Source organism: Ranitomeya variabilis, chromosome 1 (assembly GCF_051348905.1).
Source record: "Ranitomeya variabilis isolate aRanVar5 chromosome 1, aRanVar5.hap1, whole genome shotgun sequence".
NCBI lineage: Eukaryota > Metazoa > Chordata > Amphibia > Anura > Dendrobatidae > Ranitomeya > Ranitomeya variabilis.
In genome coordinates this window covers 273213035-273285123 of record NC_135232.1, presented here as the reverse complement: position 1 = coordinate 273285123, position 72089 = coordinate 273213035, and the positions used below count along the sequence as shown (strand labels likewise).

The following is a 72089-nucleotide window of genomic DNA, read 5'->3' as shown; positions in this document are numbered from 1 at the left end:
GTTGTTTGCGTTGCACAACGGGTGCAGCGGATGCTGATTTTCAGCGCATCCGCTGCCCCATTGTGAGGTGCGGGGAGGAGGGGGCGGAGTTCTGGCCGCGCATGTGCGGTCGGAAAAAGCGGACACGTCACACAAAAAAACTTTACATGTAGCGTTTTTTTGTCCCGACGGTCCGCCAAAGCACGACGGTTGCGACGTGTCAGTGCGTCGCTGATGTTAGTCAATGGGGAAAAAACGCGTCCTGCAGACAACTTTGCAGGATGCGTTTTTTCGCCAAAACGACGCATTGCGACGTATTGCAAAACGCTAGTGTGAAAGTACCCTTAGTTCCTAAATTAAGCCAGTCCCCTTTTCTATCTCCCCAGCATCAACACAGAATGGGTCTGGCCTATATAATGAACGTTGCCAGCCAACACAACACTGGTGAAGAGAAAGCTCACTATCAGTGTTGGAATGAATGCAAGTGTAACTTCCTTGACTACAACACCAACACTAAAATGGGGACAACAATACAACTTTTATAATTAAATCGTGCTAGTAGGTTTTTTATTTACATTTACTAAGCAACTAAAAGAATTGCTCTGTAAATGGGCATGTGGCTGAGGATGCCACATTTTTTTCTGGAATACAGAATTATACATAATTAATAAGGATATCTCAGGGGGTTTTCCAGGATGCTTGAACAATTATATCCTTCGAACCACAGCAGGCCTTGGGATTGATATCACTTAATGAGTTAGAAGCACTTCTCACTCCTTATACATATTAAGTCTCCCCTTTCCTGTAGTAAATTAATTTCAACTGGAAGATTGTTACATATTTATTCAACCAGAAGAAATTAATACAATTTTGGGGGAAGTTAATGTCACTCAAGACCACTTTCTTGCATAGCACATGGTATAATTGCTGCATTTTTTTATGTGAAAACTGGAATTTCAATTTTACATTTGTACTTCTTTTCCTTGATGTGTTGTGTTTATGATGCTTCCATTGGGACCACCATAGGAATGCATTAGCTTCCCCTCCCACCAAATCTTGGACTTAAATTATGGTTTGCTTCCAATGGCGGTAGGTCATAATATATTTTTCTATAGTTTTTCAAATATAAATGACCTGGTGAGAAAAATAAGGGTTTGAATACAGCGTTAGTGTGGTGTAAATGTAGCGATATAGAACAAGTGGGGTGCATGGCTGCTGCACTGTGAAAATGCTGGTTTCCTCCCATAGATCTTATGAGCGCTCAGCCAAATAAGTGCATCTTGCATTTAATATTTGGAGGTAAATATTTGTATAACCACTAGAACGAAACTCCGATTTTTATCATTTTAAGCTGAAGCCTGCTACCATGGTATGGCCAGATGTCACGACTCATTGTTTTACAGCAGTGTCTTTAGATACTGGCTTCTTGGTAATGGGTAACCATACAGTTATATGAAAAAGTTTGGGCACCCCTATTAATCTTAAGCTTAATGTTTTATAAAAATTGTTTTTTTTGCAACAGCTATTTCAGTTTCATATATCTAATAACTGTTGGACACAGTAATGTTTCTGCCTTGAAATGAGGTTTATTGTACTAACAGAAAATGTGCAATCTGCATTCAAACAAAATTTGACAGGTGCATAAGTATGGGCACCCTTATTTTCTTGTTTTAAATACTCCTACCTACTTTTTACTGACTTACTAAAGCACTTTTTTTGGTTTTGTAACCTCATTGAGCTTTGAACTTCATAGCCAGGTGTATGCAATCATGAGAAAAGCTACTTAAAGTGGCCACTTGCAAGTTGTTCTCCTGTTTGAATCTCCTCTGAAGAGTGGCATCATGGGCTCCTCAAAACAACTGTCAAATGATCTGAAAACAAAGATTATTCAATATAGTTGTTCAGGGGAAGGATACAAAAAGCTGTCTCAGAGATTTAACCTGTCAATTTCCACTGTGAGGAACATAGTAAGGAAATGGAAGAACACAGGTACAGTTCTTGTTAAGGCCAGAAGTGGCAGGCCAAGAAAAACATCAGAAAGGCAGAGAAGAAGAATGGTGAGATCAGTCAAGGACAATCCTCAGACCACCTCCAGAGAGCTGCAGCATCAACTTGCTGCAGATGGTATCACTGTGCATCGGTCAACTATACAACGCACTTTGCACAAGGAGAAGCTGTATGGGAGAGTGATGCGAAAGAAGCAGTTTCTGCAAGCACGCCACAAACATAGTCGGCTGAGGTATGCAAAAGCACATTTGGAGAAGCCAATTTCTTTTTGGAAGAAGGTCCTGTGGACTGATGAAACCAAGATTGAGTTGTTTGGTCATACAAAAAGGCGTTATGCATGGCGGCAAAAAAACACAGCATTCCAAGAAAAACACTTGCTACCCACAGTAAAATTTGGTGGAGGTTCCATCATGCTTTGGGGCTGTGTGGCCAAGTCCGGCACCGGGAATCTTGTTAAAGTTGAGGGAACAACTCAGTATCAGCAGATTCTTGACAATAATGTTCATGAATCAGTGACAAAGTTGAAGTTATGCAGGGGATGGATCTTTCAGCAAGACAATGATCCAAAACACCACTCCAAATCTACTCAGGCATTCATGCAGAGGAACAATTACATTGTTTTGGAATGGCCATCCCAGTCCCCAGACCTGAATATCATTGAACATCTGTGGGATCATTTGAAGAGGGCTGTCCATGCTCGGCGACCATCAAACTTAACTGAACTGGAATTGTTTTGTAAGAGGAATGGTCAAAAATACCTTCATCCAGGATCCAGGAACTCATTAAAAGCTACAGGAAGCGACTAGAGGCTGTTATTTTTTCAAAAGGAGGATCTACTAAGTATTAATGTCACTTTTCTGGTGAGGTGCCTATACATATGCACCTGTCAAATTTTGTTTGAATGCAGATTGCACATTTTCTGTTAGTACAATAAACCTCATTTCAAGGCAGAAACATTACTGTGTCCAACAGTTATTAGATATGTGAAACTGAAATGGCTGTTGCAAAAAAAACTTTTTATAAAACATTAAGCTTAAGATTAATAGGGGTGCCCAAACTTTTTCATATAACTGTATGTATTAAGAGCCTGGGAAAAAAAAAAATCAGTATCTGATTTGCCCCTGCACAGAGTTTAAGCCAAGAATGATTGGAAGATACTCATCCACTACTGGGGTTGACTCCTGAGGCTGCACCTATGGGTGTCAAACACTTAGTGCAGAAAATATTTTAAAAAACTAAACCTATAATCTGCTGGTAAATTACATGCCACTCTCATGGTCAGACCAGCTAACTGAACTGCAGTGATGTTTTGCCAAACATTCACAAGTGACTGCTGCAGCCAATCACTGTCTACAGCAGACTGAACCATGCATGCAATTATCATTGCCGAAGATAGTTATTGGTTGCAGCAATCATATATGTTGGCAGCCCATCACCGTAGACCAGTTCATAAAAACAGGACCACTGGGTTTACAAAGAATATAAAAGTTTTTAATATGTTCTCTGCTTGAAGACAAAAAAAAAAAAAAAATCTCTACAACTCTTTTAAAGGGAACCTGTCCGCAGGTTTATGTCATTTAATCTGAGAGTAGCATAATACAGGGAAAGAGAGCCTGATTGCAGGATGTATCACTTGGTTTATTGGTTGCAGCAGCTGAGAAAGCTAAACCTGCCTACACTGGACTCTATCTACATTGTTTATTGACAGTAAGCTGCTTATCACAGGAGGGGGTGTGGTCAGACAACAGAACAAGTGATTATCTTGTAGTGAAAACTTTCATTGTATGTAAACAGCACACATCATTGAATTCATCTTCTTAGTTGCTACCTCATACTGTCCTCAGATTACACAGCAAAACCTGCTGACAGATTCCCTTTAAGAGCATAGATAGTCAGGATCAATGATGGTATGGTTTGAGATATTTACCTACTATAGGGAAGAAGAATTAATAGATCAGACAGCACTTGTTATACATTAAGGCTGTGATTAAGAGTTCCTGTAATCTCCACTGGATTTATGAGACTGATGTTACTGTCAGGCACTGCCTGAATTTCTTTATTTATAGAAAGAAAAACACTCATGTACCAAAAAAAGTAATAAACAAATTTTACAGTTTGTACATCCATTTCTGTTCTTTACACACCTCAGCACCACATTAATGTAGGAAGGATAGTCATGTTCACCTATAAGCAAGCACTAAATTATAACCCTACTGGAAGAAGATGGTACTGAGTTACCAGCCAGAGCTTGACATCCATATAAGACGGTCTGCTACAAGCTCCACTCTTCCTGAAATGTGCAGATTTCTCATCAGCTTTCACTATGTAGAATATCTTAATCTCCCTGGATTTCTTTATTCTTTGGAGTCTATGAGACTTAAATGCATAACGGAGAGAAGAGCTGCCCCAGGCAGCCAGAGCTTACACGGTTGAATTGTACACGCAACCCCCATAAATTTGTGACATGTTAAGTGGCCAATCAAGTTAAGGAACTTTTGGCCTCAAACAAACATTTACCCATTTGATGGCAATCTTTACATGTTCAGCAGATATGCAATGTATCATGTCCCTTCTCATCAAGAGGGAAGTAGCGGTTTATGGATACACTTCTCCTGCCACAGTCCACTGGGCCAGTGCCACAGCACGATGACATGTATGACGCATATGACACGGCCATTATCTCTAAACTGAATAGTCGTCAGTCCACATTCAGTATCACAAGGGATTTTTTTCATGCTCCTGGGGTTCCCGCACTGTCCATTAGTGGGACAGTACCTTCTTGTGCTACATTTGGGGTGTGAGAAGCGGACACCTCTATTGTGGTCTCATCTATTAGGTCACATGAAGGGTTTGAGAAGGCAGATAATGGAAGATTTATCCTCTGAAGCCGCCTGTCCTCTATCTCCTGGTCATGAGTTTGCTTTAAATCTCTGCCCCTATAGGGAAACAATATAAAAAGTTGAAGCAATAGTACCCATGTATAAGAAACAAAAGTAAGAGACAAGTGCAATAAGTTAGGAACTGACCTTTTGTATATGTATCCCACAACAATGCCACTACCAATGGCTATGATTATTACAACCATAAGGATTCCCAGGACATAGCCTGTAACAGGAATAGGTAGAACTGGTCAATGACACACACTCACTATGCTACACATTATTTACCTTATGCACAGATCAGCATTACCTAATGTCCCCAGATCCTTCTTGTCACGGGTTTTGACTTGGACTCGCTCGCTGATGCTAATTACAGGCTGTGCCACATTGACTTGATCTGGCGCCTGGAAACTGTCCTGCTCGGCCGTCGTTGATTCCTCTGGCATCTCTGAAGGCTGCAGAGTTGCAGATATTTCAGGTATATCATGGTCATTGCTAGGAGCTGTAAGCAGAAAGACTTGGTTTAGCGTGTATACTCTTCAATAAAGGCACAGAAGTCAACGGACACCATGACTAATGTCTATAAAGCTTTGTCTAATGGAATGGAGAAAGTAAAAATAGGCACAAGGAAGCGCAAAACTAAAAAGGAGCCCAAGTTTACCGTCTCAAAAGAAAAATCATTTTGACACTCCCCAGGAGGGCCGATACATCAGCGCATTCGGTTGTTCCTAGGGTGCTCGTAATCCCTCCCTCAAGGCTATTCCCCAGCATTTAGCAGCATACAATTTCTCAAATCTAAAAAGTTGAATAAGATGAATAAATATTGGTTTGGTTTCCAACCATTTTTTTCCACTGATAAAAATTCTCATCCCATCACTCAATGAAAAACTGATATTGCATGGCTAGTGTCTGAGTGAGTGAAAAACACAGCTGAAACCAATGTTTGAAAGAGTACCGTATATAAAGCAGGACACAATCCACAAAAGTCAATATACAAATAGCACGGGACCTAAAACTTAACTTTTATTTATACTAAACAGACAAAGTGATAAACTCAAACCACCAAGTGAGGGGAAAAAAATTATTAGACACAAAAGGGAATGTTTAAAAGAAAGCTGAATTACAATATGGTCCTATATAGGGACTTAAGTCTTGGAATTGTATATTACTCTTCTCTTGGTTGCATAGAGCTTCTGGCAATACAGATATAACATACCAACCTTAATTTCCAAGGAGGTTGTATATAGAATAAAAATAAATTATGAACCACCAAGAAACCACTCAACTCAATATAGCCATAATACTTATCATAACTTGAATAAATCAGGGATATTTGATAAGTCACCTTCTAATAAACAGCACTTAACGGCTATTTTGCCCATGTCATCTTTGGCTGTTTACTAACGCACTTATCTACCTGAATAAATATTGTATACTTATGGCTATCGAGGCGAGTAACTATTTTCAGCAAACATATTGCAGCATAATATAAGAAACCCGAAAATAAATGATGACCCACAGCCTTATCCTGCCCAGACTCCTATTTTCATAATGGGTATATAATTCCCCCCAAAAACAATCCTTTATGGACATCTGGCATAATACTATGAGCTGGTCATCGTTCTCGTCCTATATCAGTTGCTTACAATAGCGATTATGTAATCCATCAATACGCTTGAGCAACATTAATACAGTAAACCTAGCCCGTTTACCACGGGAACTAAAGCACATTACTCCGATACCGTACGTATGGTTTGATCTCACCCATCTCCTGCAGGAACCAAGTCATACTGTTCTGATCAGGGGGAGATCGGGTGACAGGCCTGTATTTCGGACTAGCGTCTTCCGACGCGTTTCATCCTTTCCTTTTGAAAGGTTCCCGATCTCCCTCTGATCAGAACAGTGCAGTTCCTGCAGGAGATGGGTGAGATCAAACCATATGTACGGTATCGGAGTAATGTGCTTTAGTTCCCGTGGTAAATGGGCTAGGTTTACTGTATTAATGTTGCTCAAGCGTATTGATGGATTACATAATCGCTATTGTAAGCAACTGATATAGGACGAGAATGATGACGGGGCCTTCTTCAGTTACATGCTGCCAAGAAGATAGATAAATATTTGGTAGTAGTTGAAATGCTCGTATCTATCCGGAATGTGTAACTGCTAAGGCATGGGGGTCCAGTCGTTGCAACCGTTATGTCTGGATAGCCCCGGGGTACAGCGTGTCATGCCGGTGGACACCAGCCTAAATCATATGCATGTCGGCCAAGAAAGCTAGTGGGCTCCATTTTAACCTCATGTTTGAATGCTTGTGCTTAAATTTAGAGTTTGCTGTTCTCTTTAGAACATGAACAATGGCAGTGAATAGTGTGTGATATGGGGTCTCAGGTTATGTAACTGTGTTACGGATTAGTTTGAAAGCAATCAGAATGCAGATGTGGCCCTCGGTGACGAGTGTGACCCCCTTGGTTTAGAGCGATGCTTCTCACAAAGAAGTGATCATCCACTGTGCAGCCTCTTCTGTGCCTGCAGCTGGATTTAGTTTAGAAACCTACAAGACTAGTTATACTTAGTCTACTTATGTTATACTGGGACAGAAGTAACAGTTTTAGTATGGCGTTACACAACAGAGGAGGAGGCCGCAGAAGAAGTTTGTGAAGCCCCGCTTTAAAGAATATGGATGATCCCTTAATTTGACGCTCATAGCAATTTATGACAACTCCCAATATTGGCAGAGTAGGCAATGTTCAAGACGCCTGTTACAAAGTGCTGCGTGCTTTCTACACTGTATGTGCCTTGGACTTTAAACAGGTCAGTACCCTCATAGAGACACGCACAGCAACCCCCACGGGCTGGCGGGCATGCGCAGGACTTGCGCAGCAACCCCCCCGGGCACCGGGCATGCGCAGGACGCACGCAGCATCCCCACCGGGCATGCGCAGGACGCGCGCAGCAACCCCCCCGGGCATGCGCAGGACGCGCGCAGCAACCCCCCCCCGGGCATGCGCAGGACGCGCGCAGCAACCCCCCCCCCGGGCATGCGCAGGACGTGCGCAGCAACCCCCCCCCCGGGCATGCACAGCAACCCCCACCGGACATGCGCAGGACGTGCGCAGCAACCCCCCCGTGCGTGCGCAGCAACCCCCCCGTGCATGCACAGCAACCCCCACCGGACATGCGCAGGACGCACGCAGCAACCCCCTCTGGGCACCGGGCATGCGCAGGACGCGCGCAGCAACCCCCTCTGGGCACCGGGCATGCGCAGGACGCGCGCAGCAACCCCCCCGGGCACCGGGCATGCGCACAACAACCCCCCCGGGGCACCGGGCATGCGCAGGACGCGCGCAACAACCCCCACCGGGCACCGGGCATGCGCACAACAACCCCCCCGGGGCACCGGGCATGCGCAGGACCCGCGCAGCAACCCCCCGGGGCACCGGGCATGCGCAGGACGCACGCAGCAACCCCCCCGGGGCACCGGGCATGCGTAGGACGCGCGCAACAACCCCCCCGGGCACCGGGCATGCGCAGGATGCGTGCAGCAACCCCCCCGGGCACGCGCAGGACACGCACAATAACCCCCCTCCCCGGCAATGTGGGACTCAGCAGAGGATTGTGAATTTCCAGATTGGTTCCTGATTTTCTGCCATATGCAGCACCTATCTGGTTATACAGGGGGCCCTGCTGTCAGTCCTCTCCTGTGTGCACAGGAGGTGATCCAGTGACAGAAGATCAGTCACCACAAGCAGCCCCCATGGTGGGGGGCACAGTATACAGGAAGTCTGCGGCCAGGGTGCTCTGCAGGCTCAACTCCTCCGCCAATAAGAAGTGCAGCAGCAGCTCAGAGACAAGGAGCCCAATCACTCCTCTACATGGGCGGGGGCCACAGCTTCTCCCCACCTCCCAAACCTTACTGAAAAACAAGGTCATGTGACTAGGTAGCCATGCGGGGAAGAGGGGGTTAAAGGAGTATGCAGAAATAGGGAGAGGGGCACTGTGCAAATCCTCGAATTCGCCCTGCTGTACTGTGTGCCTGCAGTGGGCACATTGCTGGGGAGCAGCTGGTCCCGCAGGCATATCACAGGGGTCATGGCGGCGGGTGGTACCTGGTGTGGCGCACAGCAGCTGGCAGCCCAGGAGCAGGATGAGGAGCCGGGGCAGCACCATGGTCAGCCGCAGCGTTCCCCAATCTCCACAGTCTGTCAATGATGATGGGAGTCTCTGAGTTGTTTTTCTCAGCAGCGGCTCCTCCTCCTCACATCAGAGGGCGGGGCTCCGGGCCGGAAGCGTCTGCACTCAGTGCACTGTGAGGGGGCGGGGGTCACGCGGACATGTGTGGGATGTGGCGGCCGTGTTATAACAGCAGCAGCCCGTGCACACAGTGCGGCGTCTCCTGGCGGCTGATACAATATAGTCAGGCCCTAGTGGCGGCCATGGTGGTTAGCACTCGCGGCCGGAGCTCGTTGGGTTCTGTTCCGCAGAGCGTTAGCACGACAGCAGCCAGCCGGAGCCGGTTTGGACAGGATTGCCGCGCATGCTCAGTGGCTGCAGCTCGGACAGCCGCAGTCTATAGTTTTCCCCCGGACTCCCCGAATACCGCGCAGTGGGGTTATTACCGCGTCTTCATGTTCATTCCGGTATAAGGCCCCAGTAACATTATATGCTGTTCGCATACCTTTTGTACCGTCTCTGCTTCACTGGAAGGTGTGAACACTGCTGTCCCGGCTTTTATTCACACCCGTGAGGTGACTGGTCGGTTTTCAGGCAGATCCTGCTTACCTATGATGGAGGAAATGCGGTTTCTTTGTTCCCGGGAGAAACTGGTCCGGTTTTAAACACAGTGGGGCTCTAAATGCGAACATATTGCACCGTGACACAAACAGGCCACGTTCCTCCGCTATGAAGACAGTGGCTTTTTCTCTGTGTATTCGCTTGCAGAAAACAGTGTTTTGCAGAAAAGTGCACGAGGTCTGAAAAATCTCATCAACATGATGTGAGATATATCCGCAGCATAAACCGACGAATGGGTTCCAGGACCGCAGCCCATCAATGTATGCTGTAGCTATAGGTGCGAGGGTGACGTGCGGCCGCGCCTTTACCATGGGCATCACTGCGGGACCATGGGTATCACTGCGGGACCATGGGTATCACTGTGGGACCAAGGGCATCACTGCGGGACCATGGGTATCACTGCGGGACCAAGGGCATCACTGCGGGACCAAGGGCATCACTGCGGGACCATGGGTATCACTGTGGGACCATGGGTATCACTGCGGGACCATGGTGCGGGAGCATGGGTATCACTGCGGGAGCATGGGTATCACTGCGGGAGCATGGGTATCACTGCGGGACCATGGGCATCACTGTGGGACCATGGGCATCACTGCGGGACCATGGGCATCACTGCGGGACCATGGGCATCACTGCAGGACCATGGGTATCACTGCGGGACCATGGGCATCACTGCGGGACCATGGGTATCACTGCGGGACCATGGGTATCACTGTGGGACCAAGGGCATCACTGCGGTACCATGGGTATCACTGCGGGACCAAGGGCATCACTGCGGGACCATGGGTATCACTGTGGGACCATGGGCATCACTGCGGGACCATGGGTATCACTGCGGGACCATGGGCATCACTGCGGGACCATGGGTATCACTGCGGGACCATGGGTATCACTGCGGGACCATGGTGCGGGAGCATGGGTATCACTGCGGGAGCATGGGTATCACTGCGGGACCATGGGCATCACTGCGGGACCATGGGTATCACTGCGGGACCATGGTGCGGGAGCATGGGTATCACTGCGGGAGCATGGGTATCACTGCGGGACCATGGGCATCACTGCGGGACCATGGGCATCACTGCGGGACCATGGGCATCACTGCGGGACCATGGGTATCACTGCGGGAGCATGGGTATCACTGCGGGACCATGGGCATCACTGCGGGACCATGGGCATCACTGCGGGACCATGGGCATCACTGCGGGACCATGGGCATCACTGCGGGGCCATGGGTATCACTGCGGGACCATGGGTATCACTGCGGGACCATGGTGCGGGAGCATGGGTATCACTGCGGGAGCATGGGTATCACTGCGGAAGCATGGGTATCACTGCGGGACCATGGGCATCACTGTGGGACCATGGGCATCACTGCGGGACCATGGGCATCACTGCGGGACCATGGGTATCACTGCGGGACCATGGGTATCACTGCGGGACCATGGTGCGGGAGCATGGGTATCACTGCGGGAGCATGGGTATCACTGCGGGACCATGGGCATCACTGCGGGACCATGGGTATCACTGCGGGACCATGGGTATCACTGCGGGACCATGGGTATCACTGCGGGACCATGGTGCGGGAGCATGGGTATCACTGCGGGAGCATGGGTATCACTGCGGGACCATGGGCATCACTGCGGGACCATGGGCATCACTGCGGGACCATGGGCATCACTGCGGGGCCATGGGCATCACTGCGGGGCCATGGGTATCACTGCGGGACCATGGGTATCACTGCGGGACCATGGGTATCACTGCGGGACCATGGTGCGGGAGGTCCAACACACACTCTGTGGGAACAGCCTGGATGCTTTAGTCAAGCCGATATCACACCATTAAATAAGCGCCAAATGACGATATACGGCCTCCTTACACAGGCTGAGGAAGAATGATGGAGACGCTACCATGCCAATACCATCACTGTCCTCACATAGTAGCATGTTGTCGGCAGCACATCTTATGTATACATTGCGAATGTGCTGCCAAGAACAATGATTTATATTCTGGCATAAACCTTTCAATCTCCTGATGAATGATCATTCTGCTCCCTTGTTAGCTGGTGGCCAATATTTTTTAGGTTATGTGCACACATTGTGGAATTTGCTGCGGATCCGCAGAGGATTGGCCGCTGCGGATCTGCAGCAGTTTTCCATGCGTTGTACAGTACCATGTAAACCTATGGAAAACAAAATCCGCAGTGCACAAGCTGCGGAAAAAAACACACAGAAACGCAGCGTTGTTTATTCCGCAGCATGTCAATTCTTTGTGCGGATTCCGCTGCGGTTTACACCTGCTCCATAATAGGAATCCACAGGTGGAATCCGCACAAAAACCGCAGTTAGGGTACGTTCACACAGGACTTTTTTGCTGCTTTTTTTATGCTAATTTTCAGCTGCTTTTTACAGTACCAGTAAAGCCTATGAGATTTCAGAAATCTCATGCACACACGTTGGTTTTTTGTTTGATCAGTATTTTCTGCTTTGCTGCTTTTTTTGGACATAGGGCATGTCACTTCTTTCAGCGTTTTTGCTGCGTTTTTTCACCCATTGACTTGAATGGGTGCTGAAAAAAACGCTGCAAAAACGCATGTAGCATTATTTGCTGCGTTTTTTGTGCAGAAAATCATGGCCAGCAGGAAGGGATCTCACAGCCAAGAGCTTAGGGGTGTGGTTAGTGAGGTGTGAAGAGCCATTGTGAGCCATTGTGAGGTGTCCTGATTGTGATCTATTGTGAGGGAGTTCCTGGTAGTGAGGTGTGAAGAGCCATTGTGAGGTGTCCTGATTGTGATCTATTGTGAGGGAGTTCCTGGTAGTAAGGTGTGAAGAGCCATTGTGAGGTGTCCTAGCAGCTGAAAATTGGCATAAAAAAAGCAGCAAAAATCTGCAGCAAAAATCAGCAGCAAAAAAGTCCTGTGTGAACGTACCCAAAAAACGCACCAAAAACGCACCAAAAAACGCACCTAAATTAGCATTAAAAAAAGCAGCAAAAAAAAGCAGCAAAAAAGTCCTATGTGAACGTACCCTTAATGCGCACTGCGGATTTACCAAAAACAGTGTGGAAAAATCGGCACACCATTCCGCAGCGTGTGCACATAGCCTCAACGCTTTGCACTGCCAGTAGTTTTTCATGTGAATGATATACACACACTACAAGCCACAGTTGTGGCCAAAAGTTTTGAAACTGACAAATTTTGGTCTTCACACAGTTTGCTGCTTTATTGTCTTTAGATGGTTTAGTCAGATATTTTCTATGCTTACTGACATACAATGATAAGTATTTAGTAAGTTTTTAAGCTTTCTTTAACAAATAACATCAAAATTTATCATTGGAAGAAGTTGCTCTTGGATACCATTCTTTATTAATGCCACTTTTCATCCAAGGAAGTGAGCCTCACTCCCTTAGATGAAAAGCAACCCTACACAGGATGCTTTATTGTTGCCATGACACAAGCCTCACCACAGTGCTTAACTTTTCCTATCTGGACAATCATTTTTATTAATGTCCCAGTGGGGGGCTTTAGCAGAGGAAATAACTTCACCCCAGTACAATGCCTGTACTTCGTACAGCGAGTCAATCTGTCCTTTATGTTTTTTTCTTGGAAAGCAGTGGCTTCTCTTCTTCCCCTTTTAACACCAGGCGTGTCTCAAAAAGCCTTTGCCTCAATGTGCTTGGAGAAGCACTGACAACTGACTGCTGCCAGCTTTACACTGGTGTTGAACTGATCCTGTAGCTGAATGCTCTTTAGTAAACTGTCCTGACATTTGCTGGATTTTCTTGGGCGCCTTAAAGCATTCTTCATAGCAACTGAACCTTTCTCTTTTTATGATGATCCAATAAATGGTTGATTTAGGGGCAATCTTACAAGCTGCAATGTCCTTGCCTGTAAAGCCCTTTTGATGCCATGTAATGATACCTGCACATGTTGCCTAAGTAGTTAACAGAAGAAGACAATGATTTCAATCACCAGTTCCCTCTTAAAGGAACCAGTCTGCTCTTATAATTCAATCAGCATGACAAAGTGATAGCAGCTGCCTTGTCCTCTTTAACACTTTCTCTTGACGAGAAACGAGATACTAAAAATAATGTAAGCAAGTCATTTTGTGGTAGATCTGAAATTCAGTGAAAATCGGGTTTTAGGAATAAAGTTACAGGGACGATAATGAAGGAAGAGGAGGCAGAGCCTGGCGCGCCATGAGTGATGGCTGTGAGGTGTCTGGATTAGGGGGGAAAGACCTGCCCCCCTGGCGATTTCACAGTATGAGGGACAAATTTCAAAAACGATTATTTCAGCAGTGCCAGGGACCCAAACTAAAAGAGCCACCTTGTCAGAATGCAGCATTAGTGCAGCACAAGGTGGCTCTTTTGGTTACAAACGCCTGGGGGGTGACAGGTTCCCTTTAACTTTATTCCTACAACCCGATTTTCACTGAATTTCTGATCTACCACAAAATGACTTGCTTACATTATTTTTAGTATCTCGTTAGATCAAGAGAAAGTGTTAAAGAGGACAAGGCAGCTGATATCACTTTGTCATGCTGATTGAATTATAAGAGCAGACTGGTTCCTTTAAGAGGGAGCTGGTGATTGAAATCATTGTCTTCTTCTGTTAATTACAAATGCCTGGGGGGGTGACAGGTTCCCTTTAATTTTCATGTCATGGAATGACTGTTCCATTCATCTGATCATATTCATAGCAATCTACAGTTACTAGATTTGCCAACACACACAATTAAACCTGCAGCTGTGTATGATCTTGTTGGGGGCCCTTTTGGACATGGGTGCTGTGGACCGTTGCCCATGTTGCCCTGCCCTTCAACGTTGGCTCTAAGGGAAGATAATCCACTGTGAGAGGAGTCAGGCAGGAGTTTCTTCCTTCCACCCATACCCCACAGGAAACACATGTAGAAGGCTGTATGCACAAGTTAATAATGGAGTTATTAGAAATGCTTGCCTGATCAATAGCTGTTTGTCTGTTTGAGGATGGGCAGCTTTAGGCTAGGGTTACACGTCGACACATTGCAGCAGTATATATAATTATGGGGTCCCATGGCGACCTGGAGTCGAAAATGTTTCCAAATATGTTGGGTTTTCTGTAACAAAACACAAGAAACACACTTCATAGACTTCAACCGAGATCACAGCTAACGTGTGGCTCATGTGCAACTCGGTTGTTTTAGTTACAGCAAAATCAGGTCTAAAAAAGTCAGTCGACAGCAAGTCGCACAGATTTTTTTGTTGTACGTCTTTTCTGAGAGCTTCTGTCGCGGGACATGTTGCATTTAGCCTTATGGTGTAGCACTGAGGCAGAGCAGGACCCAGACCTGACTGTTTAGACACTTTTCCATGAAAAACTAGATAGATAATATACCCAGACCAAAAAGGGGGAGTCATACCTGCTTGTTAAAAGTACAAAAATCTAAAGCAAAACCAAAGAAATGAGCTGGAACACATGTTGCTATACACTGTGTTCCAAATTATTATGCACAAAGAGTTTAGGAGTGATAAGGTTAGATTTTTTGTGTTTGTCATTTAAACTCATTGATGGTGATGTGTGTCAGGGCTCTTTATATCACTGAAAGCAATTGCAGATACCTGTGCAAATTAGTTTGGCAGGTGTGTCCAAATAAAGGCAAGACTACTTAAGAAGGCTGTTCCACATTATTAAGCAGCCTACATTTTTTGCCAAAATGGGAAAGAAAAAGGAGCAACAAATTGTGAAGTATTTAGGTCAAGGCATGACTACAATCAACATTGCCAAGACACTTCATCGTGATCATCGCACAATCAAGAAGTATGTAGCTGATTCCCAGCACACACGTGTGCATGCTGATAAGGAAAAATTGAGGACTCTTTCCAACAGGCACTTGCGTAAGGTTAAAAGAGCAGCTGCAAAAATGCCTTGTCATAGCAGCAGACAAGTTTTTGAAGCTGCTGGTGCCTCCAACGTCCCCAGAACAACAAGATGCAGGATCCTTCAGAGGTTTGCAGCTGTGCGTAAGCCATCCTGTCGACCACCTCTATCCACTGCAACAAGCAGAAACGGCTCCAGTGGGCCAAACGATACATGAAGACTGACTTCCAAATTGTTTTGTTCACCGATGAGTGCCGTGCAACGCTCGATGGTCCAGATGGATGGAGAGGAGGATGGCTGGTTGATAGACACCCCATGAAAACACGGCTAAGGCGCCAACAAGGAGGAGGTGGAGTAATGTTATGGTCTGGAATCATGGGGAGAGATTGTCGGCCCCTTTATGATCCCTGAAGGGGTAAAGATGAACTCCATAATCTATGTGGAGTTTCTAAAACAACACTTCCTGCCCTGGTTCAAGAGGAAGAACCGTGCTTTCCGCAGCAAGATCATTTTCATGCATGAAATTGCACCGTCTCATGCTGCAAAAAACTTATGGTGTGGCCACCATCTTCCCCTGACCTCAACCCCATTGAGAACCTCTGGAGCATCATCAAAAGGAGTGTCTATGATGGCGGGAGGCAGTTCACATCTAAGCAACAGCTCTGGGAGGGTATTCTGTCCACATGCAAAACAATTGAAGCAGAAACCATCCAAAAACTGACAAATTCAATGGACGAGAGAGTTCAGAAGCTGCTTTCGAACAAGGGGTCCTATGTGCAAATGTAACATCACCTAGAATAAAGTTTTCACTTGAAAACTGTTTGATTTCATTTTGTAATAAGCTGATAAGCTGATAATGCTTATAACTTCACAATTGACCATTTTTGTGTTCAAAATAAAAAATAAAAAAAAAAAGGTTGAAAACTGCTGTGCATAATAATTTGGAACATGCATTTTGAGTGTTTATTTTTTTTTTTAAAAAGATACTGTTTTCATAGGCAGTTTGTTCCAAAACATTGCAATTATACTAGAATAGTAGATGACTGGAAAATAACAATGACTGCAATTCAGATAGGTAATTTAGAGAAAATATGAGGAAATATTATTTGCATAATAATTTGGAACACAGTGTAAGTGCAATGTGTAGATGCACATTCACACTGTGGCTATTTAACAGAACCTAGGATACAAACAAAATGCGCAAATACGCTGTAGTAAGTTTTCTATATAGCTTTCCACAGGCAGGTGTCTTAAAGGGACTCTGTCACCTGAATTTGGTGGGCTCCGTTACGGTCCGATGGGCGGTGTTTTCTGTTCTTTCATGCACCCCTTCCTTTCCCGCTGGCCGCAATATTGTCTTGAATTTGATTAGGTTTCCTCTGTAGTACACGCATGCGCAATGCAATCTTGCCTTGCGCACGCGCAGTATGCTTTGCCCATCTGCGGGCAAAGCCGAAAAACATTAGTGCGCATGTGCCGGCGCACTATGTCCCGGAACACAGCGAAATACTTAAATTAAGGTGACAGAGTCCCTTTAAGTATCAGGTCTGGATCCTGCTCTGCCTCCTTATATTTTGAGGTCTGCTGACACATCACAAGGGGAACTACAAGAGTTAGGTCCATCCTAATCGGGTACACCTTGTGAATGTTTTTCCCAGCAATATGCGCTCCTGAAGGATGATGATGGAACTTGATATTCTGATTCAAGGATGATTTTTATTTCAAACTAAGTTAGTTTAAAATAAAAATCATCCTTGAATCAGAATATCGAGTTCCATCATCATCCTTCAGGAGCGCAAATTGCTGGGAAAAACATTCACAAAGTATTATCGCCTATGAAAGCACTGCCTATTTGTCAATGCGTACTTTACTCTGCAACCCAAAGAGTGAAATTTGCAACTTACCCAAGCCCCTTTTACAACATCGTTGCAGGATATCTGCATTGGAAACGCAATAAAAGAATTGTTCTGTTACTCTATGTTATGGTGTTTATTGTATATTACAAGTTTCACTTTGTTTCAGTACTAAGCCACATTGTATAATATAGAAAAACTCTAGTTTCGGGTCTAAAGAGATCCTGTTCTGTTAAATAGGAGATTCTGAGCAGATTGATAGCATTTTGTGGAAAATCTCTGCTCATTCTGGACTACCAGACCGTGATGGGCATCTTTGTATGCTTATTCATACAGGAACGGTTGTCAATCGTCCATTGAGACTGCCCAATGCCCCTTAAGCATAGGAAGAGCAGGAAATTCAATCAATAAGATAAATGTTTTACTGAATTTTTTCCACATATGTATCAGCTAAGCTCCTTCTGCTCTATAACATGCTGGCAGATTAAAATGGAACCTGGCAGCTTGTTCACGATACCTGAATTACAAACAAGGTAAATCATACACTTGCTCTGTCATTTCATCCATGTACAGGTGCTTTTCACAAAATAAAAATTTAATCAAAAAGTTAATTTATTTAAGTTTTTCAATACAAAAAGTGAAACTCATCATTTAGAGTCATTACAAACAGAGAGATCTATTTCAAGTGTTTATTTCTGTTAATGTTGATTATTGCTTACAGCCAATAAAAATCCAAAAGTCATTATCTCAGTAAATTAGATTAACAAAAAACACCTACAATGGCTTTCTAAGCATTTATAAAGGTCCCTTAGTCTGATTCCTTAGGCTCCACAATCACGGGGAAGACTGCTGACTTGACAGATGTCCAGTCATTGACATACTCCACAAGGAGGGTAAGCCACAAAAGGTCATTGCTAAAGAAGCTGGCTGTTCACAGAGTGCTGTATCCAAGAATATTAAAGGAATGTTGAGTGGAAGGAAGAAGTGTAATAGAAAAAGGTGCACAAGCAACCGGGATAACCGCAGCCTTGAAAGGATTGATAAGAAAAGGCCATTCAAAAATATGGTGGACTCTGGAGTGGACTGCTGCTGGAGTCATTGCTTCAAGAGCCACCACACACAGACGTATCCAGGACATGGGCTACAAGTGTCGCATTCCTTGTGTCGAGCCACTCATGACCAATAGACAACGCCAGAAGTGTCTAACCCAGGCCAAGGAGAAAAAGAACTGGACTGTTGCTCAGTGGGCCAAGGTGTTGTTTTCAGATGAAAGTAAATTTTGCATTTCATTTGTAAATATAGGTCCCAGAGTCTGGAGGAAGAGTGGAGAGGCACACAATCCAAACTGCTTGATGTCTAGTGTGAAGTTTCCACAATCAGTTATGGTTTGGGGAGCCATGTCATTCTGCTGGTGTAGGTCCACTGTGTTTTATCAAGACCAAAGTCAGCGCAGCTGTCTACCAAGAAATTTCAGAGCACTTCATGCTTCCCTCTGCTGACAAGCTTTTTGGAAATGGAAATTTCATTGTCCAGCAGGACTTGGAACCTGTCAAAACTGCCAAAAGTACCAATACCTGGTTTAAAAACAACTGTATTACTGTGCTTAATTAGCCAGCAAACTCGCCCGAACTTAACCCCATAGAGAATCTATGGGGTATTGTCAAGAGGAAGATGAGAGACACCAGACCCAACAATGCAGACGAGCTGAAGGCTGCTATCAAAGCAACCTGGGCTTCCATAACACCTCAGCAGTGCCACAGGCTAACAGAAATAAACACTTGAAATAGATCACTCTGTTTGTAATGACTTTATATAATATATGAGATTCACTTTTTGTATTAAAGAACTGAAATAAATGAACTTTTTCATGATATTCTAATTTTGTAAGAAGCGCCTGTATGTGATACTCTGAAACACTGTGATGCATCAGGGAAAACATTTAATATCTGCAGCTCAGTTGACTAGTCTAAGAAGCTGATCCTTGGAGACTTCTCCACATCCCGCTTTCCTGGAGTAACAGGTCTTCTCCCTATGTGTTTGTGTGTGCAGGAAGAAACTGTTCACTGAAAGTTAGTGGGGAGAAGTTGATCCTGTCACCTGAGCAGCATGGACTATGCCCGGCTTTTAGGGTAGGTACAGACGATCCGAAACTGGCAGCTTTGGACGCAGCACATGTTCGCAGCGTCCAAAGAGCTGCCGGCTATTGAACGTAGGTGACTCCGCATTTGTTCACTGAACCGTGTTGATTCACCGTGTCCAATCTGTTGCTTCTCTGCAAGAGAAATTGACATGCTGCGGGTGAGCCACGGACGTCAATGGATGCGTAGTGGGCATGGGATTTTAAGAAATCCCATCCATTATGCTGCAACATCTGGAGGCTGCGGGTTGGATGCTCCAGAAGTACGCAGCGTCCAACCCGCAGCCTTTACTGATTATCTGCACATACCCTAAAACGTATGTTTTCTTTGAAACTGCAGCATTCAGAGCAAAAGGTACCTGGCTGAAATTACAGAGCCAGTGTCTGATCCATGTTGCCCGAAGTTCGGCTATTTTTAAACTGCATTTTCATGATTATTGGTTCTGATTAAGAAAGGGTTGCCACTTTATTCATATGCTTTTGTATGGCCTTTTAAACAGACAGTGATCTGCAGAAAAGTTTGTTCTCAATCATTGCCCTTCAATGCAAACCTGATGTCAAATGAGAAAACGCTCGTTTGTCGTTCATCATCTTTGTTATGCTGGTAGAAACAAGATTGTTGTTCAACAGCACATCATGTAGACAAGATTGTACTTTTGGGAATGAAGAGAACAATCATATGGGATGGTCCCTGCTGGTTTCTCCCTTCCCGGATTGAGTAACAGGTATCTTTTTTTTAACTATGATTTATCAGAAAAGTTGTAGAGTTTCAAAATAAAACATAGATGTCCTCAAATAGGGATCATGTCCTTTATTTATTTCCTTTACTAGAAATAGGCCCGATGCTATCGCATCGGGAGTGCGGTGAAATTACATAGACATCACCGCTATTCCCCACGTAGGCGCAGTAACAGCCGCGACGTTACCGCGCATGCACAGGTAGAGCGCGCAGTTGTGGCTGTTACTGCACCTGCGTGGGAATAGCGGAGACGTGTATGTCACTTGTGCAGGCGAAAGTGACACTGCCGAGGTGCCTTATGGGATTCGGGGACAGCGGCTGGAAGTCCCAACTGGCGATTATATAAACAGATTTATCCTGCCTGTGGTTTAGGCAGCACAAACCTTCCAGGTTCCCCTAAAAGCAACATAGTAAAAGTTCCGGTTCTGTTGGGGTTGTCTAGAAAATAAGGAAAAAAAATGGCCTTTAGCTGCTTGGTGTCCTGAGCAGACCCTACTGATGTCCCAACAGTGTATAATATAATGTAAAAAAATAGTACAATTTTACACCGTACAAATATCCATACTGAACAGCCCCCAATAACATTTACCAATCAATACTAGTTAAAGAAACAGTTTCTCCCGCTGCATGTTCTTTTGCTATGGCACCAATAGTCAGATGAGGAGCACATTTTCTAGGTGACTGTCCAGGTCACTGGGCTAGTGTCATCCCTCAGGTCACTGGGCTAGTGTCATCCCCCAGGTCACTGGGCTAGTGTCATCCCCCAGGTCACTGGGCTAGTGTCACCCCCCAGGTCATTGGGCTAGTGTCACCCCCCAGATCACTGGGCTAGTGTCATCCCTCAGGTCACTGGGCTAGTGTCATCCCCCAGGTCACTGGGCTAGTGTCATCCCCCAGGTCACTGGGCTAGTGTCATCCCCCAGGTCACTGGGCTAGTGTCATCCCTCAGGTCACTGGGCTAGTGTCATCCCCCAGGTCACTGGGCTAGTGTCATCCCCCAGGTCACTGGGCTAGTGTCATCCCCCAGGTAACTGTGCTAGTGTCATCCCCCAGGTCATTGGGCTAGTGTCATCCCTCAGGTCACTGGGCTAGTGTCATCCCCCAGGTCACTGGGCTAGTGTCATCCCCCAGGTCACTGGGCTAGTGTCATCCCTCAGGTCACTGGGCTAGTGTCATCCCTCAGGTCACTGGGCTAGTGTCATCCCCCAGGTCACTGGGCTAGTGTCATCCCCCAGGTCACTGGGCTAGTGTCATTCCCCAGGTCACTGGGCTAGTGTCATCCCCCAGATCACTGGGCTAGTGTCATCCCTCAGGTCACTGGGCTAGTGTCATCCCCCAGGTCACTGGGCTAGTGTCATCCCCCAGATCACTGGGCTAGTGTCATCCCCCAGGTCACTGGGCTAGTGTCATCCCCCAGGTCACTGGGCTAGTGTCATCCCCCAGATCACTGGGCTAGTGTCATCCCTCAGGTCACTGGGCTAGTGTCATCCCCCAGATCACTGGGCTAGTGTCATCCCTCAGGTCACTGGGCTAGTGTCATTCCCCAGGTCACTGGGCTAGTGTCATCCCCCAGATCACTGGGCTAGTGTCATCCCCCAGGTCACTGGGCTAGTGTCATCCCCCAGGTCACTGGGCTAGTGTCATCCCTCAGGTCACTAGCGATGATTTTTTTCTGATAAATGAATTTCCAAAGCGAGCCAACATGTAGAAGCATAACAGTATATCTGGGAAGGAATTACATGTGAATCTGTTTATTACAATGTGTTCAGCTTTGTGCATTTTTATAATCAGTATTCAGGAGAGTACAAAACATTCACATATAAATTTGTCATCATGCCCCCATGACACATTGAACCCTCAGTTCATGAGGCATTATACACTTCTGAGATCAGTGTAACAATGACAGTGCTGGAAAAATACTAAGTGCTTATCTTTCTTGGTATTGTGTCTTCATTGTGCATGTCTCTGAACGTCAGCCGGCACCATTTCTACCATAATCATTAGGTCTTACAGTCTTTTCTAGTGCTCTTTTAGGGGCTCATGCACAGTAATGCTTTTCCCATGAATTCGGCACTACCAGTTTTCTCATTTGTTATGTCATATCGCTTTTACTTCCCTTCACCCCCTATTCCCGGCTGTTCTACCTCAGGTTCCACCAGAGAAGAAGCGAAAGCTGACTGTACAATTTGAAAACCAAATGACTCTAGTAGGGACATATTTTGCTGTGGAGAGAAAGGAGATGCCAGTGCAGAGCCTAAAGCTGGCCCAAGAGATGCCCCAAGAGTTGGACCTAGAGAAGGCCCAAGGGCTGGTCCCAGTGCGGGCCCCAAAGTAGGCCCAAGTGCAGGACCCAATGCTGATCCTAAATCACCAAGGGATGCACCAAGAGGCCTGGCATGAACTTTCTGGATGTGTTTATTAAGATAGGCCTTAGAGCGAAAGAAGCTGCCACATTCTGAACAGGGATACCGCTTCTCTGATTCTGTCTCCATTTTCTTGGGAATCACCAAGTCATACGTTGCATACGATCCATTAGAATTCTGTTTGTCCGGTGATTTGAGGTCGCTGCCATCAGATAGGTCACCGTAGGAGTCAGAACTCTCTTGTTCTACATGCTGACATTTCTCCCCCTCTGCAAAATAAGAACAATCAGTGAAAAAGGCTTGTCATCTTATGGTAATGGACAATTCTCTATTCCAAGTAAGTTTCTAGTCCCCCTAAATATTTGTAATTGCTAAATAAATAGGTGTATGACGTGCCATGAAAGCTGAATTGAAAGGTCTTCAAGTCATATACACAATGGAACAAAAAAATCATTTCTGATGCATAACTCAGTAATAATACTAGACATTTGAAAGTTTTAATATGCAGGTGAAATAGTTATTACCAACTTCCACATTCATGGCATGTTTACAGGATGTGGTATAAATATTGGACAGATGTTTAAGAACGGAGTTTCCCCCAACTGGTCTGATTGGCTTATTCCAGTGAACAGAGGGAAAAAAAAAAAAAGTAAATACAGTCACATACTGGCAAAGCCACCTCAACATTCACTCTCCACCTAAATGCGAAAGCAGTTGCTTTACAAGGCAGATTTGGGGTACCGTAGATCTCTCCATTGGTCCCATAGGTGAGACAACCATTTATCATATATTTATGACATAACCTGGGGACTTACCATGAATGTCAAAGTCACCCCTTTAAAGAGGACCATTCACCACATTTTTCATGTTGAACTGGATACACAAAATAATAGTTGCTACAGAGCAGAATTAAAATCATTATATATTACAATATACAATTTTATTTGGACAAAAATAATTTTTTGAGAATACAATACACGCAAAATAATTAAAATATTTTTGTACATATGGGTACACAAAGTTTCAGAACCAAAAAGGTGACAAGTAGTGGCCGGAGGCTATGGCCAGGATCATATAGTAATTAAACGGAATACCAGTATATTACAGTATCAACATGATTAAGAAAATAGCCACATGGTAGAATTAAGATCCAAGTTAGGCAATCTGTTTTCCTGATTTTGTTAGATTGTGTTAGACAGCCACAAAACATGCAGAGGTTGCCTGACAAAGACAGACAGTCCCCGCATGTCTTGTGGCTGTCTAACAACCGTAAAACGTGGCTGCAGGGACTCGAACATGTCACTCGGGCACCCGCGATATTTGGTGCATACCCGAGCATCCTAGGCAAACTCCAGTAACAAGCAATTGTGCTCATCACTAGTCAGCATCATACAAAGAGAATGCATGCCCTTAGAGAAAACTATCTGATAACTTTTTTTTAAAAGTCCAAGTGGGTGTTAACTCATTAGGTGCCAAATACCTGATTCCTAATATTTCTGCAACGGAGAGGTGAAATTAAAAAACAAAAAAGTTTAGTTCTGATTTGCAGCCACTGTTATACCATGTGCCCAGTTCAACAAAAAAGATTGGTGAAAGGTCCTCTGATTGTTGTGAAACTCAAGCTCCTTGCATTAAAGATATGAAAATATTACACAGGTTTTCCAATTTTATGGAAACAAAGCTTACTAATTAGCTAATTAGGAATTACACAACTGTCTAGCTTGCTTTTGGTTTCAGTTCCTTACTTCTGTCAGGATGTTTGCTTTCAGTTTACAATCAGAAACCCATACAGATACAGGCCTACTCTCATCATAAAAGTGCACACAGTTGTGTCCAGAGTAGGTAATGCTCTAGGAGCTGAGCAACATACACTTCAGGCTGCACTCCATTGTGCGCTGATACAAGAGATATGGGACAGAAATGTGTACTGATGCTCACAAAGAGGTAACTGGTGGATATGTATCAATCTCTGTGAGCAGGACCAGATTAGGAGGAGGTTTCTGCCTTGGTTCAGCTGCAGTACCCAACAGCCATTTATTCCCACGGGGTCAGCAGTAGTTGTTTTACAACTTATGCTTCAATATTAAAAAACAATAAAAGGCTATATGTAATCAGAAAATGAGCCATTGTGTAAATCAGGATTTTATACCAAATGTATATTTTACCTGGTGGTCCTGCCCTAGGGTACAAAGCTTTAGGATTAGCATTTACCTTTTATGTTCACCCAAGTCTACCTTACCCATTCTTCTTGAGAGGTGCTACTGGACAGGCCTACACTTGATATTCCAAAAATACAAACACTAAACTCATGTTCATTTTTGCCAGAATTACTATTGCAGGGGCTTGAAAGACACCTTTGTTTAACATTGATGTAGTAAAACTGAAATGTGCATGGATCATGGTTAACGACAAACTCTCTAGTATCTGTCTAAATCCGGTTACCTTGTATGAGAAAACTCCGCTACCATGGAACCATTATTTGGAGAATATTACTCTCCATTGCAAACTGATGGACCAAACAGGTGTTTTTCCCTGTGGAGTTGGATATTGAAGGAATACGCTCTGAATTTCCCTTCTTGCTGTCTAGTCTTGTCTTCTTTTTTCTTTCTTTCTCACTCTCTCACCTCTATCCTGTTCTTTTATTAAGTTGTTTGATGACTTTCTATGCTCTGGCGGAAAAAGGCCGTAGTGTAAGGGGTACTCATGAAGTAAGCGATTTTTAAGCCGCAGAGTTGTTGGTCTTGCTTGCATGTTATTGGTAAATCCTCATATATTGACAAATCACATTTCAGGGCCATGAACTTATTTTCTTACTGTTATGCAATCTAAGTGATCTAATGTGTGTATCTGTGTATTATGGAGTAATAAACCATATACACATGCGTGTTTGTTGTATGTATTCACAGTGCTCAGCAGAAATTAATACAACCACTTTGTTCTTGTATTCAGTGGGTTGTTAATTAAAATCTTACTTTTCAATTTCCAAAATTTTGACAAGAGTAAATTTCATAGAAAATTTTTTAACCTACGACATGATAGTAAAGATAATAATATAACTTTTATTACAATATCTTCAGTTTTACTCAAAATAGTATTTTGCATGACCTCTATGATTTTTAGTGCAGCACCAAGTTTTCTTGGCATAGAATGAACAAGTTGAGGGACGATCATGAAGAATGGAAAAATATAGATGTTGCATTATGACGCAACTTGTTTATTTCATGCCTAAAAGTCTTAGTACTGTCCTTAAAAATCATGGAGGTCAGATAAAATACTAGATGTAGTTTTTGATGTGGGGTGTATTCATTTTTGCATCATCTAATTTTAGTAAAACTGAAGATTTTGGAATGAAAGTTACGTTATTAACCTTACTTTCATGTTATGGGGTAAAAAATGTTCTAAGAAACTCAGTCTTGTCAAAATTATGGAAATTATTTTTGTATTCTGTGAAATATTGATTAAAATCTTATTTCTCAAAGGGGCTGCGCTCATACTGTATATACTTGGACACATACACATCTTCACTCTGGTCACAAGGCCTATCATTGGACTTCAAATGCCAAGTGGACATTTTCAGCAAACTGACTCAGACGCTATTGAATTGTATTAAAGTATTTAATGAGTATGCTCTCATCCAGGAAAAAGTCAGTGTGAAGGGGGAGCTGTGACATCACCTATTGTGAATGGCGGATTCTGTGTGATCTACTGTGTATAGAGGTGCTATCTGTAATGGCGGTCCTGTCTGATGGTATGACTGCTGAAAAGTCATCTGTAATGGTCAGGAAGTTTAAGTCTAATATTAATGCCATTTGCTATTGTGAAAATTGCATTCTTTTCTTAAACAAATAGAGCTCATGATATGGAAAACTGGAAAAACTATTTACAAAAAAAAAGCAAATATAAAAACCTGATTTAAACAATAGGTCATTTAAACATTCCCTTTAACATCAGCTGCTCTCCAACAATTCTAAATTGTGGCATTTTTCTTCTGTTCACTCTAGAGATTCACTTGAATCCCCCCAGGATCATAGTTTATGGGATCACGTTGTTTGCCATTTATGTACTATTCAACCTTGTCATTGCTGAATGTTCTCACCCTATGCCCCGTGATGAGCTGATATCTGTATAGTAACCATTTATGAAAAAATATCTGGCTAAGTGAATAAGTTGTTGAAATTTTCATGCTTGAATGATTAAGCTTTATTTAGATAAAACCAGAAAACCCTTTGAACTCAGACCGGATGGGTCTCCTGTTCTGTTCTGACCTGCTTCCATCTGCATACATTGCTATTTCCATGCATTCTTGTTTGCTCAGATGGAGCTGCCGCATACTCTTTTTAGCATGTTTCCTGTTGCGGTGGTCACATTTTACCTCAGCATGCGCCCCACCCCCATCAACAAAGGTTACCACTAGTGATGAGCGAGTATACTTAGTGCTCGGAGATTTCGTTTTCATTGCCGCAGCTGCATGATTTACGGCTGCTAGACAGGCTGAACACATGTGGGGGTTGCCTGTTTGTTAGGGAATTCCCACATGTGTTCAGGCTGTCCAGCAGCCCTAAATCATGCAGCTGCGGCAATGAAAACTAAATCTCCGAGCACTAACAAATACTCGGAGGTCACCCGAGCGTGCTCAGGAAAACTCCGGCAACAAGTACACTCGCTCATCACTAATTACCACCAGTCATGTATTACAAATATATATATCTTTATATCATATCCTTATAAAGTTTAGGTTTGTGCAGTCTAAGACTTGATTCACACTGGCATCTACAGGCCACACTATTCTAGCCATCAGGAACAACGGCTACATGATGACTTGGACCTGTGACTAGTGTGAAAGTCGCTTAGTTATTCCTCTGCACATCTGTATGCATTAATGGATCATGGTTTATTACTCCCTAATGTGTACAACCACAATGAACTAAATAACAACCCATTCTAGCTGACGGATGCGCCCCCCTCTGCACGGACAGCCGGCTGTGCAACGCTTGCCTTTCACGCCACAGGTCCGGACACAGTGGAACAGCGCTGCACCGTTTGGGACGGAGTCCGGCGGGTGAGGGCCCGCGCTGAGGAGGGCGCCATGATGTGTTTTTACATGGACTTTTAAGTATGAGGCAGAGGAGAAACCTAAACAAGATAAAAGCAGGTAAGATGCTGCCACAGACAGACCTCCAGCTGCTTACAACATCAATATGCAGACTACTCAGCTACCTCACAGATGTACTTTGCATTGCCTTCATCTGCATTACTAGGTAGACATATTCAGGATTTCACAAGATTTTGAGCTTGTCAGTATTTTACCTTTCAAGTTACATAATTTCTACAATAGACATGACTGGTCTTTCAGACGGAGCAATACAGATCTATACGAATGCTGTGAATTATGTGCCAAGAGTGGGCATGGATTCTGCAAGAACAAACCAGTGAAACATTTTCCAAGTGAAAGCTTCGGGGAGGATGACCTGCTTAGTTCTGATCCAATGCCATTCTGCACAGAGCCCTATATACCGGCTTCAGCCTGGCGCTATAAAGCAACACTGGTCGCGCAGCCGTAGATCGCTGTATGCTGAAGCCTAATGCAAGTGAATACGACCTGCAAGGTGCAGTGACTGCAATAAGCAGCACATCCAACAGGGTCTAGCTTTTTGGGACTTGCTTGTTGCAGTCGATGCAACTCCATTCACTTGCATTATGCTGAACTATAAGGGTACATGTCCACGTTCAGGATGGCCGGCGCTTTGAACGGAGCGGAAAACCCGCTCCACCCCCTTCTGTAGACGCGATGATGCCAGATGTGTTCATTGCACACATCCGACATCATCGCACCCCATACATAGGGCCCTGTGTTTTACCTTGCGGCGGCGCAGCGTCGCTGCAAGGTAAACGGACATGCTGCGTTCTAAAAAGATGCACCGCATGTACGTAATCGCAGGGCCGCCGGATGCGCGTTACCACGCATAGTGGAGACGGGATTTCATAAAATCCCCTCCACTATGCTGTAACATCCGGACGCTGCGTGTTTGACGCTGCGACTCTGCGCAGCATCAAACACGCAGCGTTTCCTGAACGTGGAAACATACCCTAATAGCAGCAGACACCGATCTTTGCCTGTGCGACCCGTGGTGTAGCGACCAAAGCCGACATATAGCTACAACCTAAGAAAACTGTGAGGGGGTGGGGGTTTCGGTAATTTTACCACAAATGGAAATAATACAAATTGCTTATAGCAATTACTTAGTGTGATTTGTCGGTTGCTGCATTTCTTTTTCCTGCCATATCTAGTTATTTCAGTTCCATGCCTTCCTTTCCAGAGGTTATGCCTTAAATACAGTAGCTAACTTTCTTCCTGGTAAACAAGATGTCCGCCTCCAAATTTAGAAAAAAAAAATGTCATTATAATACAACGCTATAGAATAGTGAAAATGTGAGTTGTAATCACACATGCACAGTTGCAAAACAATTTATTATTAAGGGGTTTTCCAGTTTTACGTAGTTGTGAAATAATCATTGTACAATGAAAAAGCTTACAACTTTGTAATAGGGGTTGTTGCAATGATCTCTGCTTGCTATCAGTGAATGTAAAAACCTTCCCCGATCGGGCACCATTCACTTCCATAACCGCATCCATCTACTGAGAGGTGGCAACTTGTCGGGTTCAAGTCTCAGCAGTTGTGTTGGGTTGTAACGTCAGCACTAATCACTTATGATGTGGAAGTGAATGCCATTTAATAACCCATTTAAAGTTAACCAGTCAGATGATTTATGGTGACCAATTATTACAAACCATGTACCTTTTGGAACAGGTGTGGGGGACCTCAGATCTCTTTACCGGCTTGCTTAATCCGGCAGCTGCGTTTAGATGGCTGGCGGCTATTTAATTTCTTCTTCCTCTGTGAGAGCGAGAACATGAATACAGCGTTCACTACTGAATGCTGCAGCGTGTGCAATGAAAGATTGCATCCTGGCCAGTGCCAACGTCAGGACGTACTTTATGGTCGGAGATAGCACGCAGCAGCAGCCCCTATGTTTCCTCCTATAACACATATACTGCACCCTGTGCCTGCTCCTGTGATGAATGTACCACAGCCCCTGTGCCTCCTCCTGTGATGTATATACCGCAGCCTCTGTGCCTCCTCCTGTGTATATACCGCAGCCCCTGTGCCTCCTCCTGTCATGTATATACCACATCCCCTGTGCCTTCTCTTGTGATCTATATACAGCAGCCCCTGTGCCTCTTCCTGTTATGTATATACCGCAGCCCCTGTGCCTCCTTCTGTATTGTATATACCGAAGCCCCTGTGCCTCCTCCTGTATATACCAAAGCCCCTGTGATGTATATACTGCAGCACCTATGCCTCCTCCTGTATATACTGAAGCCCTTGTGCCTCCTCCTGTGATGTATATACCGCAGCCCTTGTGCCTCCTCCTGTGATGTATATACCGCAGCCCCTGTGCCTCCTCCTGTGATGTATATACCGCAGCCCCTGTGCCTCCTCCTGTGATGTATATACCGCAGCCCCTGTGCCTCCTCCTGTGATGTATATACCGCAGCCCGTGCCTCCTCCTGTGATGTAAATACCGCAGCCCGTGCCTCCTCCTGTGATGTATATACCGCAACCCCTGTGCTTCCTCTATATACCGCAGCCCCTGTGCCTCCTCCTGTGATGTATATACCGCAGCCCCTGTGCCTCCTCCTGTGATGTATATACCGCAGCCCGTGCCTCCTCCTGTGATGTATATACCGCAACCCCTGTGCTTCCTCTATATACCGAAGCCCTTGTGCCTCCTCCTGTGATGTATATACCGCAACCCCTGTGCTTCCTCTATATACCGAAGCCCCTGTGCCTCCTCCTGTGATGCATATATGGCAGCCCCTGTGCCTCCTCCTGTGATGTATATACCGCAGCCTCTGTGCCTCCTCCTGTATATACCGAAGCCCCTGTGCCTCCTCCTGTGATGTACAGGTCCTTCTCAAAAAATTAGCATATAGTGTTAAATTTCATTATTTACCATAATGTAATGATTACAATTAAACTTTCATATATTATAGATTCATTATCCACAAACTGAAATTTGTCAGGTCTTTTATTGTTTTAATACTGATGATTTTGGCATACAACTCCTGATAACCCAAAAAACCTGTCTCAATAAATTAGCATATCAAGAAAAGGTTCTCTAAACGACCTATTACCCTAATCTTCTGAATCAACTAATTAACTCTAAACACATGCAAAAGATACCTGAGGCTTTTAAAAACTCCCTGCCTGGTTCATTACTCAAAACCCCCATCATGGGTAAGACTAGCGACCTGACAGATGTCAAGAAGGCCATCATTGACACCCTCAAGCAAGAGGGTAAGACCCAGAAAGAAAGTTCTCAACAAATAGGCTGTTCCCAGAGTGCTGTATCAAGGCACCTCAATGGTAAGTCTGTTGGAAGGCAAAAATGTGGCAGAAAACGCTGTACAACGAGAAGAGGTGACCGGACCCTGAGGAAGATTGTGGAGAAGGACCGATTCCAGACCTTGGGGAACCTGAGGAAGCAGTGGACTGAGTCTGGTGTGGAAACATCCAGAGCCACCGTGCACAGGCGTGTGCAGGAAATGGGCTACAGGTGCCGCATTCCCCAGGTAAAGCCACTTTTGAACCATAAACAGCGGCAGAAGCGCCTGACCTGGGCTACAGAGAAGCAGCACTGGACTGTTGCTAAGTGGTCCCAAGTACTTTTTTCTGATGAAAGCAAATTTTGCATGTCATTCGGAAATCAAGGTGCCAGAGTCTGGAGGAAGACTGGGGAGAAGGAAATGCCAAAATGCCTGAAGTCCAGTGTCAAGTACCCACAGTCAGTGATGGTGTGGGGTGCCATGTCAGCTGCTGGTGTTGGTCCACTGTGTTTCATCAAGGGCAGGGTCAATGCAGCTAGCTATCAGGAGATTTTGGAGCACTTCATGCTTCCATCGGCTGAAATGCTTTATGGAGATGAAGATTTCATTTTTCAGCACGACCTGGCACCTGCTCACAGTGCCAAAACCACTGGTAAATGGTTTACTGACCATGGTATTACTGTGCTCAATTGGCCTGCCCACTCTCCTGACCTGAACCCCATAGAGAATCTGTGGGATATTGTGAAGAGAAAGTTGAGAGACGCAAGACCCAACACTCTGGATGAGCTTAAGGCCGCTATTGAAGCATCCTGGGCCTCCATAACATCTCAGCAGTGTCACAGGCTGATTGCCTCCATGCCACGCCGCATTGAAGCAGTCATTTCTGCCAAAGGATTCCCGACCAAGTATTGAGTGCATAACTGAACATTATTATTTGATGTTTTTTTTGTTTGTTATTAAAAAACACTTTTATTTGATTGGACGGGTGAAATATGCTAATTTTTTGAGACAGGTTTTTTGGGTTATCAGGAGTTGTATGCCAAAATCATCAGTATTAAAACAATAAAAGACCTGACAAATTTCAGTTGGTGGATAATGAATCTATAATATATGAAAGTTTAATTGTAATCATTACATTATGGTAAATAATGAAATTTTACACTATATGCTAATTTTTTGAGAAGGACCTGTATATACTGCAGCCCGTGCCTCTTCCTCTGATGTATATACTGCAGCCTCTGTGTCTCTTCCTGTGATGTATATACCTCCCCTGTGCCTTCTCCTGTGATCTGTTACAACTCTGCTGGCATCACTACATGGCCTCCCATCCCTCACACACCATCTTACTCACTGCTCCATGTCATGTTGTGTTCTGTCTGTTGCCGGCTTCATGTTCTGTGCCTCTGCGCTCTGCATGCTTCCTGGCTGTGTGCATAGGGGGCGGCGCCAGAACTCTCTGGTTCTTATGGAATCAGGGTGCACCTGTCTAATGTGTTCCTGACCAATTACCAAGAGGCCTCCAGTATTTAAGGCATCTCCACCCTGTGGACTGGGCCTGTGCAATGTCTAAATTCAGTTAGTGTCTAGCTTCTGAGCTGCCAGGCCTTGCTCTGTGTTCCTCCTTCTCTGGAGGCTCTACTCCTAGCTTTGCCTTGTTCTTTTTGGTCTGCCCTCCAGGAGGCTGTATATCCTGGTCTCAGGGTCTGTGTCCTTGCTTTGCTTTGTTTTGGTCTGTCTGCCCTCCAGGAAGCAGAATATCCTGGTCCCTGTATCTTTGTTCTTGCATCTTGTCTCGTTCCATTACCTTGTCTGAACTTTGTTCTACCTCTGTCTCCTTGTCTGTGGCTTCTTTCCCTGCTGTGTCTTTCCTTGTGTCCTCTTTCTGCTTATGCTCCGCACTCTTGCGGCTCTGCCTGCCTTGTACCTTTGTGACTGCATGTGCTCCGCTCTCTTGCAGCTTTACCTCTTGTCCGCACTCTGCTCTCTTTCAGCTCTGCTTTGCTCCTGCAGAACCTCTTGCTGCAGCTCTTCTCCGCATACCTTGCAGTTTAGCTGTGCTTTGTTCCTGCTACTGCATAATCTCTTATTGCAGTACCGCTCCGCTTACCTTGCGGTTCTGTTCTGCTTAGGCCCCGCTGCTGCAGAACCTCTTGCAGCTCTACAGCTCTTCTCCGCAGCCTTGCAGTTCTCCTCCTGTGTGAACAGGTCTCTACCTGTTTCTCCATTTTACCATTCCTTTCTATCAGTACCAGTACCTGCACCCGCTGTGTGAACAGAATCCTACCTGTTCCTCCACAAACCATTCCTTCCTATCAGAACCAATACCTGCACCCACTGTGTGTACAGGATCCTACCTTATTCATACACCACGTCAGCCCTGTGTCTCTGCCGTGCCTGCCTGCCCTGTGTCTCTGCCCTGTGTCTCTGCCGTGCCTGCCTGTCCTGTGTCTCTGCCGTGCCTGCCTGCCCTGTGTCTCTGCCGTGCCTGCCTGCCCTGTGTCTCTGCCGTGCCTGCCTGCCCTGTGTCTCTGCCATGCGATCAGCAGCCAGAGCCAGACACCACCCTCGAGTGGCACCTGCCTGCCGCACAAGCCTGACCTCACCGTCAGAGGCTCCAGCGAAAACCAAGGCAGCTGTCTTAGTCACGCCCCTTCCAGGGTAGTCTGGTTTGTGGCACAATGGGTCCACAAACCCCCTGGCTCACACCCACCAGTCAGGGCGCGAGCGTGACAGTTTGACATGATCTATATACAGAAGCCTCTGTGCCTTCTGCTGTGAGCTATATACCGCAGCCCCTGTGCCTCCTCGTGATGTATATACCGCAGCCTCTGTGCCTCCTCCTGTGATGTATATTTCACAGTCCATGTGCCTCCTCCTGTGATGTAGATACTGCAGCCCCTGTGCCTCCTCCTGTGATGTATATACCGCAGCTTCTGTGCCTCTTCCTGTGATGCATATACTGCAGCCTCTGTGCCTCTTCCTGTGATGTATATACCTCCCCTATGCCTTCTCCTGTGATCTATATACAGAAGCCACTGTGCCTCCTGCTGTGATTTATATACCGCAGCCCTTGTGCCTCCTCCTGTGATGTATATACCACATCCTCTGTGTCTTCTCCTGTGATCTATATACAGCAGCCCCTGTGCCTTCTCTTGTGATCTGTATACAGCAGCCCCTGTGCCTCATGTGATGCATATACAGCAGCCCCTGTGCCTCCTCATGTGTTGCATATAACGCAGCCTCTGTGCCTCTTCCTGTGATGTATATACTGCATCCTCTGTGCATCCCTTCATCCTGTGATCTACATCCATCAGCCCCTGTGCCTTCTCCTGTGATCTATACACAGTAGCCCCTGTGCCTCCTCTTGTGATTTACATACTGCATCCCTCCAGGTCTCCTGTGATGTACATACTTGTGTCCTAATGTATCCCTATGTGGTGTATATAGTCCAGCCCCAGTGACTTATGTGATGTAAATGGCATTCTCAGTGTCTCCTATGTGATGTATATACAGCAGTCTTGGTGTCTCCTATGTGATGTACACAGCTCTGTGTCTCCTACGTGATTTATACATAAGTCTCAGTGTCTCTTATGTGATCTATACGACACATCTTCCACTGCTTGAGTTCAATAAATGTAACATGAGCAGTGATGAATTTCCCACAGTGAGGAGACCTGCAGTGTAATATTCCAGTAGTAGTGCAATATACATCTGTATTTGGTACAACTTACTGCTGCAAGTTCTTTACAAAACTTCATTGCAAAGTCTCCTGCGCTCCAGACCAATGCAAACCTGAACACTGATGAAACTCTGACTATTTGTTGCACATGAGAATTATCGCATGAAGGAGCCCTTAATTCTTTCTGCACATCTGCTCTCCCTGTGTCATAACCAGCTAGTGCTGCAAAAATCACCAGACAGACTTTTTTCAATGGATTCCTGCAAACCCCACTCAGATGGTACATCAAAAAAATGTGTGTCAATATACCTTAGTAGGCTGTGCATCTGTCTGAGAAGAACATCATCAAGACAGGTGTTTAGACTTAGCAAACAAATGCATTATGTTTTATAATGACAGCAGGCAAAGATCTTAAAAAGGTAAAAAAGAGGACAGCATATCATTGGACAATGATTAAGATTGATTTATATTAATCCAGAAAAACTGTCAAAGGGGCATTCTGCAAAAACATACTGATGGCCTACAATGTGTGACTGATGGGTCACTGATGTGCCCTCAGGAAAAGATAAATAAATCCAAGATGGAGGATATATTACTCAGAAAAACCACCATACTCCAAAACGAAAATTGGAATGGAGTATGTGGGAGAGAAGATATCAGAATTAGATATCAGGACACTCCAAGCGATTACATTAAGACAGGAGATCTTAATGCCCTCAGGAACCAGACTGGTCAGGTGAACAAACAGTTCTTTGATGCCTAGCCAGGCACAGCAGTGCATCTGCTCTGGTGCTTAGTTGCACTTGCAGATCAATAGGGGTTGGTTTTCACAGAAACTAGCAATCTAAGACTAACATCCTTCACAATCCACATTTCATCAGGCATTAGTTGCTGAGATTAACACTGCAGCTTTGCAGAAGTGGGGTCCTGGTATAAAATCCCTGTTTATATGTTCTCCCCATGTTTGCATGAGGTTTTTTTTCCCTACACACAAGGGTAATATGAAAAGGAACTTTGATTGCGAGTCCCAATGGGAAAAGTGATTATAACGTGCTGCAGAATATATGTCCTATATAAACGAGCATAATTAATAATAATCTAGACCTCCCATTTCCATAGCCAAGATTTTTCTCATCCTGCACCAGTTCTCTGGAATGCGCTATCCTAGACATTCAATCCAATTAATTTACAGTAACTATATTCTTAGATTGCCCTAAAAAGATATCTTTTTAGACAGACCTCTAACATATAAAGACAGGGGTTGATGACTGGTTCCTGCAGCTTTACATGAATCCCCTTACTTATCAGAATAATGGCTGCACCTATACAATACACGCAGTTTTTACTTTTAGTATCCCACCTATTTCCTTATAGATGGTAAGCTCTTGTGAGCAGGGCCCTCACTACTAAGGTCTGAGTTGGTGACTTCTGTGCTACTCAGTAATAATGTCTGACATTGTACATGTGCCCTCTAAACTGTAAACTTCTGCACTATAGAAGTGAACAATTCTGGAAAATCTACTTAAATTGAGATTATCTGCACTTAGGCCAGATTTATAGTATGGTTTTCCTGGTTTTATATATTGGCACATCTATGGGAAAAATACACATATTAACCAAATTTATAAGCACAGACTTAGTGAGGACTGTTTCACAAAAAAGTATTGAATATCTGAGCAATTTGCTGACATGGTGTACTGCTTACAATGGATACACCCTGTAGTTACCTCGGTTACAGATGGTGCAAAAGTTGCTAGGTCCTTCACTGTGTTTCTTCAGATGATCGGCCATATAAGCAGCTCGTAAGTATTTCCCACACACCTGACATGGAACTTTATCCTCATGACATGCCAAGTGTGAGCGCAATCGGTCCCGTGTAGCAAAAGAAGCATTACAGGTCTGGAACAGAAATGATATCAGCAGTTATCATATTTTTGGTGTATTTTATATACATTTTAAAGAAAACATTAAAGGGGTGATCCGAAACTAACATGTATTTTATCTAATTGCCTATTTAAGGTCATGATCTAATATCTTTTCCAATATACTTTAATTAAATATTCCCTATTGTTCCCTCAATATGCTAACGGCTTTGTTTTTGTTACTACTTCCGGTGTGCCGACGCTTCACTTGAGAAACCCAGTGCATGCTGGGATACTAAAACAAGCCATCATCAGGGGGCAGAGGCTGCAGTCACTGCCACCAACTTTGCCCCCACCCTGAAATGAAGCTAGTCCTTGTTCTCACTGATGTGACGTGACGAGGCGGCAAGAGAGTGCACTGCCAGTGTGCACTGTCAAGCGAGAACGAGCGAGCAGGGACCAGCCTCACCCCTGCAAGTGATGTCACTTGCGGAAGTGGGGCTAGTCTTTGCTTGCCGGGTTCTCTCCTCACAATCCTACATGACAGTGCGCTCACTTGCCGCCTCGTGCGCATTGTCACTATGTATATTGCACAATGACAATATCCTACTGTGCATACGTCGGAATTGACAACCTATGAGAAGACAGAGATGTGTCTCAGACTACCACAGACTACATGAGGATGGTGATGGTAAATTGTAATCACTAATGGAAATGACCAAAAAAGCAGCTAAGGAGCAAGATCTATGGAAAATAGGGACTGGCTTCAATATAATTTTTAACTCCTGACAGAGTCGCTTTAATAAAATTGTATTTTTCAGTGTTGGCACCCTTGAAGTTGTTCCAGAAATTGAAGTATTTCTCCTAGAAAATGATTTCAGATAAACATGTCTATAACAAAACATGATTTCCTTTGTGTGTTTTGGAACAACTCAAAAAAAAAAAAAACCAGAGAAAAAAAAAAAAAGTAAAATAAGACATAATTTCACACTAAACCCCAAAAATGATTGCAACATACATTTGTAACATGTGTATTAACAAAACGTATATCTGCAATAATTTTGTGGGAGAAATACTTCATTTTCTGGAACAACTTCAAGGGCACCAACACTTTTGGCCATGACTGTAGCTGTTGCAGACTGATACTTCCTGTAACCCTCTCCTCTAGCTAATAACTGCTATTGTTTCTTTAACTGCTGAATCTGTGACAGCTCAAATATAAGCAGCTAAATAAATGTTGCAGTGACTTTACCTTTTTTTTTTGTTTGTTTTTTTTTAGAAAAAAAGACTAGGGCACCATTTAATCATTTGCCTTTCATGCTTCTGTTTCGTCTTGTTGTATCAATTATCTTTGTCTGCGGCAAAATTCTTCAAAATGACACACGCGGTTCACTAATATTTTGCAAAGTGTAAAATGGTCTTTATTTTAATCTTTTTGCGATTGTCAACACAAAATAGGGATTTTTGTGTACTCACCGTAAAATCCTTTTCTCCGAGCCACTCATTGGGGGACACAGGACCGTGGGGTGTATGCTGCTGCCACTAGGAGGCTGACACTAAGTAAATACAAAAAAAGGTTAGCTCCTCCTCTGCAGTATACACCGCCCACTGGCTCCGGATAATACCAGTTCGTAGCTAAGCAGTAGGAGATTAGTAAGATTTAACCGTAGTAACAACATGTCAAAGACTAAAACACTCATCATAGGCAACAAGCCAAAAACAAGGGTGGGTGCTGTGTCCCCCAATGAGTGGCTCGGAGAAAAGGATTTTATGGTGAGTACACAAAAATCCCTATTTCTCTATCGCCACATTGGGGGACACAGGACTGTGGGACGTCCAAAAGCAGTCCCTGGGTGGGGAACAACAACCCAACAGTGTAAACTTATGGCACCTGCTGTCTACAGGTGCGCAACCGCTGCCTGCAGAATACGCCTGCCCAGGCTTGCATCTGAGGATGCCTGAGTATGGATATTGTAATGCTTTGAAAAGGTGTGCAGGCTAGACCAGGTTGCAGATTTGCAAACCTGCTCTGCAGACGCTTGATTTTGAATGGCCCAGGAAGCACCCACTGACAGAGTGGAGTGTGGCCTGAGGCCCGCAGGGATAGGCTTGCCTCTGACGCGGTAAGCCTCTTGAATAGTCGACCTAATCCATCTGGCGATTGTCGACTTAGAAGCGGCCAGTTCCTTCCGGTGTCCTGCCGGGAGCACGAACAGAGCATCCGTCTGACGAAAGGGTGCCGTCCTGGACACGTACTTCCTGAGAGCTCTGACAATATCCAAGGAGTGAAGAGCCTTCTCCACGCGGTGCGTTGGACTAGGGCAAAGGGACAGAAGTACGATATCTTCATTGAGGTGGAAGGAAGACACCACCTTTGGAAGGAAAGTAGGGGACGGTCTGAGGACCACCTTGTCTCGGTGAAACATAAGGAACGGCGTCCGACAGGAAAAGAGCAGCCAACTCCGAGACTCGTCTGATCGAGGTAATAGCGACGAGGAAGGTCACCTTCCATGAAAGCAGAGATAGAGGGATGTCCTGCAACGGCTCGAAGGGAGATTCCTGCAGGACCCCTAGGACCAGATTAAGGTCCCAAGCCTCTAGAGGAACTCTGTAGGGAGACACCCTGAAAAAACGTTCTGACCTTAGGCTTGGAAGCGATTCTTTGTTGAAAAAGGACTGACAAGGCCGAGACCTGCCCTTTAAGGTAACTCGGCGAAAGCCCCAAGTCCAGACCGGATTGGAGGAAATCCAGGATGGTAGGGATGTTGAAAACCATCAGGGGGCGACCTCTGCTTTTGCACCAATCGAAGAAGGTCTTCCAGATCCGATGGTAGATGCGCGATGACACCGGCTTTCGGGCATTGATCAAGGTGGAAACTACCTCACGGGAGAAACCCGCTTGAGTCAGAACCCAGGATTCAACAGCCATGCCGTCAAACACAGGGCCCCTGAATTCTGGTGGTAAATCGGGCCCTGAGAAAGTAGATCTGGACAATCTGGTAGGCGCCAAGGAACGTCTGCGAGGAGCTGGACGAGCTCTGCATACCACGCCCTGCGAGGCCAATCCGGGGCGATGAGAATCACCGGGACACCCTCTGCCTTGATCTTCCTGATTACTCTGGGAAGCAGGGGCAGGGGGGGAAACAGGTACGGGAGGCGAAACTGACTCCACGGAAGGACTAGCGCGTCTTGTTATGATCCCAGTGGCTGGGGATCACAGGAAATACCAGCTAAGTTACTAAGCAAAGAACAAGCTCTAGGGAGGTGGTAACTGGACTAAACCCAAATCTGATCCTATCCAAACACACTAAAGGTAGCCGGTGAACGTGCCTAAAATCCTGGACGTCTCGACGCAGCCTGAGAAACTGACTACCCCTAAAGAGAAAGCAAGACCTCACTTGCCTCAAGAGAAATAACCCCAAGGATATAGGAAGCCCCCAACAAATAATAACGGTGAGGTAAGGAGAAAAGACACACGTAGGAATGAAAACAGATTCAGCAAATGAGGCCCGCTAATACTAGATAGCAGAAAACAGATAGAGAACTGTGCGGTCAGCAAAAAACCCTACCAAAATATCCACGCTGAGAATTCAAGACCCCCACACCAACTAACGGTGTGGGGGGGAGAAACTCAGCCCCCTAGAGCTACCAGCAAGCTGTGAAATCACATATTAGCAAGCTGGACAAGAAACATATTGAACACAGATGATCAAAAAATGAACAAAATGGAAACTTAGCTTCTCTTGAAGAGACTGGTAGCAAGGTAGTCAGAAGAAATCAGAATAGCACTGAATACATTGACAGCCGGCAACAAGTGGAAGTGAAACAGAGCTAAATAGGAAACTCCCAAGAGAATAACGAGGCAGCTGATCAGCCACAGACCCGCAGGATAACAAAGCCAAAGCCACCAGGGGGAGCCCAAAACAAAAGTCACACAATACCACCTGTGACCACAAGAGGGAGCCTGAAAACAGAGTTCACAACAGTCCCCCCCCTTGAGGAGGGGTCACCGAACCCTCATCAAAACCCCCAGGGCGATCAGGGTGAGCCACATGGAAGGCACGAACCAAATCGGCCGCATGAACATCAGAGGCGACAACCCAGGAATTATCCTCCTGACCATAGCCCTTCCATTTAACCAAATACTGAAGCCTCCGTCTAGAAATACGAGAATCCAAGATCTTCTCCACCACGTATTCCAATTCTCCCTCAACCAGCACAGGGGCAGGAGGCTCAACCGGAGGACCCACAGGCACCACATACCTCCGCAACAACGACCGATGAAACACATTATGAATAGCAAACGATGCTGGGAGGTCCAAACGAAATGACACAGGGTTAAGGACTTCCAAAATCTTATAAGGACCGATAAACCGAGGCTTGAACTTAGGAGAGGAGACCTTCATAGGAACAAAGCGAGAAGACAACCACACCAAGTCCCCAACGCGAAGTCGGGGACCCACACAGCGACGGCGGTTGGCAAAGCGCTGAGCCTTCTCTTGTGACAGCTTCAAATTGTCCACAACATGATTCCAAATCTGATGCAACCTATCCACCACAACATCCACTCCAGGACAGTCAGAAGGCTCCACCTGACCCGAGGAAAAACGAGGATGAAACCCCGAATTACAAAAAAAAGGAGAAACCAAAGTAGCAGAACTAGCCCGATTATTAAGGGCAAACTCGGCCAATGGCAAAAAAGTCACCCAGTCGTCCTGATCAGCAGAAACAAAACATCTCAAATAGGTTTCCAAGGTCTGATTAGTTCGTTCGATTTGGCCATTCATCTGAGGATGGAAGGCCGACGAAAAAGACAAATCAATGCCCATCTTAGCGCAAAAGGTCCGCCAAAATCTAGACACAAACTGGGATCCTCTGTCGGAAACAATATTTTCAGGGATCCCATGCAAGCGAACCACATTTTGAAAAAACAGCGGAACCAACTCGGAGGAGGAAGGCAACTTAGGCAAGGGCACCAAATGGACCATCTTAGAAAAACGATCACACACCACCCAGATGACAGACATTCTCTGAGAGACAGGGAGATCCGAAATAAAATCCATGGAAATGTGCGTCCAAGGCCTCTTCGGGACAGGCAAAGGTAACAGCAAACCACTGGCACGAGAACAACAAGGCTTAGCCCGAGCACAAATTCCACAAGACTGCACAAAGGAACGCACATCCCGCGACAAGGAAGGCCACTAAAAGGACCTGGCCACCAAATCTCTGGTACCAAATATTCCAGGATGGCCCGCCAACACCGAAGAATGAACCTCGGAAATAACTCTGCTGGTCCATCTATCCGGGACAAACAGTCTCTCCGGTGGACAACGGTCAGGTCTATCCGCCTGAAACTCCTGCAGCACTCGTCGCAAATCTGGGGAGATGGCAGACAAAATCACCCCTTCTCTGAGAATACCAGCCGGCTCTGAATCTCCAAGAGAGTCAGGCACAAAACTCCTAGAAAGAGCATCAGCCTTTACATTCTTCGAACCAGGCAGGTACGAGACCACAAAATCAAAACGAGAGAAAAACAACGACCAACGAGCCTGTCTAGGATTCAGCCGCTTGGCCGACTCGAGATAAATCAGATTCTTGTGATCAGTCAAGACCACCACACGATGCTTAGCTCCCTCGAGCCAATGTCGCCACTCCTCAAATGCCCACTTCATAGCCAACAACTCCCGATTACCGACATCATAATTCCGCTCGGCAGGAGAAAACTTTCTGGAAAAGAAAGCACATGGCTTCATCACAGAGCCATCGGCGCTTCTCTGCGACAAAACAGCCCCCGCTCCAATCTCGGAAGCATCAACCTCGACCTGGAAAGGAAGAGAGACATCTGGCTGACATAAGACCGGAGCCGAAGAAAACCGGCGCTTCAGCTCCCGAAAGGCCTCCACAGCCGCAGGAGACCAGTTAGTAACATCAGAACCTTTCTTGGTCAAATCCGTCAAAGGCTTAACAACACCAGAAAAATTAGCGATGAAGCGACGGTAAAAATTAGCAAAACCCAAGAACTTCTGAAGACTCTTAACAGATGTAGGCTGTGTCTAGTCATGAACAGCGTGAACCTTGACTGGGTCCATCTCAATAGTAGAAGGAGAAAAAATGAAACCCAAAAAAGAAACCTTCTGGACTCCAAAAAGACATTTTGAGCCCTTCACAAATAAAGCATTGGCACGCAGGACCTGAAACACCATCCTGACCTGCTTAACATGGGACTCCCAATCATCAGAAAAAACCAGAATATCATCCAGATACACAATCATAAATTTATCCAGATATTCGCGGAAGATGTCGTGCATAAAAGACTGAAAGACAGAAGGAGCGTTAGAAAGTCCAAAAGGCATCACCAAGTACTCAAAATGGCCTTCGGGCGTATTAAATGCAGTTTTCCATTCATCACCCTGCTTAATACGCACAAGGTTATACGCACCACGAAGATCTATCTTGGTGAACCAACTAGACCCCTTAATGCGAGCAAACAGATCAGATAACAATGGCAAAGGATACTGAAATTTGACTGTGATTTTATTTAGAAGGCGATAATCAATACAAGGTCTCAGAGAACCATCCTTCTTAGCCACAAAAAAGAACCCCGCACCAAGAGGGGAGGAGGAGGGGCGAATAAGTCCTTTCTCCAAGGACTCCTTTATATAACTCCGCATGGCAGCATGCTCCGGCACTGACAAATTGAAAAGTCGTCCCTTAGGAAACTTACTACCAGGAATCAAATTTATAGCACAATCACAATCCCTATGAGGAGGTAGAGAACTGAGTTTGGGCTCATCAAATACATCCTGGTAGTCTGACAAAAACGCAGGGACTTCAGAAGGAGTGGATGAAGCAATTGACACCACAGGAGCGTCGCCATGAATTCCCTGACAACCCCAACTTGACACAGACATTGCTTTCCAATCCAGGACTGGATTATGAGTCTGCAACCATGGCAGACCCAACACGACAACATCATGCAAATTATGCAGCACAAGAAAGCGAATCACCTCCTGATGAACAGGAGTCATGCACATGGTCACTTGTGTCCAGTACTGAGGTTTATTCGTAGCCAATGGCGTAGCATCAATTCCCCTTAGTGGAATAGGGAATTTTAAAGGCTCCAAAACAAAACCACAGCGCCTGGCAAATGACAAGTCCATCAGACTCAGGGCAGCACCTGAATCTACAAAAGCCATAACCGGGAAAGATGACAAGGAACAAATCAGGGTAACAGACAAAATGAACTTAGGCTGTAAAGTACCAATGGTGACAGATTTATCAACCTTTTTTTTTGCGCTTAGAGCATGCTGAGATAACATGAGCTGAGTCACCACAGTAAAAGCACAACCCATTTTGCCGTCTATAATTTTGCCGTTCACTTCTGGTCAGAATTCTATCACATTGCATAGACTCAGGTGTCTGTTCAGAAGACACCGCCAAATAGTGCGCAGGTTTGCGCTCCCGCAAACGCCGATCAATCTGAATGGCCAGAGTCATTGACTCATTCAGACCAGGCGTAGGGAACCCCACCATGACATTCTTAATGGCCTCAGAAAGACCTTTTCTGAAATTTGCAGCCAGGGCATACTCATTCCACTGAGTAAGCACCGACCATTTCCGAAATTTCTGGCAGTACACCTCTGCTTCATCTTGCCCCTGAGAGAGGGCCAACAACGCTTTTTCAGCCTGGTTCTCAAGATTAGGTTCTCATAGAGCAATCCAAGGGCCAGAAAAAACGCATCAACACTGAGCAATGCCGGATCCCCTGGCGCCAATGCGAAGGCCCAATCTTGAGGGTCACCACGCAAGAAAGAAATTATAATTTTAACTTGCTGAACGGAATCACCAGAGGAACGAGGTTTCAAAGAAAGAAACAATTTACAATTGTTCTTAAAATTCAGGAACCTAGATCTATCTCCAGAAAACAACTCCGGAATAGGTATTCTAGGCTCTGACATAGGACTGTGAACAACAAAATCCTGAATACTTTGTACCCTTGCAGCAAGATGATCTACACTGGAGGCCAAACTCTGAATATCCATATCAGCAGCTGAGTTCAGAGCCACACCAAGATTAAGAGGAGAGAAGCTAGACACACAGCAGCTAGACACACGGCAAAAAAAAAAAAAATTCTCAAGGCTTCTTTTCTCCTGCTTCTGCCATGCAATTAACACTTTACCGGCCGGCTGTACTGTTATGATCCCAGTGGCTGGGGATCACAGGAAATACCAGCTAAGTTACTAAGCAAAGAACAAGCTCTAGGGAGGTGGTAACTGGACTGACCGCAAATCTGATCCTATCCAAACACACTAAAGGTAGCCGGTGATCGTGCCTAAAATCCTGGACGTCTCGACGCAGCCTGAGAAACTGACTACCCCTAAAGAGAAAGCAAGACCTCACTTGCCTCAAGAGAAATAACCCCAAGGATATAGGAAGCCCCCAACAAATAATAACGGTGAGGTAAGGAGAAAAGACACACGTAGGAATGAAAACAGATTCAGCAAATGAGGCCCGCTAATACTAGATAGCAGAAAACAGATAGAGAACTGTGCGGTCAGCAAAAAACCCTACCAAAATATCCACGCTGAGAATTCAAGACCCCCACACCAACTAACGGTGTGGGGGGGGAGAAACTCAGCCCCCTAGAGCTACCAGCAAGCTGAGAAATCACATATTAGCAAGCTGGACAAGAAACATATTGAACACAGATGATCAAAAAATGAACAAAACGGAAACTTAGCTTCTCTTGAAGAGACTGGTAGCAAGGTAGTCAGAAGAAATCAGAATAGCACTGAATACATTGACAGCCGGCAACAAGTGGAAGTGAAACAGAGCTAAATAGGAAACTCCCAAGTGAATAACGAGGCAGCTGATCAGCCACAGACCCGCAGGATAACAAACAAAGCCACCAGGGGGAGCCCAAAACAAAAGTCACACAATACCACCTGTGACCACAAGAGGGAGCCTGAAAACAGAGTTCACAACAGCGTCTGCCCCGATTGCTCTGGGGTCCCGGGATCGGGCTACAAATTAAGGTACCTTGGCATTGAACCCGGAAGCCATCAAGTCTACGTCCGGAGTACCCCAACGAAGGCAAATCTGTTGGAATATGTCCTGATGGAGAGACCACTCTCCTGAGGCGAGACCTTGCCGGCTGAGGAAATCCGTGGCCCAATTCTCCACTCCTGGAATGTGAACGGCCGATATGACCGAGAGGTTGTGTTCGGCCCAGCGAAGGATGTGCTCTACCTCGCGCATTGCAGCTCTGCTGCGGGTTCCCCCTTGATGGTTTATATAAGCCACAGCCGTGGCATTGTCCGACTGGATACGAATGGGGCGGCCTGCTAGGAGATGATGGAACCGCTTTAGGGATAGCCGAATCGCACATATCTCCAGGATATTGATGGGAAGACGAGACTCGTGACGAGTCCAAGTTCCCTGCGCGGTGTGATGGCGAAAAACCGTGCCCCAGCCTAGGAGGCTGGCGTCGGTAGTGACTACCAGCCAATGGACTGGGAGGAAAGACCTCCCTTGGAGTAGAGAGGATCAGAGCATCCACCATTGGAGTGACTGCTTGACCCGAGGAGAGAGAGAGGACACAGTCGGTCGAGGGAAAAGGGACTCCCGTCCCATGCGTCCAGCAGAGCATGCTGTAGGGGACGGAGGTGCAGTTGCGCAAATGGAATTGCCTCCATTGCGGCCACCATCTTCCCGAGAATCCTCATGCCGAAACGGATGGAACAGGGGGACGGCTGAAGAAGCTTCCAGACCCCCTGTTGAAGAGCAAGGACCTTGTCCTGAGGAAGAAGCACCAACCCTAGGGAGGTGTCCAGGGTCATGCCCAGAAAGGAGATCCGTTGAGCTGGAACAGGAGATGACTTTTTTAGGTTGATCAGCCAGCCCAACCGAAAAAGAGTATCCAAGGAAATGCAGACGCACTCCTCGCAGGCTCGGAAAGATGGGCCTTTGACCAATAAGTCCTTTCGTCCTCTGGGACAGGGACAATCACTCCGTCTTGTCGGAGCGACTGAATGGCCTTGGAAAAAGCCCGAGCGCGCATTCCCACTTCGGGAGGGCGGGAAGCGAAAAACCGGGTTGGAGGGGGGAAGGAAAAATCGATTTTGTAACCGGAGGACACCAGATCCCTGACCCACTCGTCGTGAACGACTGCGAGCCAGACATGACGAAACAAGAGAAGGCGTCCGCCTACTTTGCTGGTGTCGTTCGGAAGAGATTGCGAGTCATTTAGAGGAAGACAGATGGGGTCTGGATCCCCTGGACCTAGACTGTGTGGAGCGGCCCCTCCAGGAATGGTTGGGCCTGTATGGAGCCTGAGGGCTTTTGTCTCTGCCGGCGCGGCGTCCCGAGCCAGGGGAATTGGCTGAGTAATGCCATGCGTAAGATCCACGAAAGGGCCGAAAACAAGCCTGCGGCTGTCGTCGGAACGGTTTTCTGAACCTCTGCTGGGGAAGGGAAGTGCTTTTTCCCCCCGTAGTGTCTTAAATCAGTTTGTCCAGCTTTTCACCAAACAGACGGCCACCGAGATATGGCAGAGACTTGAGGGACTTTTTAGAGACGTAGTCTGCTCGCCAATTCATCAGGCATAGCGCTCTTCTAATTGCCACAGCGTTTGAAGCCGTAAGTGCAAAGCAGTTCGCCGCATCCAGGGAAGCGTTTACTAAGTAATCGCCCGCCAGGGAAATTTGATTTGCTAGCTCCGCTAAGTCAGAAGGAAGATCACTGCTTTGTAAGGCCTTGTGCAGGGAGTCTGCCCAACAAGTCACGGCTTTGGCTACCCAGGTAGCCGCGAAGGAGGGAAAGAGTGCCGAGCCTGAAGCCTCGAAAGCTGAACCGGCGAGACTGTCAACTAGGCGGTCTGTGGGATCTTTGATAGAAGATCCGTCCGGCACGGATAGGACAGTTTTAAAGGACAAACGTGAGACAGGAGGATCCACAGGAGGGGATTCTGTCCATTGTTTGCGGAGATCAGGAGAAAAAGGATATTTGGACTCCAGAGATCTCTGGCCCTGAAAGCGTTTGTCTGGACGCTCCCTATGCCGCTGGACTATGTCCTGGAACTCCGGGTGATTGGCAAACACCCTGTGAGTACGTTTAGTCCTTTTAAAAGACACCGAATTATCCGTACTGGAGGTCGCCGGTTCCTCATCAACCTGAAGAGACTGGTTGACAGCCTTGATGAGACTATCTATAGTACTCTAATAACCTGGCGACTCCAGATCTAGAGGCCCATCAGACTCAGGATCAGAGTCCTGGTCTGAAGAGGTGCCTGGGGAGCAAGAGCGGGAAGCGGAGCTAAAGGACGCCGAGGCACCAGAGGGCCTGGGGGACGAGCTACGGACGCGCTTCCTAGATGGCCGCTTGTGCCTAGAGTGAGAGTGGCCCCTGCAGGCTGAAGATTCCGCAGCCATAGGGGAAACATCCTGAATAGGCGGATTAGTGGTCCTACTCCTGGAGGGACTCGATAGCTTTGGTCAGAGAAGCCATAGATTGCGTAAGTGACAAAGCCCACTCAGGGGGACTGGTCACCGCGGGCTCGTTTGCGGCAGGGGGCTCCTGAGCGCATTTAGGGTCACAAGCATTGCAGAGCGGAGCAGTATGCCCGCTCGGTAGCGCAGCCTGACAGGAGATGCAAGAAGTGAAGAACACTGTATGTGTTTTTGCAGACTTTTTGGGTTTATGCAGAGACATGTTGTCAGTTAACCTCCATGCAGGGTTGTGGGGCACCTGTGCAGTTAGTGAGCGGAGCACTGTGCAGGAGTAAAAGGGCATGTGTCAGTGTGGAGCGCACCTACCCAGGTCCTGTGTCCGGATGCCGCACTGAGACCGGACTCCTCGATTTGGTGGCGTTCTGAGGCTCCAGAGACATCGGGAGCTCTCTGTTCCGTCCAAGATGGCCGCAGAGAGTTAAGAGGCGCTTCTCGCAGTGTACGAGAAGCGCTGAAGCGGTGGTCGGAGCCTCGCGCCACGCGGCCTAGCTGAGGCCGAAGCCGGGGACTAAATTAGCGGTGCCCGGCTGCGAAATGCGGCCGAGCCCGCGTTGCGCTTGGGAGCTCCCCCTACCCTATCAGACTCACCGCTTGTGGTCCTCTTCAGGTGAGGTACGAGGGAAGGTGCAGTCGACCTCAATCCACCGCCCTCTTGATGAGTGGTGGAGAGGGACTGAGGAGCTCCATGCAGCAATCGCTGTTCCACAGTGGTGGTGCAGAGGGAGGGCGGCCGGACTGTGCTCAGTGAAAGTGCCTCTGTGTATCCTAAGGGTTCGCTCCCCTAGAATTTCACAGGGTTAGGTCACGGCCAAACATCCCACGTCGCAGGAAAGGATACGGGGAGTAAACTCGCCGTACTCGCCTGTTGGTGTTTCGAGGGAAGATCGGCCCCCTTAAAAGGGTCCGTCGCCCCCTTCGTCCTCTTGCGCAAAGATAAAAATAAAAATTAAAAAATGAAACGTCTGGAAAAAATCAGACGCAGTGTGCCTCCTACGGACACTAAGCAAGAACTGGTATTATCCGGAGCCAGTGGGCGGTGTATACTGCAGAGGAGGAGATAACCTTTTTTTGTATTTACTTAGTGTCAGCCTCCTAGTGGCAGCAGCATACACCCCACGGTCCTGTGTCCCCCAATGTGGCGATGGAGAAAGTTGCATGTTTTGCTAAATGTATTGTGTACATAAAATCACTTCCTTCAGGGGTACTACATTGGCGACACATTGAGACTTTTCAAAAAGTCGCAAATAATTAATCAGGCAAAAACCTCTGGAAACCTTAAACTCCGCTTACAATGGCGAACACATGTTAAAAAAAAATTCAGGTGAAAATATACAATAAACTTTAAAAAAAATTGCTAATGGAAAGGCAAATATGGCACAAATGAAAACAGGTGAAAAACCAGACAAGAAAACAGGCACAAATGCAGTAACTAAACAGGGCGTATTTCAGTATTTTATTATTATTATACATTTTTATAGCGCCATTTATTCCATGGTGCTTTACATGTGAAAAGGGGGAAAATATAGACAAATACAATAAACATGAGCAAAAAACAAGGCACTAACAGGTACAGAAGGAGGGAGGACCATGCCCGTGAGGGCTCACAGTCTGCAGGGGATGGGTGAGGATACACTAGGAGAGGGTAGAGCTGGTTGTGTGGCGGTTCAGTAGGTTGAGGATCACTGCAGGCTGTAGGCTTGTCGGAAGAGGTGGGTCTTCAGGTTCTTTTTGAAGGTTTCTATGGTAGGTGAGTATCTGATGTGTTGGGGTAGAGACTTCCAGAGTATGGGGGAAGCACGGGAGAAGTCTTGTATGCGGTTGTGGGAAGAAGAGATAAGAGGGGAGTAGAGAAGGAGATCTTGTGAGGATCGAAGGTTGCGTGTAGGTAAGTACCGGGAGACCATGTCACAGATGTATGGAGGAGACAGGGTGTGGATGGCTTTGTATATCATAGTAAGGGTTTTGAACTGGAGTCTCTGGACGATAGGAAGCCAGTGAAGGGCTTGGCATAGGGGAGAGGCTGGGGAATAGCAGGGAGACAGGTAGATTAGTCGGGCAGCAGAGTGTAGGATGGATTGGAGTGGTGCCAGAGTGCTAGAGGGGAGGCCAGAGAGTAGGAGGTTGCAGTAGTCAAGGCGGGAGATGATAAGGGCGTGCACTAGTGTTTTTGTGGTTTCGTGGTCAAGGAATGCGCGGATCTGGGAAATATTTTTGAGTATGAGACGGCAGGCGGAGGCAAGGGCTTGGATGTGTGACTTGAAAGAGACTGCAGAGTCGAGGATCACCCCGAGGCACTGAACATGCGGGACTGGGGAAAGAATTTTAACATAAAGGCTGGAGTCACACCAGAGTATGACACCCGATGTGAGAGCATCCCATGCAATATGCTAATGACACTCAGCTCATGCTCTGCTGCAAGTGTGAGCGGAGTGTCAGTGCTCTGTGCTCCGATCCCTTCACATCAGACAATCGAAGCACAGCTGCAGAGGAGACGGGGAAATTAATTTCTTCATCTCCTCTTCTGCCAGCGTCAGCGGCAATCACACTGCACTCGGGTAATATCTGAGTGCAGTGCAGGGCCGGCTCCAGGTTTTTGTGGGCTTTATTATGAAGACGAGAAAAAACAAAAGGGCAAAAATTAAAAATTGCCTGGACCTAGTGGGGTTAATATAGAAGGCCAGCTGTTTTTTTTTCAGGCTTGTTTAGCATCAGCTAAGATGATATGGCAACAGTTTCAATGTGTGCAAACTATGCGAGTGTGATAGTGGCTCTTCTGGAACATGTGGTGTGTATGGGAGTCCAGCATTATATTAACCAACAACAATCTTTCCCTTTCCACTTCCTGCCAACTTCAACTCAAAAATATTTCCCGGATCCGTACATTCCTCAACCAAGAATCTGCAAAAACCCTAGTCCATGCCCTCATCATCTCCCACCTTAACTACTGCAACCTAACTACTGCTCTGTGGCCTCCCCTCTAACATTCTTCCACCCCTCAAATCTATTCTAAACTCTGCAGCCAGACTAATCCACCTGTCCCCTCGCTATTCCCCGGCCTCTCCCCTCTGTCAATCTCTGCACTTGCTCCCCATTACCCAAACACTCCAGTTCAAACCCTAACCATGGCATACAAAGCCATCCACAACCCGTCTCCTCCATACATCTGTGACCTCGTCTCCCGGTACTTACCTGCACGCAACCTCCGATCCTCACAAGATCGTCTTCTCTACTCCCCTCTTATCTCCTCTTCCCAGAATCGCATACAAGAGTTATCCCGCGCATCTCCTCTACTCTGGAACTCTCTACCCCAATATATCAGACTCTCGCCTACCACAGAAACCTTCAAAAGGAACCTGAAGACCCACCTCTTCCGACAAGCCTACAACCTGCAGTAACCACCGATCCACCAAACCTATGCATGACCAGCTCTACCCTCACCTATTGTATCCTCACCCATCCCTTGTAGATTGTAAGCTCTCGCGGACAGGGTCCTCTCTCCTCCTGTACCAGTTGTGACTTGTATTGTTTAGGATTATATACTCGTTTTTATTATGTATACCCCTCCTCACATGTAAAGCGCCATGGAATAAATTGTGCTATAATAATAAATAATAATAATACTGTAATTATTATCCTGTTTCCAATCCTCATACCTCACACTTGTGGGGTCTCTCTGATGTATGAACTTGTTTTATATGTCCATTCAGATGGTCCGGCCTGTAAAGAAAGAAATCACACAGATGTAAAAGTCAGAATAGGAAAAAACGATTTTATGGAGGTGTCTTGCATAATTAATACAAACACGATAGATCACTTTTTTACACAAATACAGAAGGGGATAGATATTCACATCTCCAGAACTTGTGGCCTCATGAGGGTGCATGTCCTAGGACTAAGGAACTGCCAAAAGCGCTCCACCCTAAAGAAAACCTCCAGCAGACACTGGTGTTTAAGATGTTGTCAGGAAACATGGTAACAAAAATTATCAAAATAGCTCATACAATATAATATGTAACGTGCTAGGCATGTCAGGCACAGCTTTCTCCCTTGGGGTACATGCACACGTTGCAAATTTGTTGCGGATTTTCAGCAGGGTTTTAACAGGTGGATATGATTTCAACAGGACATTTAAGACAGGTGCACAATACGGTGCTTGAGTGTGCGAGCCGGCAGACATCTGTAGATGTGATGTCACCAGCCCCGCTCATCCACTAATGCAGAGGTGAGTGGAGCCCAATTACAGCTTTAAAGCCACAACATGTCTGTTCTTTATGCTCATTTTCATTGCAGTTTATAGGGAAATCTGCAATAACATTTCCATGGAACACATGCATCTTTAGGCCATATTCACATACATCGTTTTTGCTGCATTTTTTTCTGCAGCCAAAACCTGCTCTCTTGGCAGTAAAAACACCCATTTTGCTGTGTTTTTCACAGTGTTTTTCATTTTTGCAGCTTTTCTTTTACATTTGTGCTTTGTGTACAGAACATGTTTTATTCACCAAAAATGTTTCATAAAACACTTGCGAAAAATGCTGCAAAAACATTTGTTGTGGCTTTTTTTGATGTTTCATGGTATTTGACAAAAGTTTATTGATTCAATCCTGTATGGATTACATGGGTTTTTAATGCATTTCCTGCAGAGGAAATACATTAAAAAGCATATACAATTCTATGGGCAAGATCCACACATAAAACTCAACGATTTCTACAAATCCATTCCACCTTACACTATAATATGGGCACCTGCATATGAAGCGGATTTGATGGATTTTTCTGTGTTTTCTGCAGCAAAACCTTTAGGTGTTACAGTTTTTATTGCAGATTTCATTCTATGCATTGCAATGGGTAAATTCGCAATGGCGCTATACAGAGAATCGATATGCTGTGGATTTAAAAATCTGAACCAGGTCAATTTATGCCCATAAAATATCCACAACATGTAGATGAGGCTTTTAAAATCTAATCACTTAGCTGGTGCTAAATTAGTTTGTGGATTTTCCGCACACAAATTAGCACTGTGGAAAACCCGATTAGCGTGCAGATGCATCAGATACAGGGTACATGTACAAATATTGGTCCTTTTTCCAATTCGAACCTCCATCAATTCTCTCCTGCAACCACTAACCAACTCCAAAGCCAGACCTCTAAGGTTACCTGGGGAAAACTGGGCTTCTACACAGACATGTATTGTTCTTCCAAATCCACAGACATCCTGTTCCTTTGATTTTGATATTTTCCATAGCATACCGTGGTTTATAGGTATCGCACTTTTTCATGGAAGCATTGCTTCTAGGGCACGATAAGTTGCTCTATCAGGCAGTTAATGGATTATGGACCTTGTGTGCTCTCATACAGGCTCAATGCCCATGCCTTTCCATGTGTGCATGTAAAGCAAACAAGCTACAAGGGGACACCTGGCCAATGACATAACTCCCAACTTTGTGGATCCAGCGGGACAGTTCCAAATTTGGGATGCAGGAGCCGGCTTGATGTGTCAGTAGGTCAGGGTATGTCCTGACGACACAGATGAAGTTGAACACAATGGTAGAGCAGGAAGCCCACTGATCCCTGCTCTACTATTCAAACCCAGTAGAGACTGAACAACCTACAAGAACTTTCAGGTCACGTGAAATTCTCAGGTCACATGACTGGGCCGCCCAGTCTCAGAAAAGCAGGGATTTGAAAGGACACATAGGCAATTATACTGGTGTGAGGCACTGTGGAGAATTCATACTGCATTATACTGTGTGAGTGGACTGAGGGCATTATACTGCGTGGGGCTGCACTGTGGGGGCATCATGCAGTGTTTGGGGAACACTATGGGAGAATCATGTTTTGTCTGGGGGGGTTGTAGGAGCATGATACTGTGTAGGTGAGCACCATACTGTGCGTGGGAGCATTATTCTGTGTAGGTGAGCACCATACTGAGCGTTGGGGCATGATACTGTGTAGGTGAGCACCAAATTGTGCGTGGGAGCATTATACTGTGTAGGTGAGCAACATACTGTGCGTGGGGACACAATACTCTGTAGGTGAGCACCATACTGAGCATTGGGGCATGATACTGTGTAGGTGAGCACCATATTGTGCGTGGGAGCATTATACTGTGTAGGTGAGCATCATACTGTGCGTGGGGGCACGATACTGTGTAGGTGAGCACCATACTGAGCGTTGGGGCATGATACTGTGTAGCTGAGCACCATATTGTGCGTGGGAGCATTATACTGTGTAGGTGAGCACCATACTGTGCGTGGGGGCACGATACTGTGTAGGTGAGCACCATACTGAGCGTGGGATCATTATACTGTGTAGGTGAGCACCATATTTTGCGTGGGATCATTATACTGTGTAGGTGAGCACCATACTGTACGTGGGATCATTATACTGTGTAGGTGAGCACCATACTGTGCGTGGGAGCATTATACCGTGTAGGTTAGCACCACACAGTGCATGGGAGCATTATACTGTACTGTGTAAGTGACCACCATACTGTGCATGGGAGCATTATACTGTGTAGATGAGCACCATACTGTGCGTGGGAGCATTATACCGTGTAGGTGAGCACCACACTGTACGTGGGAGCATTATACCATGTAGGTGAGCACCATACTGTGCGTGGGATCATTATACTGTGTAGGTGACCACCATACTGCGCGTGGGAGCTTTATACTGTGTAGGTGACCACCATACTGTGCGTGGGAGCTTTATACTGTGATACTGTGTAGGTGAGCACCATACTGTGCGGGGGAACATTATACTGTGTAGGTGACCACTATACTGTGCGTGGGAGCTTTACACTGTGTAGGTGACCACCATACTGTGCGTGGGAGCTTTATACTGCGTAGGTGAGCACCATACTGTGCGGGGGAACATTATACTGTGTAGGTGAACACCATACTGTGCGTGGGAGCTTTATACTGTGTAGGTGAGCACCATACTGTGCGTGGGAGCATTATACTGTGTAGGTGAGCACCATACTGTGCATGGGAGCATTATACTGTGTAGGTGAGCACTATATTGTACATGTGAGCATTATACTGTGTAGGTGAGCACCATACTGTGCATGGGAGCTTTATACTGTGTAAGGTGAGCACTATATTGTACATGTGAGCATTATACTGTGTAGGTGAGCACTATATTGTGCATGTGAGCATTATACTGTGTAGGTGAGCACCATACTGTGCGTGGGAGCATTATACTGTGTAGGTGACCACCATACTGTGCGTGGGAGCTTTATACTGTGTAGGTGAACACCACACTGTGCGTGGGAGCTTTATACTGTGTAGGTGAGCACCATACTGTGCGTGGGAGCTTTATACTGTGTAGGTGAGCACCATACTGTGCGTGGGAGCTTTATACTGTGTAGGTGAGCACCATACTGTGCGTGGGAGCTTTATACTGTGTAGGTGAGCACCATACTGTGCGTGGGAGCTTTATACTGTGTAGGTGACCACCACACTGTGCGTGGGAGCATTATACTGTGTAGGTGACCACCACACTGTGCGTGGGAGCATTATACTGTGTAAGTGAGCACCATACTGTGCATGGGAGCATTATACTGTGTAGGTGAGCACCATACTGTGCATGGGAGCATGATACTGTGTAGGTGAGCACTATATTGTGCATGTGAGCATTATACTGTGTAGGTGAACACCATACTGTGCGTGGGAGCTTAAGGGTATGTGTCCACGTTCAGGATTGCATCAGGACTTGATCAGGATTTTACGCAGGTAAAATCTGCACCAAATCTGCACCTGAGGTCACTGGCAGGTCACCTGCGTTTTTCATGCGTTTTTTTGACGCGTCGTTGCATTGTAAGGACATGCTGCGTTCTGAAAAGACGCGCCGCATGTCCGTTTTTGCGGGTCTGCCGCATGCGTCTTTTAATGCATAGTGGAGACGGGATTTCATAAAATCCCCTCCACTATGCTGTAACATCTGGACGCTGCGTGTTTGACGCTGCGGCTCTACGCAGCGTCAAACACGCAGCGTTTCCTGAACGTGAAAACATACCCTTATACTGTGCATGGGAGCATTATACTGGGTAGGTGAGCACCATATTGTACATGTGAGCATTATACTGTGTAGGTGACCACCATACTGTGCGTGGGAACATTATACTGTGTAGGTGAACACCATACTGTGCGTGGGGGCATTATAGTGTGTAGGTGAGCACCATACTGTGCGTGTGAGCATTATACTGTGTAGGTGAGCACCACACTGAGCGTGGGAGCATTATACTGTGTAGGGTGAGCACCATACTGTGCATGGGAGCTTTATACTGTGTAGGTGAGCACCATACTGAGCGTGGGAGCATTATACTGTGTTAGGTGAGCACCATACTGTGCATGGGAGCATTATACTGTGCAGGTGAGCACCATACTGAGCGTGGGAGCTTTATACTGTGTAGGTGAGCACCATACTGAGCGTGGGAGCTTTATACTGTGTAGGTGAGCACCATACTGAGCGTGGGAGCTTTATACTGTGTAGGTGAGCACCATACTAAGCGTGGGAGCATTATACTGTGTTAGGTGAGCACCATACTGAGCGTGGGAGCATTATACTGTGTAGGTGAGCACCATACTGTACTTGGGATCATTATACCGTGTAGGTGAGCACCTCACTGTGCATGGGAGCATTATACTGTGTAGGTGAGCACCATACTGTACTTGGGATCATTATACCGTGTAGGTGAGCACCATACTGAGCGTGGGAGCATTATACTGTGTTAGGTGAGCACCATTTTGTACATGTGAGCATTATACTGTGTAGGTGAGCACTATATTGTACATGTGAGCATTATACCGTGTAGGTGAGCACCATACTGAGCGTGGGAGCATTATACTGTGTAGGTGAGCACTATATTGTACATGTGAGCATTATACTGTGTAGGTGAGCACCATACTGAGCGTGGGAGCATTATACTGTGTAAGGTGAGCACTATATTGTACATGTGAGCATTATACTGTGTAGGTGAGCACCATACTGAGCGTGGGAGCATTATACTGTGTAGGTGAGCACTATATTGTACATGTGAGCATTATACTGTGTAGGTGAGCACCACACTGTGCATGGAAGTATCATACTGTGTAGGTGAGCATCATGCTGTGTGTGGTAGCATTATACTGTGTGAAGGGTATGTTGGAGACAATAGAGTGGCACCATACTGTGAGTTTAGGAGCAATGTGGATGCATCATAATATGTAGGGGGGAATCATGCTGTGTGAGGGACTGTGGGCATCTTAGCATGTGATCGGCACTGTGAGGGCACCCACAGAGAGTAGCGGGCACTCTTGGGGCATCATATAGTGTTTGTGGTGGGCACTGTGGGGGCATCCATACAGTCTTATTTAAAGGGAATCTGTCACCTCATTTTTTGCATTTAAGATACGGCCACCGCCATTAGGGGCTTATCTACAGCATTCTGTAATGCTGTAGATAAGCCCCCGATGTAACCTGAAAGATAAGAAAAACAAGTTAGATTATACTCACCCAGGGGCGGTCCGGTCCGATGGGCGTCGCAGGTCTGGCGCCTCCCATCTTCATGCGATGTCGTCATCCTCCTTGCTTCGTATCGCAGCTCCTGCGCAGGCGTACTGATTTGCCCTGTTGGCGGCAGAGCAAAGTACTGCAGTGCGCAGGCGCCGGGCCTCTCCGAGCTTTCTTGGCGCCTGAGCACTGCAGTACTTCGATCTAGCCTCAACAGGGCAAATCAGTAGGCCTGCGCAGGAGTTGCGACAGAAGCAAGAAAGAGAACATCATCGCATGAAGATGGGACCCCCATCGGACCCGGACTGCCCCTGGGTGAGTATAATCTAAGGGCCCCGTCACACACAGCGACGCTGCAGCGATACAGACAACGATGCTGATCGCTGCAGCGTTGCTGTTTTGTCGCTGTGTGGTCGCTGGGGAGCTGTCACACAGACCGCTCTCCAGCGACCAACGATGCTGGTCCCCGGGCAAACATCGGGTTACTAAGTGCAGGGCCGCGCTTAGTAACCCGATGTTTACCCTGGTTACCAGCGTAAAAGTAAAAAAAAACAAACACTACATACTTACCTTCCGCTGTCTGTCCCCCGGCGTTCTGCTTCTCTGCACTGTGTAAGTACAGCGGCCGGAAAGCAGAGCGGTGACGTCACTGCTGTGCTGTGTTTTCCGGCTGGCCGGCGCTCACAGTGCAGAGAAGCACAGCGCCGGGGGACAGACACTGGAATGCGAGTATGTACTGTTTTTTTTTTTTTACTTTTACGCTGGTAACCAGGGTAAACATCGGGTTACTAAGCGCGGCCCTGCGCTTAGTAACCCGATGTTTACCCTGGTTACCAGTGAAGACATCGCTGAATCCGTGTGACACACACCGATTCAGCGATGTCAGCGGGACCTCAACGACCAAAAAAAGGTCCAGGCCATTCCGACACGACCAGCGATCTCGCAGCAGGGGCCTGGTCGCTGGTACGTGCCACACATAGCGAGATCGCTACTGAGGTCGCTGTTGCGTCACAAAACTTGTGACTCAGCAGCGATCTCGCTATGTGAGACGGGGCCTTAAGGTACCGTCACATTAAGTGACGCTGCAGCGATAGCGACAACGATGCCGATCGCTGCAGCGTCGCTGTTTGATCGCTGGAGAGCTGTCACACAGACCGCTCTCCAGCGACCAACGATGCCGAGGTCCCCGGGTAACCAGGGTAAACATCGGGTTGCTAAGCGCAGGGCCGCGCTTAGTAACCCGATGTTTACCCTGGTTACCAGCGTAAAATGTAAAAAAACCAAACAGTACATACTTACATTCGCGTCCCCCGGCGTCCGCTTCCTGCAATGACTGAGCGCCGGCCCTAACAGCAGAGCGGTGACGTCACCGCTGTGCTGTACTTTCACTTTCACTTTCAGGCGCTCAGTCAGTGTGGGAAGCAGACGCCGGGGGATGCGAAGGTGAGTATGTACTGTTTGTTTTTTTTACATTTTACGCTGGTAATCAGGGTAAACATCGGGTTACTAAGCGCGGCCCTGCGCTTAGTAACCCGATGTTTACCCTGGTTACCAGTGTAAAACATCGCTGGTATCGTTGCTTTTGGTGTCAAACACGACGATACACGCCGGTCTGACGACCAAATAAAGTTCTGAACTTTGTTCAACGACCAGCGATATCACAGCAGGATCCTGATCGCTGCTGCCTGTCAAACTAAACGATATCGCTAGCCAGGACGCTGCAACGTCACGGATCGCTAGCGATATCGTTTAGTGTGACGGTATCTTTAAGTTGTTTTTCTTATCTTTCAGGTTACATCAGGGGCTTATCTACAGCATTACAGAATGCTGTAGATAAGCCCCTAATGGCGGTGGCCGCAGCTTATATGTGAAAAATGAGGTGACCGATTCCCGTTAATGAGCACTGTTTGGTTGTCCCTATGAGGGCCATGAATGAGGTATCATACCATGTGGTAAAACGAATGGGATTCTGTGTGGGCACATATAAAAGACTAGATGAGGTTAGGCACACGTTTAACGAAAAATAAAAATTGCAATATGTGTCCCTGTCCCTGTCCAAGTTGGGAGGTATGCAATGGCATCAGTCACAGTAATCTGTAGCAAGAAGCAAAAAGAAAAAAACAAGCACACAATGAATTTGGTTAATATTTTGGAACTAAGGTTAATACTTGACCGCCGCTATGCCGCATAGGTGACACTTGGCAGGTGCTATGGTAAACTATCCGTGTAGATAGAGAGGAGAGGGTAAAATACTTGTCGTGGACACTTGTTATAGTAATACAACAACACATGACATTGAAAAGAGAAATTCTGGCAGATGAACCCGAGAATAAAATCACACCAATAAAGCTATTGTGCCCACATTATTATATTATGGGTATTCCTCCACACATGCTCAGTGATCGCTGCAGCCTTTCTGTAACACCCTCCCCTATATTTCTGTGTCCCTCTGTCCTTTGCATGGAGGAGCGTATACTATACGCCACATTTTCCTGATGGGGAGGAGAGTGTCTTTGTAGTTCTTCTGGCACCCCTCCCTATGTCATTCTGACCAATCAGTGAATGCAGGCTGCAATCCTCCATTTGGGTGGGGGGCCCTTAGTTCACATGTTCTGAGATGGCGTCCCATGGGCAAATGAATAAGGGGGTGTGGGGAGCTGACAGTGTTTTTCATGCAAACAACTTCCATTATAAGTGCAGTCAGATGTACAAACAGCAGAAGAAGAATCACAGTGTACACATCTAATCAAATATCTGCACTTAGCGGCGATAATATAATGTCCAGGTATCGTATACATCTAGATAAAGTTTGCATCTTGACCCTTAAACATTGCAAAGCAGATGCTACACATAAGAACTCTATGTAACCAGCAGGTCAGCATTCTATGGGTGAAATAGGAGCAGCCTTGAGCAAACACTAAAGCTCTGTAAGTTTCCTATAATGAAACCTAAAAGCCACATTTTCACTGAGGAGGAGGAATGGCCGGAATCTAATGTGCTTTCTATAAATCTTAGTTTATAAAACTCTGCCACCTAACCACAGCACCCCTCCCTTCTCATGGCCTTTCATCTGAACCGTGCATGCATGCCTTCTGAAATTTGTCTTAATAACATGGCTGTTCATCAAAGAAAGTGGCTTGTCTATTGCATGGTATGGGACAGAAAACTACTGCTGGTAACACTAGTAATGCCCTACATTACTAGCCTATTCAATGCTCAATATTAGGGTTAGATGGTAGGAAGCACAGAGGAAATGGTGCACAGCCCCACTGGATTTAAGGGGTGCTTCTGTAACCCTGCTGAATTTAAAGGGGTTGTTCGGACAACCCCTTCTCAATCCAAATGTACTATCTCGGGGCTCATGTGACACTGGATTGTCACGCGAGCTCTGCGACCAATCAGTGGCCACTTTACTCTCCCCGCATTCTGACAATTCGCTTACATCTGGAGGAAATAAGAGCTACTGCTCTCTCTCTTCCTCCGTATGTACGTGATACACCCAAAGGTAGGGAGAATGAAGCCAGCGCTGATTGGTCGCAGGGATTGTGTGACATAATGTCACGTGAGCCCCGGGATAAAGTGCCGACACCACTGGAACAATGCCAGCCTCGAAGGCGAGTATAATTTGTCTTGGGGAAAACATACGGATTGAGAAGGGGTTGTGTTATGATCCTTAGTGGCTGAGGATCACGAATAGACCAGCAAGTGAATAAACTAAGGACAAGCTCTAGGGAGATGGTAACTGGACTGATCGCAAATCTGAACCTATCCAAAACAACTAGAGGTAGCCGGTGAACGTGCCTAAAAAATTTCCTAGACGTCTCGAGCCAGCCTGAGGAACTAGCTACCCCTAAAGAGAAAGAAAGACCTCGCTTGCCTCCAGAGAAATAATCCCCAAAGATATAGAAGCCCCCAACAAATATTAACGGTGAAGTAAGAAGAAGGCACATACGTAGGGATGAAATCAGATTCAGCAAATGAGGCCCACTAGTACTAGAAAGCAGAAAATAGAGCAGGGGTCTATGCGATCAATAAAAAACCCTTACAAAATATCCATCCTGAGATTTCAAGAACCCACGCACCAACTAATGGTGTGTGGGGAGAAACTCAGTCCACTAGAGCATCCAGCAAGCGAGGGAATCACATTTTAGCAAGCTGGACAAGAAAACATGATAAACACTGCTGATCAAAAAATGAGCAAACAAAACTTAGCTTGTCCTGGATGGACTGGGAGCAAGGTAGTCAGAAGGAATCTGAGTAGCACTGATTACATCGACAGCCGGCAACAAGTGGAAGTAAAACAGAGCTATATAGGAACCTCCCAGAGGATAACGAACCAGCTGATAGCCAGAGACCAGCAGGATAACAAACAAAGCCACCAGGGGGAGCCCAAAGCAAAAGTCACACCATACCACCAGTGACCACAAGAGGGAGCCCGAAAACAGAGTTCACAACAGGGTTGTATGAAAAGTGGACAACTCCTTTAACAACAAAGAAACAATTTCTGGGCAGTTCTTAAAGGGAGACTGTCAGTACAAAGTGACAGTGCACCTTTGGCATTACCAAACATTCCTGTGCATCTTCCCACCTTCTTGTTCTCCTTCTATCTCCGCCCTCCTCTGGGTCCTGTAAAGCCACAGCTGCCAATGAAGTAGGGGGATGGGGGGTGTTGGGGGGCAGAGATAGGTGGAAAACAAGTAAGTGGGAACTTGACTGATCTGCTTAGCCCTGCCAAGGATGCACCAAGCACCTGTGCTTGGTCTGAATAATCTTTTTAGGGCTGACAGACTCCCTTTATTGAACAAGGTTTAGACCCATTGTTTAAAGTGCCGCCATTCCAAGACCGTAGCACTCGAAGATCTTCAGCACTCTGAATGCACTCACTTTGGAAGTCACAAGTTTTAAACTTTTCAGTCTTGTCACTCCCCGGTCACACCATGTTGGCCCATTAGCCAACCATAACCTACAATAACATTCTGTACTTGTTGACTTAGCAGGACAATGACTGCTATTCTGGTACATATTTAGCTCCATATATTAATGTATGGTAGATTGCATTATATAAAGATAGATAAAGTGCATTAACCACAGGCACAATCATTTATGTAAATCTAATTTAAATCACCCCAGTAAAGGAATAGAGCATCTTTATCAAAAGCAATGAGCCAGAAGTGTGTGAGTATAACGGTACAAGTGCCATTTATACACCAGTTGTTTTTTAGATTGCTGTTCATCTCACACTATTACTAAATGTGCCAAGTCGTACCCGCATTGCCCCATAAACCACGCTGGCTGGACTCACCTAGAGAATCCTTTTCCACAGCTCTGACAGATGTAAGGCTTCCCCACCGAACCGTCATGCGAGCGGACATGGTAGGACATTCTGTCTTTACGTTTGAACCGCAATCCACATACAGGACAAGAGTATGGCTTCTCCCCCGAGTGAGACAGCTTGTGTCTATTAAGATGGTACACATCCCGAAAAATCTTCCCACACAAATCACAAGCTACCTGTTTTCTTGCTCGGTTCCTTTTTCTAGGGGTCTCAGTTTCATCTTGGGGTAGCCCATTCTCTCCAATACGAGGTGCTTGCAGGTCTCCGTACCCTAGCTGTAGGCTAGTAACTCCATGCTGTGCCTCATGCTGGCGCAGGCGCATAGGATCTGTGAAGACTTTGTCGCACAGTCCACAAGGAAGTACACCCGTCTCCCGCAACCCCCCCACTGCTCCGAACAGGACAGAGTCTAAAACACTGGGTTTCCTCGGCCTGCCCCGGCCTCGTTTACTTCCAAGTCCTTGTACTCCCACTTGGTACGGAGACGGTAGAATTTGTGAGGAAGCGCCAAGTGCCAGAAGAGAAGCTTGACTTGGCACAGCTGGACCTGGGCGAACGGAATCTTCTTCATCATCCCCTAAGGATCCTGCAATACCCGAGCCACTCATAACAGTCCCATTAGTCATGTCTAACGGAAAGCCAAGGTCAGAAGCCCCTGATCGAAAAAGCATGAGTTCTGGTCGAGCAGGGGGCACCAAGATTTGGACATTGGACTGCTTGATGACTTCTTGGCAAATATCTATAACTGAGCGCATTAGTAGGAACTTGGCAGCAGTCATTAGTTCTGGAAAACTCTCCAGTCGGATAATTATGCGAGCGGTATATGCAAAGTCCAAAATGTCCCCAAAAACCTTGGAGCTGATAGTGTGCATCTCAAGCTCTCGGGGAGTTGGCCCCTCCGTATCCCCCAGCACAGACTCAAAGTACTGACTGCAGGCAGCCAAAACGGCACGGTGGGCAGGAAAACTGTCCTCTCCGACACGCAGTATCACGTCACAAAAGCGCCCACCGCTCTTGCGCTGCTGGTTCAGTTGATTGAGGACATCGGCGCTGTGCTGACGCACCTGATAGGTGAAGCACGATGGCCCGCAGCCCTCTGCCAAACGCTCCATCGTTAACAGGACGTGGATCCAAAGTCAAATAATTCTAGACCTAAGGGAGGATGTGAAAACTAATGCAATAAGGTCATTGAAATAATTCTGAATAACAAGCGCATAGAGATTAGCCATCACATGATACTAAAGATTACATTGAATCTGACACCAGGATTTGCTACCTCATCAGGAACAGAGACCCTGATTCCAGCGATGTGTCACTTACTGGGCTGGTTACTGCAGTTTTGATAAAATCACAGTTTTATCTGTTGCAGATTTAGCAGTTCCCTGAATGCTGAGCTCTGTATAGCCCCGCCCATATCACTGATTTGCAGCTTTTGCGTACACAGTGCATAGGCAAAAAGCTGCAGATCAGTGGTGGTAGCTCATGAGCATGGATGACTACATGGCAGTAGGTTTACTGGTCCTCTAATGATAAATGAGTGATTTTATCAAAACTACACTAAATCAGGGTCTTTGTCAGAGTTCATGAATATGGAGGACTACATGGCAGCAGGTTTACTTATCCTCTAGTGATTTTCTGCGACCGATAATACTGTGATTTTATTAAAATTACAGCAAGCAGCCCAGTAAATGGTATCACTGGAATCAGGGTCTCTGTATTTACAGTGTGCTGCTCTCAGATTAGTTGGCAAATATCTGGTAAGGCTAGGGTCACATTGCGTTAGGGCAATCCGTTTAGCGCTAAGAGCTAGCGGATTGCGCTAACGCAATGTCTTTTTCGGGGTCGCGTTAATCGTCCCCGCTAGGGCAGATCCCCGATCTGCGAGAGCGGGGAACGGACCTCGGGCGCGCCGCGGATGCTACAAGCAGCGTCCGAGGCGCGCTACAGAAGAACGGCACATCGCTAGCGCATGCCGAAAATGACACGCGCTAGCAAGGCGCTTTAACATTGCCGGCAATGGGAGCGCTAACGGACGCGTTGCACGGCGTTAATTTCCCCGTGCAACGCTGTCCGTTAGCGCTCAGCCATAAACGCAATGTGACCCTAGCCTAAGAGATTTCCATTCTTCAAGGCTTCACATATCCTTATCTGGCAATAGTTACCCCACTGGCACTGATTTTTAAGTTAAAACCAAGTAGTAGTTATCATGGGGAAGCTACAGGGCTGTTTACCCTGTGTGCCAACTTCACATTTCAGGCTAGGGCTAGGTGCAGGGACAGGGTAATCATTTATTATTTATATAATGTTATGTCAGATTTCTGCAAAAAGTAGAAAAAAAGCGGCAAACATCTGTAATTTCCTGATACAAGTGCTTGGGGGATACGGCGTTCAGTACTGGACTGGTGGATGGGGCTCAGCCCAAGCTGGGGGGAACAGAACACTTTGCCGCCCCCCGGGAGCTGACAGCCCACGTGACGCCAGCGTGCAAGAGACCAAATGTGGCAGGATTATCAGACATACCCAGTGAGGGGTCCGGCCACATTACACGGGGGGCACACAATGCTCCAGAGTCCAGAACTTTGACTAATTTCATGGTTAGGGGACACACAGCCTGGCATGACAGGGGGCACTGCAGAAGGGGCACCTGCCACTAGAAAAACATACATCCATTCCTAATATGTGGGTAAGGTGACAACACAAGGCGATAGGCGAGGACCACTCAGGTGTAGTGTGCCCACCTCTATCCTGCAGGACTAGTGGGGGCTGTGGGAATGTGGGGGAGCAGCTCTGCTCGGGGGGCGGGACACTGAGTGCAGGAGGGGCACTCGCTATAGGAAGGCCTGAGTGTGCAGCACAGCACACAGCTACTGAGGGGAGCTCTGCAGGGCGCCCTACAATATATCGGGGTACAGGGTGATGTCACCTGGTGCGCGTACCCGCGTGGCTCCTCCCCTTGCCCTCCGCGGGTGCGCGCTGCGCGGGCCGATGCTTTCAGGAGCCCCGGTGCAGGTTCCCGGTGCGTTACCGCGCTCTTCAATCTGCCTCTCAACCCCGGAAACCGAGACCCCCAACCGGATACCGGAGCCCCCCCACACCGGACACTGGGGTAGCTCTGACCGGATCCTCCGCAGCCTCTTTGTGTCTGATCCCCCCCCAGGCTGAGAATCTGTGTCCGCCCCCCGGTCCCCCCTCCCTGTGAGCACTCCCCCCACCCGCCCCTGTGAGCAGCCTGGGAGACCCCGCACATGCCTACCCCCCCCACTCTTACCCCTCCCGGAATAATAAGCATATTCACTAGTGACACACGGTAGTCCTCATCCACAGTGCTGTTACCACACGGAGGAATGCCCACTGTCCCCCAGGAAGAGGCTAATGGCTGCCCTAAAGAAAGTCCAGAAAATGCCCTCCCAGTTCCTATCTAGTCACATTCCACAGTGTGATAGTCCTGCCATAGCTGGGAGCAGCCTCATCCCCGTGTCCTATCATCTGTGTGTGTATATATATATATATATATATATACACACTGTATATACACATATCTATCATCTGTCCATCCATCTACCAGCATGCTACGTATCTATCGCCTGTATATATATATATATATATATATATATATATATATATATATATCTATCATCTGTCCATCCATCTACAAGTGTGCTACGTATCTGTCACCTGTATATATATATATATATATATATATATATATATATATATATATATACATATCTATAATCTGTCCATCCATCTACCCGCGTATATATATATATACAGTTATATGAAAACGTTTGGGCACCCCTATTAATCTTAAGCTTAATGTTTTATAAAAATTGTTTTTTTTGCAACAGCGATTTCAGTTTCATATATCTAATAACTGTTGGACACAGTAATGTTTCTGCCTTGAAATGAGGTTTATTGTACTAACAGAAAATGTGCAATCTGCATTCAAACAAAATTTGACATAAGTATGGGCACCCTTATCATTTTCTTGTTTTAAATACTCCTACCTACTTTTTACTGACTTAGGCTACGTTCACATTTGCGTTGTGCGCCGCAGCGTCGGCGCCGCAGCACACAACGCAAACAAAAACGCGGCAAAACGCACGCTAAAACGCTGCGTTTTGCCCCGCATGCGTCCTTTTTGGCCGAAAGTTGGACGCAGCAAAAATGCAACTTGCTGCGTCCTCTGCGGCCGGACGCGGGCGCCGCAGCGACGCATGCGGCGCAAAACGCAAGTGCGACGCATGTCCATGCGCCCCCATGTTAAATATAGGGGCGCATGACGCATGCGGCGCCCGACGCTGCGGCGCCCGCCGCGAATGTGAACGTAGCCTTACTAAAGCACTTTTTTTGGTTTTGTAACCTCATTGAGCTTTGAACTTCATAGCCAGGTGTATGCAATCATGAGAAAAGCTACTTAACCCCTTAGTGACCGAGCCAATTTTTACAATTCTGACCAGTGTCACTTTATGAGGTTATAACTCTGGAACGCTTTATCGGATCCCACTGATTCTGAGATTGTTTTTTTCGTGACATGTTGTACTTCAAGTTAGTGGTAACATTTGTTCGATATTACTTGCGATTATTTATGAAAAAAATGGAAATATGGCGAACATTTTTAAAATTTTGCAATTTTCAAACTTTGTATTTTTATGCCCTTAAATCAGAGAGATATGTCACAAAAAAATAGTTAATAAATAACATTTCTCACATGTCTACTTTACATCAGCACAATTTTGGAAACAATTTTTTTTTTTGTTAGGGAGTTATAAGGGTTAAAAGTTGACCAGCAATTTCTCATTTTTACCACACCATGTTTTTTTTAGGGACCACATCACCTTTGAAGTGATTTTGAGGGGTCTATATGATAGAAAATAACCAAGTGTGACACCATTCTAAAAACTGCACCCCTCAAGCTGCTCAAAACCACATTCAAGAAGTTTATTAACCCTTTACATACTTCACAGGAACTAAAACAATGTGGAAGAAAAAAATGAACATTTAACTTTTTTTTGCAAACATTTTACTTCAGAACCATTTTTTTTAATTTTCACAAGCGTAAAAACAGAAATTTAACCACAAATTTTGTTGTGCAATTTTTCCTGAGTACGCCGATACCCCATATGTGGAGGTAAACCACTGTTTGGGCGCACCGCAGAGCTTGGAAGTGAAGGAGCACCTTTTGACTGTTTCAATGCAGAATTGGCTGGAATTGAGATCGGACGCCATGTCGCGTTTGGAGAGCTCCTAATGTGCCTAAACAGTGGAAACCCCCCACAAGTGACACCATTTTGGAAACTAGACCCCCCAAGGAACTTATCTAGATGTGTGGTGAGCACTTTGAACCCCCAAGTGCTTCACAGAAGTTTATAACGTAGAGCCGTGAAAATAAAAAATCGCATTTGTCTTCACAAAAATGATTTTTTCGCCCACAAATTCTTATTTTCACAAGGGTAACAGGAGAAATTAGACCACAAAAGTTGTTGTGCAATTTCTCCTGAGTACGTCGATACCCCATATGTGGAGGTAAACCACTGTTTGGGCGCACCGCAGAGCTTGGAAATGAAGGAGCACCGTTTGACTTTTTCAATGCAGAATTGGCTGGAATTGAGATCGGATGCCATGTCGCGTTTGGAGAGTCCCTGATGTGCCTAAACAGTGGAAACCCCCCACAAGTGATATTATTTTGGAAACTAGACCCCTTAAGGAACTTATCTAGATGTGTGGTGAGCACTTTGAACCCCCAAGTGCTTCACAGAAGTTTATAACGTAGAGCCGTGAAAATAAAAAATCTCATTTTTTCTACAAAAATGATCTTTTTGCCCCCAAATTTTTATTTTCACAAGGGTAACAGGAGAAATTAGACCACAAAAGTTGTTGTGCAATTTCTCCTGAGTACGTCGATACCCCATATATGGGGGTAAACCACTGTTTGGGCGCACCGCAGAGCTTGGAAGAGAAGGAGTGTCGTTTTACTTTTTCAATGTAGAATTGGCTGGAATTGAGATCGGACGCCATGTCACGTTTGGAGAGCCGCTGATGTGCCTAAACAGTAGAGACCCCCCACATATGACACCATTTTGGAAACTAGACCCCTTAAGGAACTTATCTAGATGTGTGGTGAGCACTTTAAACCCCCAGGTGCTTCACAGAAGTTTATAACGTAGAGCCGTGAAAATAAAAAAATCGCTTTTTTTCTACAAAAATGATATTTTTGCCTCCAAATTTTTATTTTACCAAGGGTAACAGGAGAAAATGGACCCCAGAAGCTGTTGTACAATTTGTCTTGAGTACGCCGACACCCCATATGTGGGGGTAAACCACTGTTTGGGCGCATGGCTGAGCTCGGAAGCAAAGGAGCGCCATTTGACTTTTCAATGCAAAATTGACTGGAATTGAGATCGGACGCCATGTCGCGTTTGGAGAGCCCCTGATGTGCCTAAACAGTAGAAACCCCCCAAAAGTGACCCCATTTTGGAAACTAGACCCCCCATGGAACTTATCTAGATGTGTAGTGAGAACTTTGAATGCCCAAGTGCATCACAGAAGTTTATAATGCAGAGTCGTGAAAATAAAAAATATATATTTTTTAACAATAAAGATTTTTTAGCCCCCAAGTTTTTATTTTCACAAGGGTAACAAGAGAAATTGGACCCCAAAAGTTGTTGTCCAATTTGTCCTGAGTATGCTGGTACCCCATATGTGGGGGTAAACCACTGTTTGGGCGCACGGCAGAGCTCGGAAGGGAAGGAGCGCCATTTTGGAATGCAGACTTTGATAGAATTGTCTGCGGGCGTTATGTTGCGTTTGCAGACCCCTAATGTACCTAAACAGTAGAAACCCCCAACAAGTGACCCCATTTTGGAAAATAGACCCCCCAAGGAACTTATCTAGATATGTGGTGAGAACTTTGAATGCCCAAGTGCTTCACAGAAGTTTATAATGCAGAGTAGTGAAAATAAAAAATATTTTTTTTCCCACAAAAAAAGATTTTTTTAGCCCCCAAATTTTTATTTTCACAAGGGTAACAAGAGAAATTGGACCCCAAAAGTTGTTGTCCAATTTGTCCTGAGTATGCTGGTACCCCATATGTGGGGGTAAACCACTGTTTGGGCGCACGGCAGAGCTCGGAAGGGAAGGAGCGCCATTTTGGAATGCAGACTTTGATAGAATTGTCTGCGGGCGTTATGTTGCGTTTGCAGACCCCTAATGTACCTAAACAGTAGAAACCCCCAACAAGTGACCCCATTTTGGAAAATAGACCCCCCAAGGAACTTATCTAGATATGTGGTGAGAACTTTGAATGCCCAAGTGCTTCACAGAAGTTTATAATGCAGAGTAGTGAAAATAAACAATATTTTTTTCCCACAAAAAAAATTTTTTTAGCCCCAAAATTTTTATTTTCACAAGGGTAACAAGAGAAATTGGACCCCAAAAGTTGTTGTCCAATTTGTCCTGAGTATGCTGGTACCCCATATGTGGGGGTAAACCACTGTTTGGGCGCACGGCAGAGCTCGGAAGGGAAGGAGCGCCATTTTGGAATGCAGACTTTGATAGAATTGTCTGCGGGCGTTATGTTGCGTTTGCAGACCCCTAATGTACCTAAACAGTAGAAACCCCCACAAGTGACCAAATTTTGGAAACTAGACCCCCTAAGGAACTTATCTAGATATGTGGTGAGAACTTTGAAAGCTCAAGTGCTTCACAGAAGTTTATAATGCAGAGTAGTGAAAATAAAAAAATATTTTTTTTTCCAACAAAAAAGATTTTTAGCCCCCAAGTTTTTATTTTCACAAGGGTAACAGGAGAAAATGGACCCCAAAAGTTGTTGTCCAATTTATCCCGAGTACGCTGATGCCCCATATGTGGGGGTAAACCACTGTTTGGGCGCACGGCAGAGCTCAGAAGGGAGGGAGTACCATTTGACTTTTTTAGCGCAAAATTGGCTGTCGTGTTTGGAGACCCCCTGATGTACCTAAACAGTGGAAACCCCCCAATTCTAACTCCAACCCTAACCCCAACACACCCCTAACCCTAATCTCAACCCGATCCATAATCCTAATCACAACCCTAACGATAATCACAACCCTAACCCCAAAACAGCCCTAATCTCAACCATAACCCTAATCAAAACCCTAAATCCAACACACCCCTAACCCTAATCCCAACCCTAACCCTAATCCCAACCCTAATCCCAAACGTAACACTAATCCCAACCCTAATCCAAACCCTAACCCTAATCCCAACTCTAACCCTAACTTTAGCCCCAACCCTAACCATAACTTTAGCCCCCATTGTCACAAAAAAAGTTCAATGTAACCTTTTTTTTGTACGTCGCGTCCGCCATTTCCGCGCATGCGTGGCCGTAACTCTGCCCCCTCCTCCCCAGGACATAGACTGGGCAGCGGATGCGTTGAAAAACTGCATCCGCTGCCCACGTTGTGCACAATTTTCACAACGTGCGTCGGTACATCGGGCCGACGCATTGCGACCGCCCCGTACCGACGCAAGTGTGAAAGAAGCCTAAGGCTACTTTCACACTAGCATCGTACTCGGCCCATCGCAGTGTGTCGGGCCGACGTACCGACGCTAGCGTTGTAAGCGCCGCACAACGGGTGCAGCGGATGCTGTTTTTTCAACGCATCCGCTGCCCCATTGTGAGGTGCGGGGAGGCGGGGGCGGAGTTCCGGCCACGCATGCGCGGTCGGAAATGGCGGACACGTCGCACAAAAAAGTTACATGTAGTTTTTTTTGTGTCGACGGTCCGCCAAAGCACGACGCATCCGTCGCACGACGGATGCGACATGTGGCAATCCGTCGCAATGCGTCGCTAATGCAAGCCAATGGAGAAAAAACGCATCCTGCAAGCACTTTTGCAGGATGCGTTTTTTCTCCAACGACGCATTGCGACGGAAGCCAAAAAACGCTAGTGTGAAAGTAGCCTAACCCTAACCCTAGCCCTAACCCTAAATTTAGCCCCAACCCTAACCCTAACTCTAACCCTACCTCTAACCCTAACCCTAACTCTAACCCTAACCCTAACTCTAACCCTAACTCTAACCCTAACTCTAACCCTAACCCTAACCCTAATTTTAGCCCCAACTTGTCTTCTCCTGCCGGCCGGCAGATGGCAGCAGATGGCGGGCGCACTGCGCATGCGCCCGCCATGATGAAAAAGCCGGCTGGCAGGAGAAGACAGAAGAGGACCCAGGGACCCCGGGTG

General features: G+C 46.1%; 2 protein-coding genes across 6 annotated transcripts; both read right to left on the bottom strand.

The window, feature by feature from the left end:
* Positions 1-4015: 4015 nt before the first annotated feature.
* On the bottom strand, positions 4016-9386 carry PIK3IP1 (phosphoinositide-3-kinase interacting protein 1). Its single transcript, XM_077294361.1, has 4 exons — positions 8972-9386; positions 5176-5367; positions 5013-5091; positions 4016-4922 (listed from the first exon to the last, which is right to left on the bottom strand). The coding sequence occupies exons 1-4, from the start codon at positions 9030-9032 to the stop codon at positions 4718-4720; spliced, it is 537 nt and encodes a 178-aa protein (XP_077150476.1). The 5' UTR covers positions 9033-9386; the 3' UTR covers positions 4016-4717.
* Positions 9387-21962: 12576 nt separating this feature from the next.
* Positions 21963-66026, bottom strand: PATZ1 (POZ/BTB and AT hook containing zinc finger 1). Of its 5 annotated transcripts, none has more exons than XM_077294037.1 (6): positions 65790-66010; positions 62834-64018; positions 51693-51756; positions 36398-36569; positions 27598-27735; positions 21963-22871 (listed from the first exon to the last, which is right to left on the bottom strand). In XM_077294037.1, the coding sequence occupies exons 2-6, from the start codon at positions 63976-63978 to the stop codon at positions 22348-22350; spliced, it is 2043 nt and encodes a 680-aa protein (XP_077150152.1). In that variant the 5' UTR covers positions 63979-64018; positions 65790-66010; the 3' UTR covers positions 21963-22347. The 5 variants fall into 5 exon arrangements, with proteins under 5 accessions (XP_077150152.1, XP_077150146.1, XP_077150160.1 ...); XM_077294031.1 differs by having other exon boundaries at positions 65803-66010; XM_077294045.1 differs by lacking the exon at positions 65790-66010 and adding an exon at positions 65387-65501.
* Between the last annotated feature and the right edge of the window lie 6063 nt (positions 66027-72089).

Bases quoted from the DNA above. Each gene is read 5' to 3' on its own strand.
- PIK3IP1 (XM_077294361.1), bottom strand. From the start codon at position 9,032: ATGGTGCTGCCCCGGCTCCTCATCCTGCTCCTGGGCTGCCAGCTGCTG. The intron at 5,368-8,971 runs GTACCACCCGCC...TTCTGCTTACAG, and splicing joins GCTGCTGTGCGCCACACCAG to CTCCTAGCAATGACCATGAT. The intron at 5,092-5,175 runs GTAATGCTGATC...TTCCTGTTACAG, and splicing joins GAAGGATCTGGGGACATTAG to GCTATGTCCTGGGAATCCTT.
- PATZ1 (XM_077294037.1), bottom strand. From the start codon at position 63,978: ATGGAGCGTTTGGCAGAGGGCTGCGGGCCATCGTGCTTCACCTATCAG. The intron at 36,570-51,692 runs GTATGAGGATTG...TTTCTGTTCCAG, and splicing joins AGAGACCCCACAAGTGTGAG to ACCTGTAATGCTTCTTTTGC. The intron at 27,736-36,397 runs GTAACTACAGGG...TATCTTGTTTAG, and splicing joins TTGCACCATCTGTAACCGAG to GTTTCTCCTCTGCCTCATAC.